This window comes from Homo sapiens, chromosome 15 (assembly GCF_000001405.40).
Source record: "Homo sapiens chromosome 15, GRCh38.p14 Primary Assembly".
NCBI classification, from domain to species: domain Eukaryota; kingdom Metazoa; phylum Chordata; class Mammalia; order Primates; family Hominidae; genus Homo; species Homo sapiens.
The window spans coordinates 95,266,587-95,338,675 of record NC_000015.10 but is presented as its reverse complement, the minus strand read 5'-3'; the positions used below and the strand labels follow the sequence as shown (position 1 = coordinate 95,338,675).

The 72,089-nt window shown below is 39.7% G+C and overlaps 1 long non-coding RNA gene across 1 annotated transcript; it reads left to right on the top strand.

Annotated features, from left to right (window-relative positions):
• Positions 1 to 11,575: 11,575 nt before the first annotated feature.
• Positions 11,576 to 59,388, top strand: LETR1 (lymphatic endothelial transcriptional regulator lncRNA 1). Its single transcript, NR_034095.1, has 4 exons — positions 11,576 to 11,846; positions 49,122 to 49,254; positions 50,208 to 50,374; positions 58,580 to 59,388. It is a non-coding gene; the product is annotated as a lymphatic endothelial transcriptional regulator lncRNA 1 (long non-coding RNA).
• The last annotated feature ends 12,701 nt before the right edge of the window (positions 59,389 to 72,089 follow it).

Below are 72,089 nucleotides of genomic sequence, written 5' to 3'. Positions count from 1 at the left end.
ATTTGGACCTGAAGGTCTGAGGGCCTAAAGTACCTACCTTTGCTTTCTACACGAATACAATGAAAATAAAACTCTCTGTTACACTAGGGAGTCAGGGACCTGTGGCAGACATCGGGAGTGGTTGGCAAAGTTCTATACCAAAGGTATGTGCCTTCCAATTCACTAAGCTGTACATTTGTATCAGACATTTTTATGTATGTGCTATGCTTAGTGACAAAAGGCGCTTTGGTTTTTTTCTTTTTTTTTCTGGTGGCTGATAATTAGATCAAAACATCAAATACAGACTGGGCACGGTGGCTCATGCCTGGAATCCCAGCACTTTGGGAAGCCAAGGCGGGAGGATCACCTGAGGTCAGGAGTTCAAGACCAGCCTGGCTAACATGGTGAAACCCTGTCTCTACTAAAACTAAAAATTAGCTGGGTGTGGTGGCATGTGCCTGTAATCCCAGCTACTTGGAAGGCTGGGGCAGAAGAATCTCTTGAACCGGAGGGTTGGAGGTTGCAGTGAGCAGAGATGGTGCCATTGCACTCCAGCTTGGGCAACAGAGCAAGACTCCATCTCAAAAACAAACAAACAACAAACAAGCAAACAAAAAATCAAATACATAAACGTCTGTGAGTTCAGAGTGGCATTTAAAGAAAGAAAATCTTAAAAACAAGAAACTTTATTGGTCATTTTGGGAGGTTGACAGGGAATGACGTCTTCATTCAGAAAAATAATGAAGTGAAAAATAACTTATTAAAATGTGACCAAAACTTCCCTTGACTTTGTGCCTCATAAGTACACACCTAGCCTGAAGAGGGAAGGCTAAAATGGCAAGGACTGATTGATTAGATTTAGCTCATCCATCTCCTTATGACTCCCTCAATAACAGGACATGTGACAAAGAAACTGACAGTACCAGAGGGACTGCCTTTATGAGCCATGATGGCCAGATAAGGGCCGCATCAAAAACTCTAGGTGACTCCTCCTCACCAGGAATGATGGCAGACCCTACAAAGGCAAAGAAGGGAAACAATTAACCAACAGGGGTAAAAGGCAAGGGCTCAACTGTAAATCAGATTTATCCAGAGAAATCTCAGAGCAGTGAGATTTGCACACTTTGAAAATGCCCAGCATCATGGGCAAAACTCCAGAGAAACACGCATAAAGGACCAGTTTGATTTGGTAACAGAATATGTCATTTAAGGAGCTTCATCTCTAATATTTTTAATATACAAAACCAACACCACCAAAATTATGGTAGAAAAAGTTACTACTACTAACAGTGATAGAGACATGAGGCCAAACACAAAATCATCAATAGCACCAATGACTCTCAGCTATACACATGCCCCCTCCGAACCAGGCGCTGTGCTACATGCCTTGTTGAATTCTGACAAACACTGGTTACTATTATCTCCACTTACACAGGAGGTTCGTGGTCACCACAGAACAGATTAAATAGTTTGCTCATAAGTGGCAGACATGGGATTTGAACCCAACTGTTTCTGGCTCAAATCTTTTGTTGATAAACACCGGAAATACTCTTCCCTCTTTTAATTACAACCTCAGGAAGAAGTTGCAAATTGTGAGGAAAACCTTTGCGTTTAATTTCCAATGATTAAAAAATCATTTATTCAAGCAACAGGGCCTGCACTTAATCAGTATTTGCTGCCTGCCATCAAACTCAGTCTCACAATGGTAATATCTATTTGACAACCAGGGATAAAGTGATATTCTTTGGAAAACAAGGCCACGATCCAGTTTCTTTAAAAAAAAAAAAAAAAAAAAACTGTCTGATACAAGATATGTTTTAGTTTAATTTACCTCTCAGGAAACAGCTTGCCCAAAAATGACTTTTGCAAGTCACGTCGAGTATTTCAGTCTGTGATTTTGTATTGACTTTCACAGCCAGAAATATATTGCCCTGGACTTGGGAAGCTTATGAAAATCATATTAAAGTTGGTAATATTTGTTTAATCTTATTTTCTATTCACTCCAATTTTTACTCCACTATCTGCAATTCTGGAAGCAATAATATTATAGAACATTCTTAGATATCTAATAGTTTTCTTGTTAATTAGAATTTATTGAGGTTAATTCAATAAATCACTGTTAGTATATAAAGTTTTACTCAAACAAAATACAAAGAATCATATATCCAAAATAGTTCTCTCAATATTTTGATGCTGAGTAGCACATTTTATTTTAATGTTTTATATAAGTATGTTTAAGGCCTAGCCCTCAGTTTAATAGAGTTTGTATACATAAGTTGAATTCAAAATAACTTGCTTTAATTAAATCTTATATCATTGAATATAACTCTTCTATAATCTATTTTTCCTATTTTAATTTTCATCCTTCAATAATCTGTTAATATAAATTAATCTTATTTAATGTATGGTACCTTTTCCTCTGTTGGCCAATGCAGAACTCAGTTCTGCATCATTCGTTCTACCTGTAGGCTGCATTTGTAGTTAGTTCTGCTCATAGGCTGCATTTACTGCCATTCTCTACTAATGTGGGGAATAATCAGTTGCTGAAATAATTAGTAATACATTACTTTAGAAAATAGTATTTAAACAATATAAATATTGAGCTAACTTTAAGAAGACATCGGGACTTATAGTATTCAAAATTAGTGTCTTCTTGGCCAGGGTGGTGGCTCATGCTTGTAATCCCAGCACTTTGGGAGGCTGAGGTGGGTGGATCAGTTGAGGTCAGGAGTTTGAGGCCAGCCAGACCAATATGGCAAAACCCTGTATCTACTAAAAATACAAAAATTAGCTGGGCGTGATGGCAGGTGCCTGTAATCCCAGCTACTCGGGAGGCTGAGGTAGGAGAGTCGCTTGAACCTGGGAGGTGGAGGTTGCAGTGAGCCGAGATCGTGCCAGTACACTCCAACCTGGGCAACAGAGCAAGACTCTGTCTCAAAAAAAAAAAATTATCTTCTAGAAAAAGTGGGAAATTACAAATTATAATATTTCAGTATTTCTAACTAATTTTTTTGCAAAGTGCTTTATAATCACAAATAAAATAATCAAACACTTCTGAAAAATATGCTTTTCCGTTCCATTTTAACAGATCATCCTAACTGTATTATCATCTGTTTGTAACATACATAAATATATACAACTGGCTCTGGATAAAGATGGTGAATTGAACACACTGTCATGTGAAAACTGGTACATAAGACCAAAGGTTTTCTGTTTTATTTTTAGGGCATAATTCCCAACTGGCCGAAAAACCAGAGAAGAGAAAAGCAGAAATGAACAAACAAAAAAACCTAAAGCTGGAAAACAGAAGCATGCTTGGTAACTGATTTGGTGAATCTGAGAACACTGAGTCCTAAGCTGACCATGGGGAAAACCTAACACCTAAGGGAACTTATGGTTCCAGGTACCTCTGTAAGGGCAGGCTAAAGGGAAGAGTTGCAATAAAGCAGTGAGGTTGCGAAGGATATGAACAGACACTTCTCAAAAGAATACATTTATGCAGCAAAAAAACACATGAAAAAATGCTCATCATCACTGGCCATCAGAGAAATGCAAATCAAAATCACAATGAGATATCATCTCACACCAGTTAGAACGGCGATCATTAAAAAGTCAAGAAACAACAGGTGCTGGAGAGGATGTGGAGAAATAGGAACACTTTTACACTGTTGGTGGGACTGTAAACTCGTTCAACCATTGTGGAAGACAGTGCGGTGATTCCTCAGGGATCTAGAACTAGAAATACCATTCGACCCAGCCATCCCATTACTAGGTATATACCCAAAGGATTATAAATCATGCTGCTATAAAGACACATGCACACGTATGTTTATTGGGGCACTATTCACAATAGCAAAGACTTGGAACCAACCCAAATGTCCAACAATGATAGAATGGATTAAGAAAATGTGGCACATATACACCATGGAATGCTATGCAGCCATAAAAAATGATGAGTTCATGTCCTTTGTAGGGACATGGATGAAGCTGAAAACCATCATTCTCAGCAAACTATCACAAGGACAAAAAAACAAACACTGCATGTTCTCACTCATAGGTGGGAATTGAACAATGAGAACACATGGACACAGGAAGGGGAACATCACACACCGGGCACTGTTGTGGGGTGGGGGGAGGGGGGAGGGATAGCATTAGGAGATATACCTAATGCTAAATGACGAGTTAATGGGTGCCGCACACTAACATGGCACATGTATACATATGTAACAAACCTGCATGTTGTGCACATGTATCCTAAAACTTAAAGTATAATAATAAAAATAAAATAAAATAAAAAAAGAAGTGAGGTTGGGCCGGGTGTGTTTGTTCAGGCCTGTAATCCCAGCACTTTGGGAGGCCGAGGTGGATGGATCATGAGGTCAAGAGATTGAGACCATTCTGGCCAACATGGTGAAACCCCAGCTCTACTAAAAATACAAAAATTAGCTGGGCGTGGGGGTGTGCGCCTGTAGTCCCAGCTACTCGGGAGACTGAGGCAGGAGAATCGCTTGAACCCGGGAGGCAGAAGTCGCAGTGAACCGAGATCGTGCCACGGTACTCCAGCCTGGTGACAGAGCGAGACTCTGTCTCAAAAAAAAAAAAAAAATAAAGTGAGGTTCATTGAAAGTTGTTTTAGAGCTCCATATCTCCTTTGTTCTTTGATGTTGCAGGGCAAATGCCCTTCACCCACCACAATAGAACACTGAAAAATTATTCTCTGAAGAGGATAAAACAGATGGCATCTATTTCATCTGAGCTGTAGCAAACTGAAGACAGTATTACATGACCATCAGTAGGGTAGATACTGAAACACACAAATGTGTTCTTCCACTGGAAAGCAAAGCACTGTGGTCTGTGCCTTTACCTTCAGAACCTTCTCTGGGAAATCAATAGAAAAGAATAAACTGGGCTTCGTCAGTAAAATGGCTTGGCTAGAAATGGTCCAACTGTAACATATATGCTCCACCCATATAACCAGAGCTCCCAATCACATTTCAAATCCTCCTATTGTAGATATGAGCAGATGACCAAGGACCGCCTGATATGTCAGGAAAGTTTTTTACATGAAAACTGGAGACTAAGACAAACAAAAATTAAAAAAAAAAAAACTACTTAAAAAAGAATGTGCAAACGAAATGTCAAATAACAACCCTTAACATCTTCAGGGAGGTAAGTGGAAGACAGGGCAACCTGAAACTGTACAAGTACTACAAAAATGGGAACAAAAATTAAAAAATAAGAAATCATAGAAATTTGTAAGACTTATATGAGAAGCACAAAACTCTGTAGAAGTTCAGAAAACACAAGGTAGGATACCATATTCAAGGGGCCTCCTAAGTGCCTAGCACAATGGACAAACACTGACACCAGTGTCCACCTTAGTGAAAAAGTTTATCCTAAACTTTCAGATAGGAGGAAATCACATGAAAAGGATCAGAATTAGAATAAATTCATACTTCTCAGCGGCAACACGTAGAAATGGAGAAATGCTTGTAAAACGCAGAAGAAAAAGAAATTCTAGTCCAAGCCAGGGTACCAAGTAAACTGTGTGTGTAAAACAAAACATTTTTAGACCGCACCATCTCCCCACCTTTTCATAGCAGCCGCTGGAGGACAGGCTCCACATAGGAGAGGCTAAAGCAAGAAAGAGACATGAAGGCTGGAGAAAATAGGAGCCCCAGCATAGAAGGCAGCTGCAGGAGCTCATGGCAGGAGAGATGTGAAGAGAGAGCCCAGGATGACAGCTGTGCCCAGACACCAAGGACACCTAGTCTAGAAGAAGGTAGACGGAAAGCTCTGGAAGGATTTTTCCTAGAAAATCTTCATGAAGTAACTGATGTATGAAAATATCTTGGGAGGGAATTGAGAGATTGACCGAGAGTGTAACGATGGCTTAGGGGCAACTACCTAAAGATAGTAAAAGGTAGGGGGAAGGGACTAAAAACAAATCAACTGTTAACACCACAACTGAAATTTAGCAAAATAAGTCAATAAATAACTGTTTACTCCCTAGCACAGCCCTCAGGAAGATTTATTAGTGATAATACACACTGAATACTAATTTAACAAAAATTGCAATATAACTGTCTTCAGAAAATAAGAACGTGGGTATAAATGGGGCTGTGAATAGTATAGAGAGACAAGTCTTCATCTTTAGTAGAAAGTCAAGAGATGATTTCTAAAACTAAAATAATGCTAAGAAGAAGAATGGGAGGAAGACCAGCAGGTTCCATATCGATAGGGAAGTGAATTCTGAAAGAATACAATAGAAATGTTGGAAGTAGTTGCCTTTGGGAAAAAGAAAATGGGGCTGGGGACGGTGGCTTCCCAGCACTTTGGAAAGCTGAGGCAGGCAGATCACTTGAAATTAGGAGTTCGAGACCAGCCTGGCCAACATTGGGAAACCCCATCTCTATTAAAAATACAAAAAATTAGCTGGGCATGGTGGTGTGCGCCTGTAATCCCAGCTAGTCAGGAGGCTGACGTGGGAGAATCGCTTGAACCCAGGAGGCGGAGGTGGCAGTGAGCCAAGATTGCACCATTGCACTCTGGCCTGGATGACAGAGCAAGACTCTGTCAAAAAAAAAAAAAAAAGGAAAAGGGAAATGGGTGAGTGAAAGAATATGTTTTGCTATATTTTGGAGCTAAATGTTAGAAACTATAATTGATATAATTATGCCACATATAATCCGCAACATATGTAAAGGTACTTTATTTAGGAGACCGAGATAGAAAATCCAGTTTAATCTGCAGTCATCAAAGTTCAAACTGTTCACGATTTGTAATAAGCAATGCTCTTATTCTATCACAAACAAAACACATGTTCTCTACTAAATAATATATAACTTCCCTTCTCAATTGTAGAAAATAGACATCTAACACCATACACAGTTTTATTCTTTTTTTTTCCTATTTTAAAAATTATTTTATTTATTTATTTTTTCTTTTATTATTATACTTTAAGTTTTAGGGTACATGTGCACATTGTGCAGGTTAGTTACATATGTATACATGTGCCACGCTGGTGCGCTGCACCCACTAACTCGTCATCTAGCATTAGGTATATCTCCCAACGCTATCCCTCCCCCCTCCCCCCACCCCACAACAGTCCCCAGAGTGTGATGTTCCCCTTTTATGTGCATTTCAGCAATTATTTAGCCATGACAACGGGAGAGAATGTAGGAGCCAGGTTCTCCAAACTTTGTTTTACTAGCACAATGGGGTCATAAGTTTATGAATGAAGTTTATAAAAATAAACATTTTGTGGTTTTGGATATAAGAAACCATAACACAAGAATTACTTTAATTAAAATCACTTAATATTGTACAACCCAGCATTGTGTTATATTTCAACAAAATGGTGTACAACGATAAACATTCACTTGCATCCATTAATGCATTTAATTCAATAAGTAGATTTTGGGAACTCATCAGATGCTCAGCTTGTGAGCATTCAGAGATGAGCGACGTCATCAAGGTGTCTGTCAAGTCTGCTTATCTAGTAAGTATGAGATCCTAGAATTCTTAGAATTTAAAAAAATGTTTCATCTACATTTTTATTTCATTGGCCAAAAAGTGTCTTCAAATTAAGGTCACTAGACCAATCTCATTGATCAAAGGTGAAACACCTCCTTTAATTTGGGTGCAGTTGATTAAAGAGAGAATAGGAAGAAAATAGGTAGCTCTATATTCATGAAAAGACTGTTTTCCAAAGTATTCTTACTACAACCTACTTGAAGCCTAGCATTCATTTTCCTCTGGAAATAATACTTACATGGGAACAGCTATCACTTTAAGAAGAGTGTGTTTGGTGTTCTAGGGCACCTATGGCTTATTTATTTTCTATTGGCAATACTCATATAAGTGTGTTTGCACATGCAAATGTACCCCAATCATGTTGTGTCTGGGAAAAAATAACAGTATAGTCAACTGAAATAGTTATTAGTGTTTCTTTTCTTTACTTCTCTTTAAAGGCACACAGTCAGAGTACTAAGAATACAGACATGTGCCTAGAAGTTTCACAGTAGCTTACATTTCAGCATGAAATTCGGTATCGGATGGTATATTATTTTCTCCTTCCCATCAACATTTTTGCATGAACTGCATTATGCATAGCCTAGGATTTGGGGAAGGAGGTGTATAGATTAAATCCCATGGCCACGAACATTTTGCTTCAAAGTAAAATGCAAAAAAAAAAACACAAAACTTGTGACCTGAAGTCACTTCAAAGTGAGTCTATGAAAATAAAGATGTTTGAGAGAATTACCTTTTTAAAAAACATTATTTTGAAACAAATACACCATTTTGAAATAGGCTAATGTGCACGAGCTCTTTCTTGGCCATATTATTTTAAATGTATGACTTTTTCATTTCAAAGGAAAGAAGCTCTTTTGCAAATGCCCTTTTCTAAAATGTAGAAGAACAATTTCCGTTGCAAAGTAGGTTGTGCAGAGCCTCTGCGATCTTACCTAAATTATTAATTTGGTTAATCAGTGCATTCCCTTCCCAGATATTCTAAAGGGAGACTAGTCCCACTCCCTGTCCAAGATTTTACACAATATTAATTAGCAAATTTTTATTTAAAAAATGAAAACAGTAGTAAACCCAGTCAATGCCCAGTTGTCTTATACAATATATATGATGCAAAAATTGGTATATTTCATTATAGTTTTCACAAAGGAATTTGGTCTATATTTCTCCTACACATACAATCTACATTTTATAACCGAACAAACCTCCTTTCCAAACCCACTACAAATAATTTCTTAAGATGTATAATTAGGACACCTGTCTCAAATCCTTTGATAGGTTTTTAGTTCATTTCTTGGGAGAAGTGTTCTGGTTGTTTCTTTTTTAATCAAAGCTACTTTGCTAAATTGCTTTCCAAGCAGACCTCAGAATATTTGCAGTCAAAGTCTGGCCCTGGCCTTGTCGCAATTTGAATATTAACAGTCATAGTTTTACAGCCCTTCCATTTTGAGTAATGCACTGCAACTTCCACAATTCAGCCGTCATTTTTTCCCTTCCTCACCCGGCCCTGGCCCTCAGAATGTTTGCGTGGTGTCACCGTGAATGTGCTTGGAGCAGAGTTATATGGCATCATTTGGAGAAACATTGCGTTAATAACCAGAGTTCAAGGGCAAAGGATATAAACGGAGCAAATTACAAGTCTGAACAGATATATAGCTTTTGCTAAAAGGGACATGGGCTGCTACTTTATTTACTGGGCACTGGTGCACTTGTGGAAGGTGCCGGAACGCAAAAAGGCATTTTTGAAGGACCACATCACAGCCTAAGAGAACAGCATACATCTTCAGACTAGGAAGAAAGCTAGTGCAAGGATCAACGATTCTATGTCTTAATGAGAGAATACGATTTGCTATCAGGTACCTTAAGTTTCTGGGGTAATTTCACAGAGGATAATATCATTTTATGTGCCACCATGGAAGGAAAGCAGAGGTTTGTTGGAAACCTGAATTCTATCAGTCATTTCAAACTGCACCTTTGCTCAATTTGTGAAGAATTTTTTTGCTGTAACCATTTTAACCAGGGTTATCAACCTAGTTCAAAATTAACACTATGAAAGAGTGATTTGTAAAAATGCTATATTTTATTTTTATATACCAACTTCAGAGCTATTTCAATGATTGAACAGAAACCAAAATCCAAAAGAGAGGAAAGAAATTTTTAAAGAAACAAAAGGACTTCATTAATAACTAAAGAAAATGAATATCAAAAAATAATTCCCACCTGCTACATTACCAAATACTTTTCCAAATAGTCTCAATAACATGGAGCATACTTTTTTTTAAAATGTGATACATTTCACAATGTAGACATATATCAAAACGTCACATTGTGTACCTTGAATATATACAATTTTTATTTGTCAATTTTTCTTCAACAAAGCTGAAAAAAATGTAATACAAGATTTTCCTGCTGGCAGGATGGGGCGGTACAATACTTTTTTTTGTAAGTTAGCTTGAAAATGATTGTAAAAAAACTACGAAAATGTTCCTAATGTATGGCCCATTTATTCCACTTCAATAAATTTCTTTGAAATTAATAATTTAAAACATGGAAATGTTGCCTCAAGATGTTCCTTACTGTGTTATTTACTCTAGTGAAATCCAAAAGCAACCTAAATATCCAACATCAGGAAAATAGTTGAGCAAACCATATATACAATTAATGAAAGATTATGCAGTTATTAAAATTGGTTAATATGGATATTCTCTAATAATATTAAAAAGTCCCTTCGACATAATGCTGTGTGAATCACTACATAATCCCACAATTCAAATGTACTCTTTTATAAGTATGTAAGCATACATATAAACAATTCTAGTAAGAAGCATGCATACATTTAATTTACATGGGCATTTTTTTGGTATATGCTGTCCCTGTTAGCCTGATGGGATTATTATGTTTCCTTTTCCCATTTCTTTTTTCTAAAGTTACTGTTCTGTTCATATGGTATTTGAAAGAGAAACACTTGTACTTAAGCTCTCTCTTTCCACCCACTCGCTTTTCAATCAGTTATATAAAATATACCTTGGTGATATGTTTCCATCTCATTTATTACTATTTTAAACATGGCTTTCACTTTCTTCGTGGTGGTAGTGGACATGGCAGAGGAAGATGGTGTAATTCAAAAGCACAATTAAGCAGAAAATCATTTTCCTCCTAGAAAAAAAAATCTGGTTTTTTCTAAACTATTTTACTCTCAGAAGTAAATGAATCAGCACCTGCAGGACTGACTGCCTCCTCGACAGGAGATGCTTTACCTTCAGCGTGGCGGTTTGCGCAGGAGGAATGCTTGCAGTGAATGGACCTGTCTGTCTTTCAGTCGCCAAAGAAGAGCCCGGATGACACAATAGCTCTCTATCAGCCCCATTTCTATGGTGGTTCACGACTTATTCTCTCCTGCTAACCGTCTGCCTGCTTCGACCCTCACTCTCAACCTAACCAGTGTTAAAAAGGACACTTCTTAAATAGAATTGCCTAAAACAATGCACCGTCATCCTTTTGCAAGGGCAAACAAAACATATTCAAATTGCTCATGACTTTTAAACAAGTAAAAGCTAGATAAATTATGAAAATGTTGCATATCCTAATGTGCTATATATATATATATAGATATATATATATATATCGGGCACATCCTTCTATTTTTTTCTTTTTCGAAAAAAAAGTTTACTAGCGTTTACTAGCCAATTATCTTATATTTTTAGCCTGTGTAGAATATCTAAAGTGTATTGTCCACGCCCCTCCTTTTTAACCCATTTTCAATGGGTTTAATATTGCCCGAGATAAGGGGATGCAACTGTTCAGGTCTGATTTCCTGTTGTTTCTCAGATACTGATAGGGCATCATTCACATACATGACAAATAAGACTTCTGAACTGTTTGCCATTTGGGAAGGGGAGGCTCGCGGGTTGTTCCCTGGCGAAATGATTTGTGAAACATCAGTCCGAAATTATTCGGGGGTTCTTCGCCCTCCACTTTCCCATAGCGCGTTTTCCTTTCTCCCACAGAGATATAATAGAAACTAATCTTCAAAATCCAAACATTCCAAGCCCCATCCTTTTGTGCAGGCATCTCGCTGTCTGCGCTGGGCACGGAGCGGCGCGCGCGCGCCCGTCTTTCCCTCGGCGGCCCCCGCGGCTCGGACCCGGGCCGGCAGACAGGCCATCCATCATCCGCCCTCCTCCCGCGGAGCGCCGCAGCCGCCGCGGCCAATCCGGCGGCAGGTGGGGCCGCACCTGCGCGACAGCCCGCCGCTTCCCTCCGCTCCCTTCGCCGCGCCTCGCGTGCTAGCGGTGCCCTTGTGAGCCACTGCGTTCTCCAAGGCCAGAACGGGACAGGTACGCTCGGGTGACAGGGACCGTACGTGCGCTGAGCCCGCGGCTGGCAGCCAGGGGGGCGGCTGGAACGTGGGAGGACACGCTGTCCCTTAATACACACGCGTGCTTTGGATGGGTGTGTCATCTATTTGTGGACATACGGGCCCTCACTGGGTTTAGCCTCTTAAAAAGTTGAAGAATTAAGATGCTTACCTTTGGAAGGGAAGTGTAACTGAGAACACGTTTTAGTGATAGAATGTGTTGCCTCTGGTCTGTTTCTTGGGTGAACCCATGGTGCAGTTTCCAAGCCACGTCTGAATTCCGCATGCCCCCTACATACTTCAGGCAGTATTCCCCTAAGGCCTAAGTGAGAAATACTGACTCAATACTAAAGATTAAATAGTATCCATAGGATACAAAAATTACCCCAAACAAAAACCTAACCTAGACCTCAAGGACCATGAAAAGACTGTAACAACTTAAAGAAAAAATAGGACCTCAAACTACAGAGAAGCTTTCATTTTCCAAATAGGCAAATTATTTGTAGTGCAATCCGCTTGTTTTTGTGGGGGCTAAAGCGGGTGTAGAGTTGCTTGGCTATTCTGTGGAGGCAGCTAGATAAGTCCTGCTAACATGTTATGGATTTTGTAAGCGGGCTCAATAACTCCCTTTGGTTTAAAAGGTCCAAAACATGTATTTTATCATGTAATTTGAGAACAAATGAGAACAAGCAGAATGCCTGCCTCCCCCGATATGTTCCAGGAGTGTGTCTATGTAGATGTCAATTACGTAAGTGCAAGGCCTTGGAAAACAACAGCCCTGCAGGTGGCTTCAAGGCTTCAAGATTTTTCAGAAAAGCATATTTCTTTTATTTTCTTTAAGAAAAATACAAAATAAAAATAACAGCAACCACAGCCGCAAGCATTACCCTCCAACCTCCTGCCCCTGTCTTGCTTCTGAGTCATAAATCATGAAAAAGAGAGAGACAATGACTCCAGTTTTCCTGCCTTTAACAACTGGAACTGCTAATGCCAAAAAGGAAGAGAAATAAACAGGCGAGCTGTATTTCTGCAGAAGAAGGAGAGGTGCCCTTGGGAAACCGGAGGTTCCTCATCTCTAAGGACCTCCCTTCCCTAAAAAGGGTCTCTCCCTTTAAAGTTAGTGGTTCTCAAACCTGTCTTCATGTGAGATTCACATAGGCTTTTGTTTTTTGTTTTAAGAAATACAAATGCCAAAATTAATACTCTGGTTTGATTGGTCTGGGGTGTGGTGGAGGCAGAAGCACTTTGGGGTTAGACATAGGTATTTTGGGAAAACCTTTCCAATCCTTGGCATGTGCAGCCATCCAGCTGTGCATTCCAATCCTGTTCTGTTTCATGGGCTACATGAGATATTATTTGATTCTATTTCATGAGATATATGAACGGGATTCCTGGGATAGTATTCTGTTCTGTTTCACAGGATATACTTATGCCCCCATCCCACAGTTGTCTCCCCTCTCCACTCAAGCATATGCACAGAACCCACATTGGGTAAACAAGATCTCTCTTTTTGTTTCTTTTCCACTACTCAGTTCTATTAGCATTTTAGTGTATTCATTCTGGTTGTTAAAATGTATCACTCCTCATTTTAACACCTCGATAGCAGTTTGGGATTTTTGTTATTTGCTGTTGGTGCATTTATATTTACATATTATTTTTTAAAATACTGAGTTTCGGGAATTGGAGAGCAAGTGATAGACTTGCTGTGACATTTTGAAGTCTAAAATGTTTTTATCAGAACCTGGAAGCCCAGCATGTTGGAGAAGCTCCCCCTTCAGAGCGTGGCCTTTGTTCATCCCCTTCAGGCCCACCTGAGCCACTGAGGATCGCCCGCAGAAGGCTGGCTGCACATTTTGTATGAGCAGAACATTCTTCCTGTTCACCAAAGTGGAACTGAAGTTTCTCTTTCCCTTGGATTTTCTCACTCTCCATGGCCAGCAGCGCCACATTTCTGGATTATGTTGTACGCTTTACCTTGAGAGATAGATGATCTGGTCTTTGATTAGACACCCTGACCTTTTACGAGTGTTGATCATTGATCATGATCTAGGCTGGATAGAAAGCTCTTGACTCTGAAAAGTTACTCGGCTGCTGACACCACAGGGAAATGCAATTTCTGAGTCCTGGTAGTCACTGCAGCAGGACTCCCCCTCAATTAGGATTTCTCTTGTTATTATTTTACTTTTCTTAAGCAAGCTGCAGCCTCTACTCTCCAGCTCTAGCTTTTAGTTACGGTAATCAATTTTTCTGTGTAACTGGCTGTAATTGTTGGCTTGGATATTGAGCTTTCATGGAGCTTAGACATAGAGTGTTCCCGTGAAGGGTCTTCTCCATGCCTAGCAGACAGATGGGTAATAATGCCATATATTAATACCTCCACATTGGTTTATGTGTGTTTGACCACAGTGCAAGCATAATTATTTTTGCCCAGTAAAAGCTATTAGAGATCTATTTGGTAGGTTTTACGATCAATAGCTCCTGTGATATTTGTGTGGCAGCCACAGAATAATCAATTGAAGGTCATATAAAGTAAATTACCATCCTCCTATAATGATTCTTGTTTCTAGATGAAAATTGGGTTTTATTATTTCATCAGGAGCCTCTCACGACGCATGCTCTGTCTGTTTGAGAAAGAGAGATATCAAAGTTGTGAGCGTGTTTTGAACATAGTATTAATATCCATTACTTGAATTTATGGTATTGGATTATTGAATTAGTGGATTCACACTGGAATTCCTTCAAAACCCTTTCTTATGTACTCAGTGACACACTTAACAGTCGAGAGCAAACGGACGGCTTTGCCGCGTGGTGGAGTGAGTCACTTTGCAAAAGTCAATCTTGGTAGCTGTCTCTTTAAAGCAAATTTAGAGTTGGTTAAATGTGTTATATTGACAGTGTGACCGACTGAGCTTCTCTCTGCAAACCCTTTTGGAGAGTGACTGGTGAACTAAACAGGAGATGGAGTCAGGAATGCTGAATACTAATGCATAGTCCATGAGTAGCTCAAGGTGAAAGGGGGGCAAGTGGTGGGCGGAGAGGAGAGAGTCCTGTGCACCTGCTCTCCAGCCAGGTCTCTCCCTCATGCAAGATGCCTAACCTGGATTTCAGACTGGCAGTGCGAGCCAGAGTGATGGCTGTGCCTCTATAAAAGATTGCAATTTGCCAACCGGAGGCATGCAATCCCCCAACTGTCTTAAAGGGACCCATTTTCAAAGTTTAGCCTTTCTTTTTGTGGGTGCAATCAGTTGTGCACTGAAAAACTGCAGCCACAGTTGGATAACTGCAGGCACAACAGGCCACGAGAGGCCTCTTTGCTCCAAATTTTGTACCTGCAACTAATTGCACTTACAGAAAATGGGAGTGTGGTAGGAGTTTTTTTTTTTTTAAATTGGGGCCAGTAAATTCTCCATGGAAGAAATAGGCAAGGAAAGAGACAGTTACTCACTTTCTTAAGGACAAAGGCAAATGGAGACATCCTTTCCTTGACACACCCCATCTAGTCTATAGAGCATGGTATAGAAGCCAAATACCAGGTACCACAAATGCCCTGATCATCTGGGACATTGCCTGGGACTCAGTAACGTCTTGCAAATGTACAAGAAATAATCTATGAAAAGTAGCCCAGAGAAGACATTAGTGAGTTTGAGACAATAACTCCGGTGATAAATTAATGAAGTGTTTTATAATAAATAGCAGAGGGGATTTTCTTTCTATTTAAATAAATTGTTAGTTACTTCTCATTTGCTTTGCAGATAACTCATGCAAAAATTAAGATAGTAGTGACTCTGGATTTTATTCAAAAGGTAAATCTGGAGCCTCTTTGCATTTACAGATATTTATAAATGTACATACATAAGATATGTATGTATTTATATATATATATAAATTATATATGGTATATCTGTATACGCACTTATATACACATATTTTATACATATACTTTTTTTTTTGAGAGATTGTCTTGCTCTGTCACCCAGGCTGTAGTGCAATGGTGCAATCTCAGCTCACTGCAGCCTCCGCCTCACAGGTTCAAGCAATTCTCCTACCTCAGCCTCCCGAGTAGCTGGGACTACAGGTGTGCATCACTGTGCCTGGCTAATTTTTGTATTTTTAGTAGAGATGGGGTTTCACCATGTTGGCCAGACTGGTCTCTAACTCTTGACTTAAGGGTGATCCGCCAACCTCAGCCTCCCAAAGTGTTGAGAGTACAGGCGTGAGCCACCACACCCGGCTACATACACTTACTTTAATTACTTTTTTGATGAGCCTAGGGAAAGGGAAGTCTTGCAATCTTTTTTTTTTTTTTTTTGTCTTGAGACAAAGTTTCACTCTTGTTGCCCAGGCTGGAGTGCAATGGCATGATCTAGGCTCACCACACCTCTGCCTCCCGTGTTCAAGTGATTCTCTTGCCTCGGCCTCCTGAGTAGCTGGGATTACAGGCATGTACCACCACACCTGGCTAATTTTATATTTTTAGTAGAGACGGAGTTTCTGCATGTTGGTCAGGCTGGTCTCGAACTCCTGACCTCAGGTGATTCGCCCGCCTCAGCCTCCCAAAGTGCTGGGATTACAGGCGTGAGCCACCATGCCCGGCCCAGTCTTGCTTTTTAAGGGATGCACAAATACAACTTGGGTGACTCCCAAGTCCTAGTGGGTGAATTTCCTGCCTGGGGGCTTGCAAAGTTATGTCTCACAAGGAATCCATCTTACCATCTATTCTGTACAATTTAGTGACAGGCAAGTTGAGACTCAACTCAAAACCTTGTTTTCTACCTTTTGCAGATGACCATAAATTAAGCTCATAGCCTGGGAATTTGTAAATAATATACAAAATAACATTTGTATTTTGAGATTCTGTTCTTACAGAAATAGTTTGAAATATACTTTTATCCCAATAACAAATTGAATCACCAAACAAAACAAGCAAAGGTTTTAGTAGTTCTTACGGTTCCCAGGAAATTGATGATAGAGTAGTGTAACAGGAATTAAAAATTGAAGAAGTCCAGACAGAAATATAGAGCAATAGAATAGAATAGAATAGAGAGCACAGAAATAAATCCATGTATTTGTGGTCAACTCGGCAAGGGTGTCAATAACACACAATGGGAAAGTATTGTCTTTTCAACAAATAGTGTTGGGACAAGTGGACATCCACATGCAAAAGAATGATAGTGTACCTATATCTTATACCATACACAGAAGTTAACTCAAAATGGGCTAAAGACCTGAATCTGTAAAACTCCTAGAAGAAAATAGAGGGGGGAAATGTCATGACATTGGTCTTGGAAATGATTTCATAGATATGACGCCAAAAGCACAAGCAAAAAAACCAAAAGTAGGCAAAGGGGAACAAAAGCTTTTGCACAGCAAAGGAAATAGTCAACAGAGTGAAAAGGCAACCTACAGAATGGGAGAAAATATTTGCAAACTATTCATCCAACAGGGGATTAATGCCAAGAGTATACAAAGAGCTTATATGACTAAATAGCAAAATAATGATAATAATGATAGCCAATTGTTTAAATGAGCTATGGATTGCAAAGACATTTCTCCCAAGAAGACATATAAATGGCCAACAGGTATATGAAAAACAAGATGCTTAGCATCACTTATCATAAAAAATGCAAATCAAAGCCATAAAGAGATAGTACCTCATACTTGTTAGGATAGCCATTTTCAAAAAAACAAATGACAAGTGTTGAGGGATGTAGAGCAACTGGAACCCTTGAACACTGTTGGTAAGAATGCCAAGTTGTATAGCCACTATGGAAAACAGTATGAAGGTTTCTAGAAAATGTAAAAATTGGACTGCCATATGATTCAGCTATCTCACTTTGGTATTTATCCAAAAGAATTAAAATCAAGATCACAAAGGTATACTCCCATGTCATTGAAGCATTATTTACAATAGCTGAGATGTAGAAGCCAGTGAAATGTCCATCAGCAGATAAATGTATACATAAAATGTGGTATGTACCTACTATGGGATATTATTCAGCCTAAAGAAAAGAAGGAACTCCTAAAATATGTGACAATATGTGATATTATGAAATATATATTTGGTCTTGGTCCCCACTTCCTGGCATATAACTCCTAAAATTCTTGGAATCGCCAAAGAGAAAAGTGTGTTTTTGTATGCTTGAGGCTTGACTAATGGCTGGCAGTCCCTAATAGCTTCAGGATGGGACTTAACACTGCAAAGATGAAGAGAGAATTAGAAGGTTGGGACTTTTAAATCCATCCTTCAACCACCTAGGAGAAGAGAGGGGCTGAAGGTGAAGTTGGTCACCAATGACCAGTGATATAACCAGTCATGAGGTAATGAAATTACCATAAAGGACTGGGTGTGGATAGCTTCTGGAAACCTGGGCAAGCTGGAGGCTCCTGGGGGATGGTGTGCCCAGAAAGAGAATGGAAGCTCTGCACACCTTCCCCCATATCTTGCCCTATGACTTTTTTTTTTCATATGCAACCCTCGCGGTATCCTTGAATAATAAACCCGTAAATGTAAGTGTTTTCCTGTGTTCTGTGAGCCACTCTTGTAAATTAATCAGACCCAGGGAGGGGGTCACTGGCTATAAATCCCGATTTATAGCTGGCCAATCAGAAGCACAGGTGAAACAACCTGGGGCTTGTGATTAACATCTGAAGTGGAGGCAGTCTCATGAGATGGAACCCTCAACCTGTGGGATATGAGGCAGTCTCCAGGTAGATCACGTCAGAGTTGAATTGCAGGGTGCCCGGCTGATGTCTGCTGTAGAATTGATTGCTTGCTTGATGTGTGGGGAAAACCACCCCAGTGTGTGGTGTCAGAAGCATGTCGTGAGACAATAGAGAAAACGAGTTTGTATTTTCCACTCAACACGGATGATACTTGAGGACATTATATTAGGTGAAATAAACTAGTCGCAAGGGACAAATACTGCATGTTTCCACTCATTTGAGATGTTTAAAATAGGCAAACTCTTAGAGGCTGAGAGTAGAATGGTAGCTGCCAGGGCCTGTGGGGAGGGAGAGATGGAGAGTTGGTAATCAATAGGTATAAGGTTTCAGTTATGCAAGATGAATAATTTCTGGTGATCTACTGTGTAGCATTGTACCGATAGTTAAAATATTGTAAGGTACACTTAAACATCTGTTAAAGGGTAGATTTCATGTTAAGTGTTCTTACCACAATAAAATAAAAGTAGAAATTAAAAAAAAAAAAAAGGAGACAGTTCAAGATATCATGGGAAGACACTCTCGGAATAAGGCAATTAAAGGCCAGGAGTCCTCCAATTCAGCCCATCTACTGCCTCCTTTAATGCAACATGAGTATAAATCACATTTTGCAACTTGGGTGACTTTTCCCATAGAGTAACACTGAAAGGAATTTTTACGTTCTCTCACATGTTTACTTAATAATTGACTCAATGTAAATATGAAATTCAGCAAAACAGCACTGAACGGATTTTGGTATCGATAACAGCATTTGTTTTCATCTAGGTATGTTGACCTGGGAATCTAGTCTCCCAGCAAAACCCCTTCAAGAGAATGAAATGCCACTAGAAATACAAATAAGCCCTCAAGCAGCTTATTAAGGGCCACCCGACCTGCATCATAATGGGAACATTTGAGATTGTGGAGCTACCCTTTCATCTTTCCCCACCTTTCCTTTCATGACACATTGTATAAATGAAGCCTCTACCATTATCCTTTGGAGAGTAAATTAAATAAGGGATGATTTTCCCTTATTCATTCAGCTGGCCTTCGGCATTCAGATTTGGTCCCACACTTCAAAGAGGGGCGGAGAACTTCTAGGGAGTTCAGAGAAGAGGAATATGAATGATATAAGCAATAGAATCTGAGCTATGTTCAGTAAATTGTTCTACAGAGGAAGAAGGTACAAGGTGACAGGAGTATGAAATGATGAAGAGGAAGTGGCAAGATTATTTTTCTTCAGGGGTAAAAGTAATAACATTTGGGGAAATGGGCTTAAATTAGGAACAATTTTCCATGTATAGTAATATATTCCATTAACTGTGAAAGCTAAAAAATAAAGTGAAGCTATAAAATGGCAATTCTTATAAGTCAAAAATGCCCTATGCAAATGAAGTGTTCAATAAAAAACAGTTGTTATTGGAACTGATTGATGATAATGATGATTAAAATTATTTCCTTGCAAGTTTCTGTAACAACTTGGCACTTTCTAGTCTTTCTTAGTACTTGCCTTGCCGAACCCCAACCTTGGATTAGCACCACTGTGTTCCTTCTCCACACCTGTGCTGGCAGCTTCGCTTGGCTAATTGTGGCTGATCCCGGCTAATCTTGGTTTCACTAGAAAGAATAAAATCTTGGCTGGGAATGATGGTGTGTGGATGTAATCCCAGCTATTCAGGAGGCTGAGGCAGGAGAATTGCTTGTGCCTGGGAGGAGGAGGTTGCAGTGAGCCGAGATCACACCATTGCACTCCAGCCTGGGCGACAAGAGTGAGACTCCATCTCAAAACAAACAAACAAACAAACAAACAAACAGAATAAAATCTTAATGTCTCTAGTGGACTCTCACCACTGTCCTGCAGCTTTAAAAAGTCTCCCTATTGAATTGAGTCTCCAAGACAGTGTCTTCTCCCTACTCAAACCAGTGGCTTACACTAAACTGACCTTGCCTCAACTTTCACTTGGAAAGTAAATGCCATCAATTGAGAAATCCCTCATCTTTCACTTCATTTTCTAAATATTTTTAAATTTTTTAACTCACCTATATCCACACCGTCTTTTTTCCTTCAAGATTACAACTGATGAAAGGTGGCTTCTGTTTTCAAAGGTCAGGGTTTTTTTTTGTTTTGTTTTTTAAGATCTTATCCTCTCATCCTTCTGAAGAATTCTGTAGACTTTGGGTCATGACTCTCCTGCATCTAATGTACCTTCTTTACTGGATCAGTGTACACACTAGGCAGTATAAACACCTAAACCAAACAAACAAAACTCAAGCCCAAAAGATGATAGCTGACTTCTAATTTGGCAAAAGATGATAGTTGACCTCCAATATCCATTGTTTCCTTCTCTCGGTACAAGAATCTATGCTTCTGTCTGGGTCCATGAACACCTGGAACGGGCAATGTTCCCCAGCTTCTCTTGCAGCTAGGTGAGGCCGTGTGAATGAGTAAACACATGCAGTATTTCAAGCTCTTGGAAGCATCCTCAGTGCAGGGATCTGAGCCCTTCATCACTTCCTCCTATACTGATGTTGGCAGAGCTGTGAGAGAGAAAGATCTTGGCCCCCATTGTTTGGGGAGCCACCATAGCAGCTCTGGACTTCTTACCTCTTAACATTATCAATGGGAGAGAAAAATAGACACCTACCTAGTGTAAGCTGTTGTTATATTTTTCTATCACTTGCAGCCAAATCTAATCTCAGCTGATAAACGAACACTCCTTACAACTCATGTCCCTAAAATTGCCTCGCCCTTAGCTTTTCTTTACAGACAGAATTTTGAGTTATCTCCATGTACATCCTTCACATCCTCACTCCTGTCACACCTTGACCTGGTCCAGTGTGGCTTCCACCATCATCCTGTAGAAACTGCATTTGTCAGGTGCACTGACCTCCATCTGCCAGTCCTCTTCTTACCCAACAGAGCAGCAGCACTGGGCATCCTCCACTTTCTCACAAGTCTCTCTTTTCTAGAACTCTGTGTTATCACACTGTCCTGAGTTTTCCTTGGCCCCTCTGGTTACTACTCCTCAGTCTCCTTTGCAATCCTACATTTCAATTGTCTGCTCCATCACTCTTCTGTTGGTTTCATAGGCATTTAAACCTAATGTATCTAAAATGAGACTCTTGATTCTCCCACCTCCCAAACCTGGTTCTACCTCAATCATCCTCATGTTAGCAAATTCACCGACCTGATTTATCTAGAATATGGGAGTCATATCCCATTCTGCTCTCTACCTCGCTCCTTAGAGTCCTCATCTCAAAGCAGTCCTGATGAGGTCCATCTCAAACATAAAAATCACATCCGTCTATTTCTACCCATCTTTACTTCTGACATCCTATCGCCTGGGCCATGGAATGGCATCTGTTCTGATTTTCCAACTTTCCCTCTTTCCTTTTCAATCCCAGATTAATATAAAGAAATAAAGCATATAGCTCTGCTGCTCCAAGCTCCACAGTGGATTGCTACTACATTGAGGACAGAATCCGAGCTCCTTATCCGAGAGCATATGGCCCGATAGAACATCATTATCCCTCACACAGGTTTTCTTGGAGTTCCTCCCAAAAACCAAAGTATTTCCTACCCCAGGACATTTGTGCAAGCTGGTCCTTCTCTCTAGTAGTCTCTTCCCATGTCAGTTCTTGTGAGTGGCTCTTTCTCTCCATTCAGACACCCCATTAAATGGTATTGCCTCTGCAAAACCTTCACTGGCCACCTTGCTTAAGGAGACACACACCTATGTGTACTAATCCTTCGTAACTCCCCGGTCTTTTATTCCTTTAGAGCAATAATCATTATTTTTCAAGTAATAATTTATGGGTTTATTGGCTTAATTGATTTTTAGATATTTTAACCACTTTATTGAGGTATTATTTATTTACCATAAAATTCATCTGTTTTAAGCAAACATCTGATGTTTTTATATTTTCATAAATTTACTGAGATATGCAGCCATCACCACAACTCAATTTTAGAACATTTCCCTCATGGCCATTTGGAGTCACTCTTCATTCCCCACTAGACCCAAACAATCACTAATCGACTTCTTATCTCTATAGATTTGCCTTTCTGAACATTTTATATAAATGGAACCATATAATACGTGGTATTTTGTGGCTAGCTTCTTTCACTTAACATCATATTTTCACATCCATTTTATAAGTGATAACACATACCAGTACTTCATTCCTTTTTTATTTCCATATAAATTTTATTGTATGGATATACCACATTTGCTTTTTTATTCATTCATTGGTAGTCATTTAAATTGCTTCCAGTTTTGGGCTATTACATATTATGTTGTCTAGTACTTACTACTTTCAACTATACATTTTTTTTTTTTTTGAGACATAGTCTCTCTCTGTCACCCAGGCTGGAGTGCAGTGGCCTGATCTTGGTTCACTGCAACCCCCACCTCCCAGGTTCAAGCGATTCTCCTGCCTCAGCCTCCTGAGTAGCTGAGATTACAGGCATGCACCTCACACTGACTAATTTTTGTATTCTTAGTAAATACATGGTTCCACCATGTTGACCAGGCTGGTCTTGAACTCCTGACCTCAAGTGATCCGCCTGCCTCAGCCTCCAAGAGTGCTGAGATTACATTTTGAAACTTATTTGTATATCTCTTTCCTAAACCTATAAGCCTGATAGCACTTGACTGGCCTGTTTTGTCACCAATGTGTGCTTAGTACTTAGAAAATGCTTGCTATGACTAGAAGCTTAGTATTTGTTAAATGTACGAATAATAACTAACTCCATGTTGATTTCCAAATATCTCTTTCTAATGATTAGAGGCCAATTTGGATGATTGTAGAGGCTGGGAAAAGGGTAATTTTCTAATTTTTGGATAACATCAGCTCTCGGTAGCATAATCTTCTGAAGGTGCTTCTGCTTCATCTTGTTGTACCAACTGGAGAAATATCATTCTGGGTTGTGGGAAGCCCACATTCCTTAAGGGTGGCTTGCTAAATGTCCATCTCTGACTCTCTGGAAAGTTTGAGAGCATGCAAAAAGTGTGACAGTGTTATTTCGCATTTATCTGGAGCTCAGGAAAAGATTCTTTGAAAGCTTTTGGGGAGTCCCTTCCATACAGTTAAATTAGAGTACATGATCCAGGAACCCGTACCTGAATGGAAAACTAGGAAGCAGTTTCTGGATGGCAGTGTATGTAAATCTTGCCAAGCCTAGGATCCTGCTTTAGGCTTTAGTCCAAGTAGCTTAATTCAGCATCTAGCATGCAAGTTTAGGCAGACTTTATTCCCCATGCCAAAATTAAGGAGATTTGAGTTTCAGAAACTGAGTCTTAGAGTACAGTGTGAACCAGAAGGGCTCTTTACCACCTAAGAAAGAGGTGGAAACTAGTAGTAGCTATTATGAATAGCTCTTTATCTGTTTATTTGAAACAGATACACTTTGCAAACATACCTTGGGTATGCAAAACAACTTTTGCAAAGAACTATAAACCCCATTGCTTCTTTATGAAATCATCAAATAAAATTAGAGTATTTGTGAACTTATTGGAAACTATAAGCCCACTGAGAGCTGTGGTGATTGTATCCTGTTCCTAGGGGAAGAAGAAGTCCAAGAAAAACAGAAGCTGAGGAAGGGGACTGTGAGAAGCCAAAAATGAGGCACATGAGACCAATCTAGCAGGGGCTGGGAAGGGGCCAGGGTCTCCATATCCAACAGGCTTAGGGAGGGAGGGTAAAGCTCTTTTCTTCCCCGGTAGGTAGGGTTGGCTTGGTTTTACTCAATAATTTAAGCAAAATCTAAGAAGACTGTAGCAAATAAATAAATAATTCCCCCATAAACATTATATATTTACTGGAGGAAAACAGAATGAAGCAACCCCAAACAATGTAAATGAGCTGATTTTTGGAAGAGTCATTAGAAAAGGTGTCTGATGTGTTGGTCCTGTAACAAGCATTGAACTAGAACTTGCCTGTTTAGGATAGGAACTCTTGGAAGAGTGATTCACTCACTCCTATAATCCCAGTACTTTGGGAGGCTGAGGCAGGAGGATCATTTGAGGCCAGGAGTTCAGTTTGAGACCAGCCAGGGCAACACAGCAAGACCTTGTTTCTACACAAACAACACAAAACAAAAATTAGCTGGGCATGGTGGCATGTACCTATAGTCCCAGCTACTCAGGAGACCGAGGCTGAAGAATCATTTAGGCCTAGTAGTTCAAGGCTGTAGTGAGCTGTGATTGCACCACTGTACTCCATCCTGGGCAACAGAGTGAGACCCTGTCTGAAAAAATAAAATAAAATTTAAAAAATGAAAATAAACAAAGTGGAACAAAAATGGAGACCAAAAAACAAGCTTTTAATAGAACTAATGGCAAGAGCAGGATGATTTCCTGAGGGCTGCAGAGTTTCAGGGGCAACTAGGAGGATGTTTAGTGCCCATAGATAAGCCAGCTGGAAATGACTGGGAAACAGGAGTAGATACTTAGAATATGTCATTGTGGGGTAGGGTTGGGGAAAACAGTGGACTTGATAAAGAGGCCTAGGGAATATTCCAGTTAAAGCAGAGGATAGAATTACTGGGAACAAGTGACTTTAGTTGTGGAGAGAAGGATTTTGACCTGGAAAGGAAGGTGGGCCAGAAAGAACTAAGCAAACCCAAAGACTTTAAATCAATTCTGTTACCAGAATACAAATAAATTTGGAAGTATGCAGAATCTGAAGCTGCCTATTGAGGTGCGTTGAACTAGTTTACATAATAAGACTCAGCACCCATGACCGATTCCCTGGTGAAGCCTAGCTGCCTGCTATCTCACTCTAACATAGTGTTTCTCTTTCTGCTTGTCCCATGTTCCTTTCCTCTCATGTGTTGCATAGCATTTCCTTGAAGAGAAATCACGTGTAAAGAGTTTGGTTTAAAATGCCATCTAAATAATACTCTTCCCCCCATGAAGTCATGGAAAAAGTTAAAAATGAACCCTAGCATTGACAAACTTTTGCCAAATTGGGAACAATTTCCACTAACTGGAGTATTGATGAAAGCAGCCAGAAGAGATAAATCAATCCATCATCTGTGCTGTGCCATCAGAGTTTAAATTAAAAGATGCTTTCTGTGCTCTTCCAGCCCCCTCTCAACTCTCCACCCTGACTGCCTCCCATGAGAATCACCCTTTAGGCTGATTAAGAACATACTATGTACCTGCAGGTTCTTTGAGGCTCTCAGAATTTAGTTTCTCCCTTCTATTTCCTCTTGATTAATAGTTAACTTTTTAACATTGCTAGGAATTGTGTATTTCCAAAAAAAGATAAGCAGACACAGGTGTTGTCGAGTACATGTAATGGGATAACTGTGTGGCATTGGTGGGGAATCGCCTTAGCAAATGTCACTGTGGGAGATGCGGTCCCTACAAGAAGAGTCCTTCAGGACAGGTAAATTCTATGGGGCGTAGTTTTTATGTATAAATTTAATTTATCACATACTAGGCAGTAGCCTTAGGATAACATCCAATTTTTGTCTAGCAGATCACTGGTATTAAATACTTGGAATTGGGCTAGGGTAATTGACATGAAACTGATAGCAGCTGAGACTCTGAGAAGAGATTTTAGTCAGCACCCAAGTGGAGAGTGAGTGGTGCTCCAGAGTGCTCTACTCAATACTAGTTCTGGATGGAGGGCACTTTGGTTAAGCAAGAGTACAGAGGGAACAACAGCAACTGTAACTTGGAGGACAAAGAAAAGTATATGGCAATTGTGATAAATGGCATGTGCTCTGTTGTCAGAACCAGAGAAAAAGTCAGAACAGTTTGGCTCAATCAGTAAAATACAAGAAGACTTGGTGTTTATGAAATTGGAGCAAAATGCAAGAGAATAGACTGAGTAACAGGACAGAAATACACCACTAAATGATAAGTTATAAGAAAAGCCAAAGTGAGAGACTGATGACAGGAGGAAGGATTGCACACATAGCAGATGACGGGCAGCACTACGGGAGTGTGTTCCTTTCCCCTGTCCAGGGGCTTCCTTCCCTTTGGGACCCAGTGGGAAGTAAACTGTGAGCTGGCGATGCACCTTACTACAGAATGCAAGTCAGTCAGTCAGTTTCTTAAAATTAATTACTGTGGAGCCTCATGCCTGTAGTCCCAGCACTTTGGGAGGCCAAGGCGGGTGGATCACAAGGTCAAGAGATTGAGACCATCCTGGCCAACATGAAGAAACCCTGTCTCTACTAAAAATACAAAAATTAGCCGGGTGTGGTAGCACGCCTGTAGTCCCAGCTACTTGGGAGGCTGAGGCAGGAGAATCATTTGAACCCAGGAGGTGGAGGTTGCAGTGAGCCGAGATCGTGCCACTGCACTTCAGCCTGGCCAACAAAGCAAGACTCTGTTTCAAAAAAAAAAAAAAAAATTAAATACTGTGTTAGGCTGTTCTTGCACTGCTATAAAGAAATACCTGAGACTGGGTAATTTATAAGAACATAGGTGTAGTTGCCTCACAGTTCTGCAGGCTTTACAGGAAGCATGGTGCTGGCATTTGCTTGGCTTCTGGGAAAGCTTCAGGAAGCTTCCAATCCTGGTGGAAGGTGAAGGGGGAGCAAGCATCTTACGTGGCAGAGAGGGAGCAAAAGAGAGAGAATAGGAGGAGAGGTTCCACACATCTAAACAAGCAGATCTCATGAGAACTCACTCACTATCACGAGGACAGCACCAAACCATGAGAGATCTACCGCCATGACCCAAACACCTCCCACCAGGCCCCACCTCCAACATGAGGGATTACAATTCAACATGAGATTTGGTGGGGACACATATTCAAACGATATCAAGTACATTTTTAAAAATTACCATTTTCAGGTGGCAGAGAGAAACATTTGCAAAAGAGAATAGACAAATAGCTAGGAGGTGAGATCAGGTAGAGATAGCTTGCTGGCTTAGCCTGGAAAAATCTGTATTAATAACGCCATCAACAACAGTGTCTCTTCTGCTTCCCTTTCTGGGAACCATCCTCAAAAATTCTGAGCAAACTGGAAAGGGAGATTAGAATAAAAAGCCTAGTTTATGTACCTGCCTGTGACTAAGATAAAGATAATAGTGTGTAAATTTATCTGTGGTGAGTTGAATCATGCCCCCCACCCCACCAAAAAAAAAAAAAAAAAAAAAAGATGTACAAGTCCTACTCCTGGGTACCTACAAATATGTTACCTTGCTTGGCAAAAAGTAACCTTGCAAATGTGATTAAGTTAAGGTTATTGAGATGGGGGATTATACTGCATTGTCCAGTGTATTTACAAAGGTCCTTTTAAAAGGGAGCCAGGAAGACCAGAGGTAAAGAAAGAGATGTTACTAAAGCACAGGTGGGAGTGTTAGTGATGTGGGTCCATGAACCAAAAAATGCACTTGACTTCTAGAAGCTGAATAAAGCAAGGAAACAGATTCTCCCCAGGAGCTTCCAAAGAAACATAGCTCTGCCAACGTGTTTCAGACTTCTGACCTCCAGAACTGTGAGATAATAAGTGTGTGTGTTGTTTTAAGCCACTAAATTTGTCACAGCAGCAATAGGAAACTAATGCATCTCTTAAGGAGCATTCCAGGAAATAATAACATTATACGTTTTGGCATCTGTGCAAATGAGGACTGTTTGAGAGAAATTATGCTGATTTATAAGGTAAAGAAATTACCAGTGATACATCAGAGTTAGATACTAAGCAAAGTTCAGTATGAGTTGGATACTATGAGCTTTGCATAGTATCTAACTGTGATGTATCATATCAATTACACAAGATAAACTAACATGCGATTGCAGAATTAAAGCAAAATTTGATCACCATAAAGAGTAGGAACTATACTGAAGAAAGGAAAGACAGAAAATTCTACTAGTGATATCATGAACCAACTTCATACACTGAAGAACTATTAAAAAATGGTAAGAATATGGTGTTAGTTTGTAAGAATATATAGACACTGATAACAAAATGAAGATAGACTCTTAGAATTTGTATAGTTTCTGGAAGAAGAAGACAGGACAACTAGAATAGAAACAATAGTTGAAGACAAAATTAAAGAAAACTTTACTGAATTTAGAAACAATCTGGATATGTAGTTCATGGGCCCACAGCTTTTCAAGCAAACTCAGTGAAAAGATAATCAGGCTGAGAAGATTATTAAATTATTAAAGTAAATATATAAACATACAGAAATTTATTTAAAAAAGAAAAAAATGACCTGTAACAACATAAAATGGGCTGACCATAGACACTTCTGCTGAAATGCTAAAGGTAATAGAGAAGCATTTACCTAGATCTGTGGAAAATTGACAGTGACTCATCTATTTTTGTCACTAATAAAGCTTTCCGCTAGTAGATAAAGGCTTCATATACACATTTTCAAATAATCTCAAAACTGATCATCCTTGTACCATAATTCTCGAAAAAGAATTCACATTTGTGACTGACCAACTGAGAGATGAACCAAAGTTAAGAAATTAGGAATAGGGGCCGGGCGCAGTGGCTCATACCTGTAATCCCAGCACTTCGGGAGGCCAAGGTGGGCAGATCATGAGGTCAAGAGATCGAGACCATCCTGCTGAAGACGGTGAAGCCCCATCTCTACTAAAAATACAAAAATTAGCTGGGCATGGTGGCGCACGCCTGTAGTCCCAGCTACTCGGGAGGCTGAGACAGGGGAATCACTTGAACCCAGGAGGTGGAGATTGCAGTGAGCTGAGATCGCGCCCCTGCACTCCAGCCTGGCAAAAGAGCAAGACTCTGTCTCAAAAAAAAAAAAAAAAAAAAAAAAAGAAAAAGAAAATAAATTAGGAATAGGATTACATGGCGTAAAACAGCCCCATCTTCACTTTTGCAAGTTGGATTCCTATCTTAGAAATACAAATTGGGAAACCAATTTAGAGTATTATGTGTTGAGAGCTATACCCTATCACCAGGATACACAATTGGCCCTGCCTTGCTATCCTTAGCTGCCCCTAACACAGCTCCCAGAGTCAAGGAAGGAGTGTAACGCAGTATCATTTGATAACTTGGCCACTACTTAAAACAATAACCAATGATGCTCAGTTTCAGCCTTTATTATAGATGGTACCTCTACATGTTTAGGAAATAATGCTCAGCCAATTATGAACTATTGCCTTCTTTCCTTCCTCAGCTTTCTAGAAGGCGTACACAACAGTGAAATGAGAACCACTTAGTTTCCTAGGAAATGGCCCAGTGAAATTTTTGCACATCAAAACTTGAATGACCCAAGCCACTGATTTCAGGTTTTCATTTTTGTTTTTGACTGAGAAAGCTATTATAATAGTCTTAAGAGGGGCAGTATCTCTCATGAAGCTTCATTTCCTCAAGATTTTTAATTATAAAAAATACTATATGGGAGATTAATATTTTAATATAAATTTCTTTATACCTATATCCACATATAGAAAAAAATACAAAAATGTGTTTCCTTTCCACTGGCACTATGTTTTTGTTATTCCTTCTCTTCTCAGCTTGTAAACTCACTTCAGTCTCTGCTCTCTCACCTCACATCAGCCCAGCTCCCCACAGGGAAATAATACGAATTACGCAGTGCTAATTCTTTCATATTTCCAAGCACATATATTCTTATACAATTATAATCCTTTGATCCTCTATGGGTGGATATAGATGGTGCATGTGATTGTGTGTGTGTTTGTGTGTGTGTGTATGGTTGTGAGTGATTACTTGTTTTCCCAAAATAGGCTATATGCTTCCTATATAAGTGTCTTCCTACTGAGTAGTTCTTCATGGGGTTCCATCTAAGTCAATTGATATGGCTCTAATTTATTCTTTTTAACTATTGCATGCTATTCCATGATATGAATGTATTATGCTTGATTCACTTTTTCTTTTTTTGTACCCAGGAAGAATGCTATGTGCTATATATATATGTTTGTTATATCACTCTTAACTATAGTATTTCAGGCTGAATAATATATACATACATACATATATATTTATACACACACATACACACACACACACACACACACACACATTCTGCATATTGCCTAAAAGAGGAAGGTGTTTATTTCTTGAGATGGATTGCTGGGAATGGAACTGCTGAGTGGAAGAATACACACACACACACTTGTGTGTGTGTATAATATGTGTGTGTATGTATATATATATGTATGTGTACGTATACCAATATATGTATACACACATATATTTTTTAAATTTACAACATGCTATCAGATTGCTTTTCCAAAATGCAAAAAAGTCTTCAGGTTTTTACAAGTGATGTATGAATGTACCCTTTTCTGCACATTTCTGCCTGCAATTGGTGATTTTTTAAAAAAAAAAATTGCCAACTTGATGGATGTAAAGTGATACTTCACTGTTTTGGTGCTTTCATTTTCCTGCCACCAAGTGAGTTTGACCATCTTACTTGCTTGTGGGACATCTAAATTGGCACTTCTGTCGACTGTCTCCTCACAACCCGTGCTAACTCTTCTATTGGGCTGTTCACCTCCATCCTGGCATACGTTAGCTATTAACCCTTTTTCTCTATTACTTTTATATTTTAAAAATCTTTGTTTTAGCAAAAAAGACAGAAGATTAAAGGATCTGAAATTCATTCAACGATAAAAGTGCTTAAAACATTCTATCTTGGAGAGATTTACATTTTAATTGGTAGCAAGCTTGAAAAGAAAAGAATGAAGATCTTGGATACTTCTAATCATCAAGGAAAGGGTACAAATCAAACTGCTCTGATGGCCTGATTTGCACTTCTTCTACAGGTATTGAATTTGCACACTGTAGTGTTTGGTTACATAACAATGCGGAAAAGCTGAGTATGCTTCTCACTACTTTAAGTACTTCATATAAGTGGAATCATAACGTATTTGTCTTTTTGTGACTAGGCTATTTTATTTAGCGCAATGTCCTCAAGATTAGTTTGTGTTGTAGCATATGTTAGAATTTCCTTTCTTCTTCAGGCTAAATAATATTTCATTGTATGTTGCCATGGACTGAACATTTATGTCCACCGAACATTCCTGTCTTGACGCTCTCCTCCCAATGTGATGGTTTGGAGGTAGGTTCATTGGGAAGTAACTAGATAAGGAGGGTGGAGCCCTCATGAGTGGGATGGTGCCCTATAAGAGGCCAAAAACATAACTAGCTCTCTTTCAACCAAGAGAGAACACAGCAAGAAGTTGGCTGCCTACAACCCAGTAAAGGGCCCTCACCAGAACCTGATATGCTGGCAGCTTGATCTCTGACTTCCAGCCTCCAGAACTGTGAATAAATTTCTGTTGTGATATTCTGTTATAGCAAATAAAACTAACTAAGACATATCTATGTAACACATTTTGCTTATTCATTTATCCATCAATAGACACCTGGGTTGCTTCCACATTTTAGCTATTGTAAATTATGCTGCTGTGAACACTGATTTGAACCCATTTTTTCAGGACCTTTTTCTCAATTCTTTGAAGTATATACCCAGATGTAGAATTGATGGATGATATGGTAATTCTATTTTTAATATTTTGAGGAACCACCAAACTGTTTTTCACAATGGCTGTATCATTTTACATTGCCACCAAGAATCTATAAGAATTCCAGCTTCTCCACATATTCACCAATACTTGTTATTTTCTGTGTTTTTCTTTTTGATATTAGCCATCCTGTGGGTGTGGGATCGTATCTCATCATGTGCTTATTTGCCATTTGTATATCTTCTTTCAAAGGACCTTTTGTTACAAGGTTGCCACAGGCTTGTCCCCACAAAAGGAGCTGCTATTCAGGGATTTCTTTGTCTGTTTGTTTGTTTGTTTGTTTGCTTGCTTGCTTGTTTTTTCATGAGATGGTTTCTTGCCCTGTCATCCAGGCTGGAGTGCAGTGGTGCAAGCAGCCCCAAACTCCTGGATTCAGGGGATCCTCCCATCTCAACCTCCTGAGTAGCTGGGATTGCAAGCACACATGATCAGGCCTAGCTAATTTTCTTTTACTTTTATTTTTTTGTAGAGACAAGATCTCCCTTCATTTCCCACGCTGGTCTCAAACTCAAAAAGTCAGTGACAACAAGAGGTCTATGGGCAAATACTCTTCTTAATCTCTATGTCATCTGGCCATTGGTGCCTAATGTGGTCCAAATGTAGGCTCTATCACTACTTGAATAAACTTGGACAACTTAGATATGATACTTACCTTATAGGATGAACCTTGACTTGCTTTTCTGTAAGATTAGAAAAATACCTCCAGAAGCTGTTAGTAGGATCAAGCATTAAATGTACATGAAATTATTTTGAAATGTCTTTAAAACAAAGAAATGCTACTACTTTGACAACTTATCAGACAAGGCCAAATTTCATTCTGTGAGCTGGTAAGACCTGAAAAGTAATCATTCAACCCCTTGAATTGAATGAGTGAGAAAAAGATAGCAATTTAAGTTCAGTTCCTTAAATATGTTTACACATTATAGAAAGCTCTGCTTCAGTAAAGCTGTCAGACTTGGCTGTGCTAGGATGGTCCTACTGAAAGGGTACGATTCCTAAGATAAGGTTTCGAGCAATCAAATCTGCTCCCATTCCCCCATCCAAAATTTCCAAAAGCACAGATGAACTACTGGCCAGTGAATGCATGGACAATCAGCCTTTTATAGATGAGAAACGAGGTCCTCATGGGGGTGACAGGCAGTCAGAGCTTTGGCCAGAACCCCTAAACATGGCCCACGTCGTTCTCTGTACTTCCTCCTTATGATAGACAGGTGCTTTTTGTACCCAGAAATATTGTTTCTGCCATTTGCATTGTATTTTTTAAGGCTGGGATATAAGTAATAGAATTAAATCCGTTGGTAGGCAAAGTGTGCTATGAATTGTGGCAGTTTTCTGAAGAATTTAAGCCAAGAGGATATTTTTGGTTTGACTAAGTAATATAATTCAGGCCAAAATGGCTTCCAAATTTGAATTTCCAAAAACAGTGATAGTTCACCACTTCACTTGGCTGACACAGAGAAGGCGATCCCAACTTCTAAGATGAAATGAAACTTCTAGGAAAAATCAAAATCAGCCACTACATTTTATCTCTGGAGGGCATGGGAGGAAGAGGCAAGATAGGGATCATTACAACGTTGTAATCTGTTAGTCATCCAAAAAAAAAAAAAAAGAAAGAAAGAAGGGAAACGTTTTCTCTATGTTCTATAAATTCTATTCCAGCTGCATAAACTGCACTAGAACTGAACACAGCCTCCACTAAAACAAAATTTTAAAACAACAACAACAAAAAACTCATAAATGAGCTGGGGACCACTTTAATGGCAAAGTGGTCATAAACCAGTGTGTTGGAATTTCATCAATATGACATCATTCCCAATGTGACATGGGAGAGCCCACCCTCCATTTCCCTTCCAACTATCCCTCTCACACGCCCCCTTTCCTCTTAAAGAGATGATGAAGCTGCCTGCGCAGCACAGAAGGATAATAAAAACCTGTATCCCTTAAGCTGAATTCAGCCCAATGAACTGCACAAACAGCAATAACCAAAACAAAGCTAGCAGGAAACGTTTGCACACAGCATCTGTTATGATCGCATAACCACGAGACAGCTGTTTAATCCCAACTGTTAACATAAGATCATTTGTGTGTTTGAAGAGCGATCCCATTTGGATTTTCCCCTTTATTTATTTATTTTCTAGCTTTTCCAAGAGTGAGACTTTCTCAGCTGTAGGATGCAATTTGTGTTTCTGGTTTTTTCCACTTTCACCCTCAGCTTCCGAATGAGAGGGGTGGTGTGGTTTCTTAACTATAAATACTCAGAGGGGAAAGAGGACGGCTGTGTGGTCTCCTAGCTGAGCAGGGCACAGCCCTTTCTCAGCCTCCGGGGCCGGCTTTCTGCTCCCCAGAACATTCATAAACCATTCTGGTCAGATTATGGGAAAAGGCCCTCACATGAAACGCATCTGGTGGTCTCGGCCAAATTCTAGTGAAGCTGAGTTTTCTCAGCACCACCCAGGATTGGAAGCAATCCTTGTAAAGTTCAGTTCCAAAACGCGAAAACAAAGTCATTAGGCTCACAATTGCTGTGAAAAGGTCAATGAAGGATGTCAGCAGTTTGGGTGGCCTGTGTGAGTGCCCACATTGGAAGCCTGAGCAGGACACCTAGATAACTTATGATGGTGAGGGCTATGATCAGACTTTCTTTTTTTCCATTTACATCGCAACTCGCTGCCTGCAGGCTCCCCAAATGTTCAGTAGAGAATATGCATGCTTTACTGTTGAATTGCAGCCAACGTGTCACACAAGTGGCTGATGACAGTGACAAGCAGTACAGAGCTGCCCATGTGGTCCTTGGGCGAGAGGAATTGGCCATGAAAATTTGGACAAGCATTAACCTTGAAAGCTGCCTGAAATTAGCATTACATAAATCTTTCTTCACATCCTCCATCTTTTAATATTTCATCCCAGCAAATCCTCCATTTTGATCCCAACAGGATGATAACATGTATAATATTAAGTTTATCTTTCCAGGAAAAATGAAGCTCAAGGCCTTCTAAAGCTTGAAAGTGAATGTCTTAAACCTGATTCTTAGGGCAAGTTCATTTCTGGGTCATATGAACCTTGGGAATAAAAGGGACTTTTCACTTCTCACTCATTTTCCGTTATAACTTTTTAAAAATATAAATTGTTTAAGAGAAACTTACATCTCTTTGAAATGAGAAATATCACGATAATAGTTTCTGAATGACCTCTGAATTTCTCTTAAATATAAGAACTTCTTTTATTCTCTCTGGTGGTCCCACCTCCTCAAAATTATTGCTCTTTGCTCCATCTCTTTCCCCATAAAGAAAAATTATACACAATTTTTGTATGATTCTATTTTGTATTTTCTATGGAGACTGTCATGGATATTAATTTCCTGAGATTTACTAAGAAATACAAAATCTATCAGTGGGGGCAATCGTCAAAAAATTCAATGTTTAGGTCAGTCTATGGCGTAATTTCTTATCATACTGAGATAAAATTTTTTTTTACTTTTAGCCTGGCATTCTTATCACATGCAAAACAGTTTGCATCCCATAGCAAGGAGAGTGAATGACCGTGGTCCCCTTAGATTATGGACATCCACCTTAATGTTCAACTTCCCCTACACGGGACAAAATCACCAACATCTTTAATGAGAGAAAATCCTTTATCGACTGATTCATTTCCATGTTTTGTTTCTGCAGCTAGACGGGATATCCTGTAAGGTGGTGAAAAGGGAGGGAAATTTAGTACTATCCGTTTGTGATTTGCCATCATCATTACTATTATTATTATTTCTACTCTCAAGTTAGTATTATGTTTATCTACTGATTTTCATATATAAAGTCTGTCTTTGGTAAATTCTTTTTCCTTCTCTCCCTTCCCTTTCTATATTACTTCAGAATTACTTTTGGCAGGATTTGGAGAAGAGTTTATCTTTGCTACATAAAAAAGTCATATCTTTTAATATTTGCCACTTTTGTTAAAACTAAATAATCAATTAGTTATTATGTACTCTGAGTTACTGAGTGAAAACCGTAGTTAAATTTACTGGCTTTATTTAAGCATAGGGCCAGTTGGGAAAATAGTTTTGAATGATTTTAAAAGAAGAGGAACTACCTATCCAAGCTGGAGAGAGAGAAATCCCAGAGTGTGAGTAAGCACAGAGAAGTTACAAGTGTCTCTTAGATGCTCACTAGTCGGCAAAAACCAGGAAATACATCTCCTACTGTTTTGTGATCACCCCTGGTTACTGTCGTAACAGGAAGCGTAAATGAGAGGCAGATGATGTGAGAACAGGACTTTCAACTGGGCACCAAGCCTTTCACATACCACACCCACCATGATACTTACCTTGGCAAAAAGATCCCAATTAGTCTACCACACTCATGCTTGAAACCAGCCACATTTACTTCTTATTATTATTTTATATGTATGTATGTATATATTTATTTATTTATTTTTGAGACAGAGTCTTGCTCTTGTCACCCGGGCTGAAGTGGTATGGCACGATCTCCGCTCACTGCAACCTCTGCCTCCCGGGTTCAAGCGATTCTCCTGCCTCAGCCTCCTAAGTAGCTGGAATTACAGGTGCTCGCTGCCACACCCAGCTAATTTTTGCGGTTTTAGTAGAGACAGGGTTTCACCATGTTGGCCAGGCTGGTCTTGAGCTCCCAACCTCTTGATCCACCCGCCTCGGCCTCCCAGTGTGCTGGGATTACAGGCGTGAGTCACCGTGCGTGGCCTATTATTTTTTAATATCTTACACTTTTTATTGAGATAAAATATACAGATACAGTATACCGTCTCTACCATTTTTCAGTGTACAGTTCAGTATTTATGTTCGGTTTTTTTTCCCATCATCCTTCCATCCCCCTTACCCTTCCAAGCCTCTGGTAACCACCATTCTACTCTGTCTTCATGAGATGCACTTTTTTCATTCCCACATATGAATGAGATCATGTGATATTTGCCTCTCTGTGCTTGGCTTGTTTCACTTAACATCATGGCCTCCAGTTCCATCCAGGTTGCTGCAAATTACAAGATTTCATTTTTTGTCTAGATTATGCAGATCTCTTGCCTTTTTGTCAAATACAAAATGCTACATGTCAAGGTAGCATACATCTTTGAAACAAAGCTTGAGGATTTGCCTATTATATACACTTTAGTGTTTCACAGACCCTAAGACCGGTCTTGGCAAACAACCACTCATCAACAAATTATGATCTTAAAAACAAGCACATTGGAAGTGAGGATAGGTAGAAAGAAAATTGTTCAACATCACCAGGGGGAGAAAAGCACTGAGAAAATTAACCAACTCTGAATGAACCAAAGACTTTGTTTTGCAAGGTAGATGGTCCCTGTGCTTCGATCTACTTATTTTTTGCATAATATGACTCGTAGAATGGCAGTCTGCTCTCAAATTAGTCATTTTGAAAGTAAGAAACAAATACATGAGCAAACAATCAGCCAAAAAATACCCTAAGTAAACAGACAATGGAAATGTGGGCTTAGGAATGTGGACAGTGTACCAGTAGGAAACCCTTAGTCCTGCTAGTCTGCAGTGCTAGGAAATGCCTCACTCTGCATTCCTTGGCAGTACGATCCATCCTTTCCTGGCAAAAGTCTTTCTCTCCCTTCCTCACCAGATTATAGTTCCTACATCCAATCCACCTCCTGCCTGTCCCCGGGATCCCTGATTTTTCCTTATGGGTCCTATGTCCTATAGCCTGTGTGGCTGTGACATTCAGGGTTCCAGCTTTGCTTTTTTCTAATCTGTATTTGCCTTCAAGATTGGACTAGAAGCCAAAGGGAGTTTTTGTTTACCTATTATCTACTCCTCTGATGATTTCATAGTAAGTCAATTTTCCGTGTGACTCCTTTTTTTTTTTCTTTTTTTTTGAGACAGAGTCTCCCTCTGTCACCCAGGCTGGAGTGCAATGGTGTGATCTCAGCTCACTGCAAGCTCTGCCTCCCGGGTTCACACCATTCTCCTGCCTCAGCCTCCCCAGCAGCTGAGACTACAGGTGCCAGCCACCATGCCCAACTAATTTTTTTTTGTATTTTTAGTAGAGACGGGGGTTTCACCGTGTTAGCCAGGATGGTCTCGATCTCCTGACCTCGTGATCCGCCCTCCTCGGCCTCCCAAAGCGCTGGGGTTACAGGCGTGCTGTGTGACTCTTAATCCTAAGTGCTACCTAAGAACTTATTCAACATCTTTTAATATAAGACATAGGATGTAAAATTAGGAGCACCCCCAAAATTTGCCTTTCACACGTCATTGGGAAGGCTTGTATCTGACTTAAGTCTTGGAAAAAGAACATATTTGCAATCTCTTCTAAATTATTGGAAAAAAATTAGAAAATATTTACAACCTCTCTTGTCTACCTCGTCTTCAAGCCATCTCCTCACCCCACACTCACTAACATGCGTGCACTATGGGGGCAAATATAGTGCATAACCAAGACTGGCTCACCTCTATTTGCCACCTGTAAATTCAATTTGGAATAACAGCATAATATGAACAGTATATTTAATTTCACTTATTAGAAAAATTCTGGCCAGGCGCAGTGGCTCACACCTGTAATCCCAGCACTTTGGGAGGCCGAGGCAGTGGATCACTTGAGGTCAGGAGTTTGAGACCAGCCTGGCCAACATGGCAAAACCCCATCTCTACTAAAAATACAAAAATTAGCTAGGCATGGTGGCATGCACCTGTAATCTCAGCTATTCTGGAGGTTGAAGCAGGAGAATCATTTGAACCCAGGAGGCGGAGGTTGCAGTGAGCCAGATAGCGCCACTGCACTTCAGCCTGGGCAGCAGAGTGAGACTTCATCTCAAAAAAAAAAAAAAAAAAAAAAAAGAAAGAAAGAAAAAGAAAAATTTCAAGGAACATTTTATACCTTGAAATATCTGTTTTGAATTCATTAATGACTGGGTTGGTTTATTATTATTATTTTAAACTAAATTGATAGAATTGATTGGTAATTTGGTTATTGAAAACATGAAGATTCTTTTGACAACTGAATCAAAGTATATTTAATTTTTTTAAAAACGGCTTTTCATTGAGCAAAAAAACCACTTTGAGAAAAATAGTCGGACTAAGCATTTTATATAATCAGAAAAGAAAAATTTATGCCAGCCAGTTCCTGATACCTCATTCCCTCAAACAACTAAAGTGGTAAATGGAGGCAATTATCCTAAACACCTTTCCTTAATTACAGGGACTCTGTAGGTAAGAAAGTTCTGGGCCTAAATTTTTGCAATAACTATTTTAATTTGCACTTCGTTTTGCATGTGATGACACAGCCTTAGCATTGTGGTCACTTATAATTTTGTATCCAAACTATGTAGCTAAACACATTTGAAAGCAGAAATTCATCAAAAAGGTATCTTAATATCACTGCTAACTTGATTTTTTTTATCTTAACTCTTTTTTATGGCATTTTCCAAATTTTCTATAATGAGTGTGCATAACATTTATAAATGGAAACAAATGAGCATATCAAAAATTATATTAAAATAAAATACCTTGAATTAATTTACGGAGTTTCTCAGTGGGTGGTCTGGGATAGGAGTTTGTTGCAGCCATCTTTGGAAAATACAGTCTGTCACAGAGCCCTTCTGTTAATATGTGGTACCTGACCACTTCCTCTCTTTGAAAAACCACAGGCTGAATGTTAGGAGACTTTTCTAGTTGGAAGATCTTGCACAAATGTGTAGGGTTGATTTCCATGAACAGGTTGTTCCCTGAAAGGTGAGCTGTCTTCCCCGGTCCGTTCCATGGGGCTTGCTCCCTGCATGTAGGCAGCCCTTGGTTCCTTGCCTTTGGCCTACCTCTCATCTCTTTAATGAGGCAAGAACAAAAGCAAGGCGAACTGTTACTGTCAACTACTGTGATTTAGGCAGATCCTCAACACCATTTGGCTTTGTGTTAGATACTGCTTTATTTATATTATTTATTGTTCAACAAAAAATCTGAAATATAGAAGTCATGATGCCCATTTTACCAATGAGGAAATCTGAATCTTGGAAAGAATACCTTGTGCCCAAGGTCACAAAGTCAAGAAGGAGAGACACACAATTTGCATCCAGGTCTGTCTGCTTGCCAAACCTAGAGTTTTTCTGCTTTTCTCACCCAAAATTAACAATGCCATTGGAACCACTATAGAAAATTTTAAATGAAGACTAAAATCCTTTCTGCAGTCTCTCAAACCAAAAAGACAACTTCAGTTCAGTTCACCAAACTCTACCTGGCGCATATATATATATATATATATATATATATATATATATATATATATTTTTTTTTTTTTTTTTTTTTTAAACAGGCAAGTAATAAAATCTTGAGATATTACCAAATCAGTGAAAAATATGAGTACTTCAAAACTCCTTTCTCTCAGAACTCACTTTGAGGCAGAGCCTTTTACTACACTTTGTTAGGGAAAAGAAGGGAGAAAAGTAATGATTGAACTTATTTCTGGCCAGATATTTTACATATATCCTTTTATATTCTTCTCACACCCAGACAGTTTGATCACTTTTCACTTCAGAAGAGATCAGAGAGATAAGTAACTTACTCAAGGTCACAGAATCCACAGATCTGGGACGCCAACTCAAGTTCTTTTAGAATCCAGTTTGGGGCAATCTCTTCCAGCACAGAGTTTCTCAACCTTGGCACTATTGACATTTTGGGCCAGATCATTCTTCGTTGCATGAGGGCAGAGCTGGGGATGGGAATGGAGGTACCATCTGTGCATTGTAGGGTATTTAAGAGCATCTGGTGTTTCTCAGGTGCCAGTGGCACCCCCCAACACCACCACCAAATTGTGAGATGTAAAAATAACTTTATACGTTTCCAGACACTGCAAAATGTCTTTTAGAGGGGAAAAAAACACCCCTAGTTCTAGTATTTGCATATATCCAAATTGTTCCATGACAAGAAAAATAGTTAAGTGAGTTGATACTTGAAATAGATTATACTTCGGGCAATTTTTATTATAATTGTTTTTCGGGTACGTTGGAGATTTTGAACAATAAAACCAGAATTTTAAGAGGCCTGTAAACACAACAGCCTCTTCAATGAACAATCATACCTGCATATCTTCTAAAGTGAGGGATAAAAATATAGTGGCTGTAGTAGATTTGTGATTAGTTTAAATCGGAGAGGATTTTGGGAAAGCTCAGACTCCATTTTTCTAGTTATCTATCCAAACCCAACGGAAGAGGGCTTTTTATAATTAATCTAGTTAGATCCAAAAGCATTGAATATAGGCAGTATTTGAAGCAATTTTGAAATACATTTCTCACTTTGGGGTTGAGACATGGGTCACCAAACAGGCATTTATTTGGAAAGGCCACAGCAGCTGAGCCTATAAAAAGAGATCACAACTGCTTGGCCTTAGGAGATAGACAGTGTTTAAGAAGACTCATAGCTCACAATATGGTAAGTGGCTGCTTCCTACTACAAATGAGATGGATGTTTGCAAAGAAAAAGGAATGATGACCCATAGCTGAAGTGAAAAAAAAACAAAAACAAAAAACCAGGAGCAAATAAAGTGTTGCCTTCAGAATTTTGCAAAAAAACATCTGCTCTCCCCAGGTTACACCCAGTTGCCCAACTGGTACCTGCTCTCTGCTCCGCCAACCTAAGTGAGCCGGAACAGCTGCCTTTATCTTGGCAGAGACTTTAGAGGGGCTGTTCTGCCTGTGCAGTCTTTAAGCATTTCATATCTCTGTGTGGCTGGCCATGTCTGTATCAGGCAGTGCTCTGACAATAAAGAGCCATTCAAGTTTCCCTCTGTGACCTGATCCCATCAACACTCTGATACTGGAAAAATGCCATAAATACTGTTCACTCATTTTGTAGCCTGGAATAAAAGGTCTTTACAGGAAGTTATTATCAACGGTCTGTAAAGAAAGGGGTCAGAGCTTTGCTTCCTCCCTTAGTCGTGGGAGTCACCCCAGCCAAGTTGGGACAGGTGAAGAGGCTGCAGAGAGAAAGCCCTACCCGGCCTGGGGGGGCACCTTGGGTTCTCCCCATCCCCGCCCCAAATGACACCACCAAGATGACTCCATCATCATTACAGCCTGCGGAAACTGTACCTGTGGGAGATCCAAGAAAGGGGACAAAGCGGAGAGGAGGTCAGATGCAGAATGCAGAGATATGCCACACGACATCCTTCAAATCCAGAGCTGCAAACCTCAAAGCTCCTCTCCCTGGGAAGAGTGACTGCTTTCCCTCCCCCAGGAACTGTCCAGCCCCACCCGCTGGGCTCCCACCCCAGCCTCAGGACTCTCATTCTGTAAACTTGGTTGCTGAAGAAAAGTTAACTTGGCACTCATCTTAAGTATTGACTATCTGTCTTGAGGGTGAGGGCTGTAAATTCTCTCTCCTAAGATCCAAGTCGATTTGTTATCAAATCAGGCATTGAGAAGCTGATTCATTGCTATTCAGCGCTATGCTGATTTATATGCAGAATGTAAAACAGATGCCTTATGTGATACATATTTATGGTGAGTGCTGTTCTAGGAAGATTTATTACGGATTCCTTTGTCGGGGTTTGCATGAGCAGAGCCATGATGACTTGTATTTCCTCTCAGCTGCCAATGCCAAACTCATTAAAAAGAGGTGTGACTATTAATATACATTGTAATACTGACAGGCTCTAATTTATAACACCCTGGCTGGTTGGAGCATTCTCCTGACTTGAGAGGTGGTTTCTGCATTTCTTTCTCTGTTGCTAAATGGTACAAATAGAGATGTATATTCTCTCTTGCCCCCTCTCTCCTATTTCTCTCTCCCCTTGCTCTTGCTCTCCCTTTCTCTCATCCCTTTGTCTTTTCCAGTCGTCTAAGTGAACTCACAATCTGCTGAAAAAGCCAAGTACTGCACTACGGAGATCTTTTTTTTTTTTTTTCCTTCCAGGTCAAATATGCCAGGGGTTTATAACAGTGTAGAGCTGCGCTTTAATGCCCGTAAACACATGTTAACGGTGTTATTCTCCATGCTGGCACGCTGTCTCTCTAGGCTGAATTAGCAAAGAAGAAGTTTGGAGCAGGCCATGTCAAGCGTCTTGGCAGTGGCCGTGTCTGACATGAGGCTCCAGAGTTGAAGAACATATGTTGCCCGGTACAAGGAAATCTGAAATCCACTGCCCAGAGGGCAGCATTGGGGAGAGACGCATGACTAAGAACAGGAATCCACAGCAGATGGGGGCAGTTAATCAGGTGAAGGATGAAGGGAAATGGATTGTTACCTGGAAGAGCTGGCAAAGGAGCCTGGGGCTGATTAGAAACCCCTCTCTTGGGAAGAGGTTTGACCAGGGCTCTTGGAAGGCATCAGAGGAATGACGTAAGACAAACAGTGTGCAGGAAAATCACTGTTTATTCCATCCTAAATTTGAAAAAAACTAGTTCCTAGACAGAAAAATATCAGTGCACATAGCAAGAGTTTTTATTTGAGTGTTGGGAGCCCCCAAAAAGCACCTTTGAGAGAGGATGTGGAAAGTCACCGTCTATAAATGTGTTTTTAGTGAATTCACGAAGGATGTTTTGGCTAAAATTGATTTCTGTGAAATCTTAAAAAGCTGAACAGACAGAAACAAACAAGCGAGCCTCCATCTTTCCACGTGAGGCAAGCCAGCAGGGATGGACCATGAGGCACTTCTCTGGGTACAGAATTTAAGGAAGCACCAAAAATCTTAGTAATCAAGAGAAAGAATATTAGAATGAAATATACTGAAAAATCAAAATGAGTGCAAACAATCCATGACAAAAAAAATATCAAAGTTCAGGCCGGGCATAGTTGCTCACGCCTGCAATCCCAGCACTGTGGGAGGCCAAAGTGGGAAGATCATCTGAGGTCAGGAGTTTGAGACCAGCCTGGCCATCATGGTGAAACCCTGTCTCTACTAAAAATGCAAAAATTACCTGAACATGGTGGCACGTGCCTGTAATCCCAGCTACTCTGGAGGCGGAGGCACGAGAATCACTTGAACCCAGGAGGCGGAGGTTGCAGTGAGCTCAGATGGCGCCACTGCACTCCAGCCTGGGCAACACAGCAAGACTCTATCTCAAAAAAAAAAAAAAAATTGTTCATAGGCTTCACTCACCTCACTCTAATCCCAGGCAAGGCGAGGAAAACATCCTCTTTTACATCTGTGTGCCCTTCCCTGTGTTGAGCACAGTATCTGTTAGTCAACAGCAAACCATTCAATAGTGGATGAAGATGATGGTCATGGCAATGATTTGACCACCGATGAATGATTTCAATATGAAGCTACCCTTACATCTTTTAAAATCAGTATAGCTAAATGTCACCAAATCATTTTGAAATTGGAGCTAATTTTTTATTAGAAAATTAATGGGGGTTAAAAAAGCATTTTTTTTAGGTCAAAAGAGTTTTTCTAGGCAACCCTGACACCAGAAATTTCTCCATTTCATCCAATGTTTAACCATGTATTTCTAGAAAATACCCCTATGGAAATTTATGGAGGTTTTATGTTGAGTAACTTAAAGTGAAATACATATGTAATCCATATGTATGTAATATATGTATATTTAAAGAAGCATCAAAGTCCTCTTACTGCAAATTATAGGCAGAGTTATAGGGAGTGCCATATCACGGCAGCAGGAAGCAATGTGTGCCTGGGTAAGGAGCCTTACCGTTCCAATGTTGTAGCATTTTGAGTTCTTTCAAGATAATGAAATTCTGCAGCAAGGAGAAAGAAACACTGCGATTTTGCCACACACCACAAAATGTTCTATGTTTCCCATTATAAAAAAAATACTGGCATCCAAGATCTCCTAGATATGAATAATGTTTGCCTGTGTGAACAAGGATGAATTTTTTTTTCCTCTAATTAAACTCCCATGAGACTCAAGCTGCTTTGGAGTTGATCTTACTCAGAGAATGCTTTTCTCCTGTCCTCCCGCTCCTCACTCTCCTCTTCCTCCTCCCCTTCCAGTCTGTAGAGAGCTTCCCAGAACCCCACTCAAAATCTCAGTAATGTCAGCAGCCTCTCTCAAGCCACATGGCGAGGGTACAGAGCTAGACAGCAAGACAGCAAGATAAGAAGTGAGCGCCTCTCTGTCCCTCTGTGGACCTGTGGTTCCCTGGAGCAGTTTTTAAAGAAAGGCATAGACTGACATGGTTACAACCCAGTTGACATGTCTCACAATAAGAAAAGCTACCTAGTGTATGAATTGTTGTTTTGGACTATTCTTCTTGAGTAAAGCATTTGCCTTTTATACTGAAATAGATCAAACAATAGCAAGAATTCTGCTTTAAAAATACTATTGATTATTTGTTATCACTACAGCCATAGCATTCTTTTTGAACTAACTCTGACTGTGTCATTTGAATGCCAGCCAACACACCATTACAAGCCAGGTACTCACCCTGCAAAACCAGTCTGAAAAGAGAAGGCTGGCCAAAGGCTACTCAGATGTAGCCTGGTGGCAATGAGGGCTCTGGAAAATGTGTAGCTGTGACTAGAAATCAAATATGAGTGAGGAGAAAGCCTCTCTCTTTGTCCGAGGGAGTGATCACATGTTGACAGCTGGAATTTACATGGCTCCTTATTCAATAAACTAGCGCCTTCCCTGCATTCCAACATCAGCAACACAATAGTGGCACAGAAGCAAACTGACACATTACACATGGTCCAGCTGTCCCGCCTGTCCACTCTCCACGGATGCCTCCTCCTCCTCCTTCTCCTCCTCGGTCTGTCCCGTCTTCCTCCAACATGGGGTTTCACTTCTGCAAGATCTAAACACACACTCATTGGATGATGCCTATATCATGGGTGCTTGATTTTGTGTGCCTTCCAACACTTGCCTGCATGCAAGATATGAGTTCTACATTAAAGATGAATAACAAACAAGCAAGAACTCAGGATACGATAAAAACTCAAACAAATGTCTTCCACTTCATTGTCAGCTGAAAAAAAAGCTGTGCGTGATCAACGTTTCCCACATCAAAATCTTTCGGACATCACAAACCCTTACTTTGGGTGTGCGTGGTTTTCTTTATGAACTTGAACACAAAGGGAATGTGACCTGTGGAGTAGTAAGTGGTATAACTAGTGCAAATTGTTTTTATTACCTCCTGTACAAAAAATGGTCATCTGAAAAGAAATGTGAAGTTCCACAGTATCTGACAGTATACCATGCTTTCTCTGAATATATGTGTGTGTGTGTGTGTGTGTGTGTGTGTGTGTGTATAATATTATAATTTTGGCAACACCATGCACTTTTTGGTTAATAGCTTCTATTAAGAAGTCCCAAAATTTTCCCAGAAGGAATGTTGTATTAGGGACAATGTCTGTTTATAGTGGTGATGTATATTGTTTGGCAAAGCACAGCAGAGTACACAAAACATACATCAAATGACCCTGTGCCTCGTAAACCTGTCCATTCAGTCTAGAAATTTTCCTGCTTAAAATATACACTTTACAGATTATGACAAAACTCATCAGTAATTCCCACACTGCTCTATATCCTTAACATATGGAAAAGGAGGGAAAAAGGCATTACGTGTTATGAAGCAGCCATTAAACTTTAATCTCTACCACTAGGGGGCAGAATGCAGACTTTTCTAAACTGACTGCTAGGCAATCAACCATCACATCATTGTAACATTGAAGACACTTCAAAAAGACTCAGATGTTTAACTCTTGTGCTAGTGATCATACATTCATATTGGGCTGCAGGCCAAAAGAGAGAAGAAAAAAAATCCAGAGACTTGCGGCTGAAAAGCTATAAAGTGGTGAATTTTACCTTAGAGCAAAACCATCTTCAGTGACAAATTTCAAAGGCCATATGTATGTGATTTTCATGAAAAGCAGACGACCCTAAATTTCTTTGTTTAACTGGAAGCGATCTTCCTTACAGAACCAGCGGATTCTTTTTTCGTAATTCCCCTTGTTTATTGTGCTGTTAGAAAATTCACTTTCCTTTTTAGCGCTACAATCAGGATTCTAGAAATGCTATTTAATGCCAACGGGTATTTCATTAACACCGCCACCTCCAGCATCTTCAAGGATATCACCTCAGGCACAACGTTACTGATGGAGAATGTTTAGAGTATTCTGATAAAATAGGGTTCTTTCTTTTTCCTTTTTAAATTAAATCCTCCAACGCAACCTTTATTCTATGGTAACAGCCCGATGTTCCCTATCAAATTTTCCCAAGACAGGACATTACAGTTTTTCCCCTGTAATTAAAGCCACAAATGTCTAAAAATGATGAGTCAATAGGATTACAGACATTACTTCTCACAAAAAATTGAGTTTTGACTCACATGTCCTATTGAGGGGATTTGCGACTTAATAGCCACATATTTCAATTTACTTTTTAGGCCCTGTAACCACATAGTTGTAATATAGTTTAGACTATTGTAAAAGCTGAGAAACACACCCAAACCTAATCAGTGGCAGGTTTCCTAGGTTAATAAACTTAAGGAATAGTTTTGGGGTTATGGGCAGGGTTCACTTGTCAGCTAGACATTCTGAGAGTTTGCAAATTCAAATTCCAATACATTTGGTTTTTTTCAAAAAGGAGACGACTTTTGCTTAGTTCCTATTTTCATGAAATTGTGATCCCAGGAAAGCTGGAAAACCCAGTGAAGTGCTGGGTTTGACATTGTCCCTGCCCCCACCTGTGCTTTCTTTTAAAGCAAGGTGTTTCCTAAACAGAGATAGTGCCGAAAGGAGACACATATCGCTTTTTGCATCAGGAGTGTTACTTGATATGTATCAATATTTCCTGTCAGCGCCAACAAAGCAAAATCTTGGGCCTTACGGTATCCTTAGATGGCTAAATATTATTTGCTTAAGTCAGCGCGTTCCAGACCCTTTATGTGGCCTGACAGTTGATTGGGAGAAGTCCCACGAACTTTCTTAAAGTGTGCAGTCATCCGTTTGGCGGCCGGCTCCGGGGGTTCCACATGAAATCCTCTTTAGATAAATTCATACTTGCACAGGGTGATTAGCCTTACAGCTTGGTTGGCTCACTTATCTTTAAAAGCTAGACTTCCATGATCAATGTGGGCCTGAGATTGTCTTCCAGTAACTACCTCTGCTGCGATCTCCAAAGCTCAAAGCTGGTGAAGGAAGATGCAACCTAAAAAAAAAAAAAAAAAAAAGAAAGGAAGAAAAAGAAAAGGAATTCTTTTTTTCTGCTCAAAGATGACAGGCTGAAGTTGACAACCTAATCCTTCAGGCTTGTCTTACTTACTGAAAGGCTCAAGTAATGTCAAAGGAACCATCTGATAACAGTCTACATGCCAAACCTAACAGCTTTATTGCAACAAGAAACTTTCACATTAAATTTCCATGTGTTTTCTCTCCACACTCCTTCTTAACTTTACAGCACACTCCCCACCTTTTTTTTTTCCCAAAGAAAGATAAGTCTTCCCTGCTGCAAAAAAAAAAAAAAAAAAAAACCAACAACAACAACAAAAAACAAATAGAAACTGCTGTATAGGCCAGCTGGGATATAGTCAAATTAGTGGATTATTATTACCTTGGGGACATTAGAAATCAAGTTTGTTATTGGCAGTTCCTGTTTCTGTAAGAGCTGTTAATAGCTAAAATTTAAAGGGTGTTTGTCGATCAACAGAATGTTATTTTCTTAAGTGGGTAACTGCCATTTTTCTTTTTCACGTTGCTCCTGCTGCTGCTACCTGGCACCAAGTTTACCTAAAAGTTCAGCCTCCCTTATAACTAGAAATAAAGCCAGTTTTCACAGAAACATAAAGCACACCTTTTTCTGGACTTACAGTTGTGACCTAAGAGAGCAGGTGTATGAGTTAGGAGTCTCAAACTAAAAAACCTTTTAGAAAATGGTATCAACTTGTTAAGCACACTTGAAAAGATAATAAATACAGACATTGTAATATAAGTAAGGGTGGCTCATTCTTTTCGTGTTCTCCGGGTGTTATATAAAGAATGTTTTCAGTAAAATACAGATCCTTCTGTGCTTACACTTTGTGACATTCTTGCTGGGACAGTTTTACATTTTGAAGCTAAACAATTCATTTAAGAATTTTAGCTCAAGTCCATGGTTTTTTTGTTTTGTTTTGTTTTTGTTTCAGTTGACGATGGTCGTACTTCTCCATGTTCTGAGACCAGTTTAAACAAAAACAAAAACCAGACAACAACCTTGCAAGGGAAAGAATTCAGAGTAAATAAACAGTCTTTTTCTGGGAAGTAAAATATTTCCCTAAGGTAAGTTACTTTTCCAAGGGAATTACAGCATATCCCAATGTGGACTAACAGGCGTTTTCTTCTGGTCTGATTAACATTTAGGAAAAAATAGATTCCTGAAAATAGCCTATTGTGTAATTATGTGTCTGATTGGAACAGCAAAATGTCTTTGTTAAACATCTTTTTAAAAACCAATTTTACCATTTCCTTCCAAACATTTGTTAATTTAATTGTGTTAACCCTTGCATCCACATTATTGGTCATGTGGCTGGATTGATTAAGAACAGACAGGGATATAGATTTCCACCTACAGAAACTCTTTTCAAGGGGTTAATCAGCTGGTAACTTGAGTTACAAATATATTGGGGAAAATGGTACTTTTGGTAAGATTTCTCACAGTGTATTCTTCAGCTATTTTTGAAAATTATACCCACAAGTTACATCACATCTGTAATAAACTCTGCACTTCAAGCTGCAGAACCTTCCAAGATATTCTGTGGAGTTTGTTGTATTTTCCCCATTTCTATATTTAAAACAAATTTCCTACCCATCCACCCCCTCCTTGAATTCAGGGAAACACAAATAACTCATAAGCTTTGCACTGAAATGAGTTTGTTTTGCTTTCATGCCTAGTATTGCTTTTGAAATTGTTCAGCAGTAAAGAAAAGAAAAAGCTGCTGGTATTAGCTTTAAACAACCGCCACAAACATATTGTCTTCCTATTTATTCTAGGTTTTCTTTCAGCCAAAATCAGACTTGCAGAGTTATTCTAGAGCAGTTGGATGACATACAAAATCACAACCACCAAAATATACACTATATCTTTATAATGGGTTTTATGTACTCACAGATACACACACACACTATGTATATATTAAACAAAAATATGAAATTGACTCATTACAAAAGTAACCATCCGGGTATGTGAAAACTAAGAATTGTGACTTTGATATTAAGATATGTCCATTTTGCAGATGGAGAAATTGAGATGAGAGCTCATCCACAAGATTACCCATCAATGAGCACCAATAGCAACCAAATCCACTAGAAGACTGGGAGCTTTTAAGTCAAGAAACTTACATCAGTATCATCATTCCAAGAAGCGGTATCCAAGCTGTTTTATCGAAAGTGCGCATGGGAGGTAAGAGTTGGGAAAGATATCTGCAAACTAAATCTGGGGGATGCCTCTTCTTGAGGAGCTGGGGAAGAATAACCATGCTCAAGAATGTTCCTCTTTTAACAGAAACCCCTTTCTGAGGCACAGACCCTGCAGGCTCTGAAGAAATAGGATAGATTATTTCAGCTCTCTCAGCTTGGGAAGTGTGTTTGGAAGAGCATCTTCCTAGCTGCAATAATAAACAGCTCCAGCTGCAAGAGCTTTGCTAAACAAGCCTGGGCAAAACCGTTGGATTCCTTTCCTTTGACCATCTTAGATTTCCCCTGCAAGAGGCAAGGCAGGGAGCCTGCCCTGGAAATGTCCTCCTAGCCCTGCCCTGTGCAGCTCTGCGCTTCCCCAGGAACACACTCCCTCCCCCAGTCCGCCGCCCCACTTTTGTTTTATTTACGAATATGTTGCCAGAATTCCAATGAGTTATCTATTCTGTGGCCCCTTCATTTTCCCACCGAGGCCTTGTCGCCGGCTGACTCAGGGTCCAGTCGCAACAGTGAGAAGAAAAGAAGAGAGCAAAAGAATTCTTTTCAACTTTTTTTTTTTTTATGTTTCACTCATTTCTCTCTCTGTCTCCCCCAGGCCTCCTCCCCTCTCCTGCTCCCTCGTTCCCCCCACTCCCCAGCCTCCTAGGCTCTCCTTTACCCCCTTTATGTTACACGATCGCTCAAATTGAAGCTCAGGAGGGTCCTATAGGGAATGCATAGGAACCCTGGGAGAAAAAAGCCCCCAACAAGCTATACACCAGATGTATAACGTTATATGGTCAAACTGGCAAACACAAAAGCTGAAAAACAAAAGGCGTGAATTAGGGAGACGCATTCAAAGGCGTGTTTTCAAAACAGCCCGGCCAAGAGCCTGGATCCCCCTCCTGAGACTAAATGCTTGAAAGAAAAGGTGCTAAAGAAAGAAAGGAAAAGAAAAAAAGCCCATTTTTTCTAATTAGCTGAGGCCTAACAGGCGCTGAATTTCGCAACTAGTTTTCATCAAGGGGGTTGTGGCTCGTGAAACTGAAAAAAGATGCTTTTGAAACCTGTGATGTAGGCCCTTTCTCGGACCAGAGCTGGTCTCTCTCCTTGAGCTTTTTTCTCCCCCTCGCTTTTTGGGTTCTGCCTTGCTTCATATCTTGATCCCTTTTTTGCACCCTCCCCTCAAAGTACAAATATTATTTGGGCTTAAAAAGAGAGCAGGAGGGAAAGCCACAATGGCCCTCCCCGCCCCTCTTTCTGTCTGGTAGGCAGGGGGTTTTCCTTGCCAGCAACAGTCCTGAGTCGCTATGAATCTCATTCCAAAGCTCCGCAGAGCACCAAAGGGGAGGGAAAAGGTGTCACTGCAGGCTGAGAGTGTGTGTGTGTGTGTGTGTGTGTGTGTGTGTGTGTGTGTGTTTTCTGTAAACGCTGGGCTTAAAATTAAAAACCCTCCACTACTGTGATTTTAGATATTTGGAGGATGGTCTCTCGCTGAGCGTTTTTGCAAATGCAACTAGGCAATGTTTTCTAGGCAGCAAGGTAGATTCCCAGAGCAAAAGGTTTTGCTCCTCCTGCGCTTTCAGAAAGGACACACACAAGCAACCTGAATTTTTTTTTAATTCTGATTTGAAGTGTATAAAAGGATGTTGCAACCAGAGAGTTACTAGTCTTCTGCTGCATGAACAAATTATGAACTTGCATTCTTCAATCACATTTCTAATAGGAAAACAAAGCAGAACTCGTGGGTGAGAGTTGGTGGGCCGCCTGCGTTTGGAAGGGAGGCAACTTTAATTGCCGTGCTGTCTGGCTCGGATCCCTGTGGTCCTGCGTGGTGTGTTTTAGTAACAAACACTTGTTCTAATGAATTGGCCTTATTAGGGGGCTCCTCATATTCTTTTATAAAGAGCAGAGCTATTCTGAACTTCTGAATGCAACAGTCTCTTGATATTCTCACACTGAAGGCTGTAGTGTGGGATTGCATTCCCTCTCCTGTATTTTCATAAGGCTCGTATTTTTTAATGGCAGAAGAGTGAGCAGTGGTAGAAAGGTAAGAAAACTACAGAGCTTGCAGGTACCTGCCATCCATGGACCCAGGGCCATCAAAGAGGCTTGCAAAATCATTATGCTAAAGATGTATTTGCCTTCACAGCTGAACAATCCGGATTTTAGGTCAGTCACCTCCTGGCACATTTAAAAAAAAAAAAAAAACTCATGGCAATGGATAAAACAGATTCATTAGCTTTGATTAACCTTCTTTAACTAGAGTTAAAAACCTGCCGTAGGCAGCTCAGCTACCAATGCAGCCTTGAAGATACTTTATCATGTTTAAGACCCAATTACTGTTGCACTGAGTAAGAATAAAACATCACAATAAAATGTGGTACAAACCGCAACTCTAACGCACACAGCAAATAATCATTAATTTACAACAGCAACTTTCCCATTTCTATGGTTTTTCTGATGGCTGCACTTAGTTCAAGTTGAATACCTTGGAATTCGATGCTGATATGAGAAACTAGTTCCCCAGCTGTATTGACTGATGGCTTTTTTTTTTTTTCTGTCTTATAGCTTTAGTTTGGAGACTCAGAAGACTCTTTTAAAAATTTCCAAGTAAAATAAAAAAGAGAAACTAAAGTCAAAACAGGGTCTGTGGAACTAGGTTTATATAAGAGACAGGGAGGGAGAGAGAGAGAGAGAAAGGATTAAAATGGTTGAAACTTTAGAATTTTATAACAATTTCTTATTAATAATTGGAAATATTTCTAGTTAGAAGTTGTAAATATTAAAGAAACACAGCCCAGTAAAGTCAGCATTGAGTTAGTTCAAAGAGTTATCCGTATGATATGCAAACTTCTTGAAAGAGCTACAGTGAGGTCTATTTTGTGCATCTTGTAAGAAAAGAGAGCTTGAGAAGAACTCCAGCACACAATGAGTTAATTTTGGACAGGATTTGACTGAACAGGGAATAATGAACAGTGAGATACTGCAGCTTTCAGGCAAAACAGAGTAACAACAATTAAAAAGAGAGAGAGGGGATAAAGGGAGAAAACAATCTCCAGTCAGTTAACTAACAAGAGCAGCCCAGTGTTTGAAACAGATAAAACAGAGGCCACCAGGAACGCTGCTGCTGCTGCCGCTGCCACTTGCTTTATGCCTGGGTGTGGAAAGCATTACAACATTTGTGAGCCAACTGTTTGTGGGTTTCTTCTCATCTGCTTTAAAATATTTGGTTTTGCCGTATTTCCATAATAACCACAACCACACTCTCCTCTCCAAAAACCCCCCACAACAACAGATGTGTGTTCTAAAAGGAAATAGAGACACTGATATAATCAGACACTAGTTAGAGTGCTTTCATACTAAATTCTCCAGCAAATTCACAACAACAAAAAACTCTCAACCACTGATGAAATTAATCTAAGATCCTTGATTATTTGAAGTTCTAAAAGTTTCCATTTTGCATTTTGTTTTTGAATGTATAGTGCTTTATTTATCAAACTGCAGCGTAATTTTCCCTTCAGTTTGAGGCTGCGATTGTGAAACAAATAAATTGAAACTTAAGGGCCTGTTCTCTCCAAATTTAGTTCCATTATCACTTTAAGAATGCATGCTACTCAATGATACAAAAGGGATGTATGTAGCTGGTTATTTAGTTGCTAACTCAGCAATATGTCAGTTAACACAGCACTCCCTTGTAAAACTCCTTTTACAAGGTTGTTTTCTCATTGGAAGTCTCCATTTGTGTATTTGTGTACCTATGTGCGTGTGTGTGTGTGAATATCGGATATTACATGACAGCAAGATATCTTTTAAATATTTAAGATTTACAATTTTAAAGAGAGAAAACAAGAATAAAGTTTTGCAGAAGCTTAAAAAAAATTTAAAATCAGTTCACACTTTGAGCTAGAATGGGGATAGTAGTGATATTTCAAATATATTAATTATATGCCTCTCTCATAGCTATGATATTCTTGTATGTATTGATATGCACTCACTTAAAGTATATTATGTGCTCTACATAATATTAGATATTCTAGAGCATTAAAGAGCATCAAATGCATTTGGTTGCTCTCTACAGTAAGTAATTTTGGCCTTACAGAAAGTCATTTGGCCACAGTGAAGTAGCCTTTAACTGTGTTTTACTTGGAAAAGTTTATTTAATCGTTATCCTCTGCACATACTCTTAGAACATGTCCATATAACAAAATTGTAGTTGAGGGAGGAAAGTAGAATTGTGAATTTAAAAAAAAAATACTTATGGTAATGATCCTTTTGGCTTCCTGCCTCTATATAGAAGCTGGAACCACTTAACCCCAACCTACAGGTCCAGCCCTGACATGACTGGAACTCATCTTGACCTTGGGTAAGGGGAATTCAGGGAGCTGTAGACCAGGAGTTCATCAGCCAAGCGTGAAGTCCCCTTGGCCCCTGGACAAACTCTTCTCTCATTTCTCGAGGCTGGGCTCAAGGTTGATTTCACAGGACAAGGCTTTAACTCCTAGTCCAGTTTAATGTGTTTCATCCTGCCCATGTGCCCAAGTACAACTCATTGCCTTGTTTTCCTGTATAGTACCCCTATTCTGGGCACCCTACAACAGGTTCTCTTAGAGTCCTGCCAGCTCTCCCATTTCTGGGGCTCAAGACTGGAGATTCATGTGATCTACTGTGTTTACCAGATGCCCTCCATCTTGGATCTCTACCCATGTCTGTTGCTAGACAGCCGTGGAGCCCTATTTCACATTGTTGCTTAGTTATCCACCAGTCAGCTACTCTTGGACTTCCTTAGAAGCCCAAACTTTTTACAGATCAGCCCCTGGTGATTGGTCAAAACTCCAGGTTCCGGCCAGTTCTGCTCTAGCTGGTCTCTCTCATAACCTTTTGAACTGGGCAGAGATGCTAGCACAACGGGTAAAGAAAGATGAAAAAAAAAAGCAACAAAACTATAATCAAGATTGTTGGAATCTTCAATAGGCTTCCTTCCACATATCCCTTGCCTTCATTACCTTATATTAACATTCTCAAGTTCTTCAGTATTCATTATCTTATATTAACATTCTTAAGTTCTTGAGTATTTTTGGAACTATCCAGTCTCTAGTGGTTATGCCAGTCATTGTGTCTACCAGAGCTATGGGAATTTTGTCTCCAGCTTTCCAGTCTACTCCCAGTGACAGCCCGGCAGAAAAAGATTTATAATCTCAAACCCAACAAGGAACATCAATGAATGTTTTATAAATTCAGTAGTCATTTGCAACAGTCAGTGACAGAGGCAAGCTGGCTAATTTCAAAAGGGAGTATCCCCCTAGTCTGATATGTGGGCATTTGGAGGAGTGGGGAAGGCCTTGTCCTGAGGCTCCTCTGTGTACTGTAAAGAAATAGAGCCCACAGCATGTGCTCTAGAATCAGACCACGCCAGCTTCCTCCTAATAAGCTGCCTCTGCATTCCTAATGTGGAAACGAACATGAAGCTTCACAGCAAGTTATTATCTTAGAGAAGGCCCACCTGGATGATATCAGTTTTCACTGCCAGACCCTCTTAATAATTGGCCTTTGACACATATCCAGGTGTCGTCTTAGATCATAAACACCTAAGTAGCTGTAGGAACAGTGATTTGAATAGCAGCCCTTTGCAAATTTCCATCTTAAAACTTTTAAGTAAATCGTTCTTAAGCCTGACTGCAATTGGAATCACTTGGAAAGCTTAAAAATAAAATGCCCAAGTTTCACCCACCAACCTGTTGAGTTCAATTAGTCTGATGTGAGGGTACACATGACATCTCGATTAGGAGAGGTTCAGGGATTGCTAATATTCCACCAGAATAGAAGACACTTCTTTACATCTTCAGACAGCGAAATACCAGCACAACCATTACTCTGCTGAGCAATGGGAAACCCAAAAGGAGTATATACTTTCATCTTCACCCAAGGTCAGTTTCTTATGCCTGTAAGATCAGCGCTTTCTCCTCTGGTCAGCTGACAGAACAGCCTCACCTACTCTAAGTCACAACCTTCTCTGAGGACCTAAGCTGTATAATTAAGGCACAAGTACAAGTCTTTGGGCTTTCAAGGCAAAGTTCCCTTAAGTCCCAACTCACCCTTGCTAACTACCTCTCTGATTTATGGAAACCAGGCTCTTCCTTTGCTGGTCACCAGAAGCCTGACTTATTCAGAACCACTGAAACCCATCCTGTCCCCTCTCTTTTTACTGTCTGCTTCTATTCTTTGATAAGCTGCTGAAACATACTGCTGTGAAAACTGCTAGTAATTGGGCACAGTTAGATTAAGGAAACCCTTCAGGTAGCCTCAAGGTCAAAAAACTGCTTCTTATGCCAAGATCCTCCCAATGACAACATCCTTTAGAGGAGAGACCAGTTTTTCCTTCTTCCCTGCTACCAGTTTCAACTCCAGTCTGTTGGAAGCTTGACTTCCAGGTCCTGGAAAGCCAGAAGCCAGAAAAAGATTTATTACACATTAGTTCAGAGAAATAGAAGTGAAATCTTCTAAGAACTAGAAAAATTTTCACCGATTATTTCCTCATCCTTCCTCTGCCCATATTTTTCTTTGATGATGTAACAAATGCCCTGCACAGTAGTTCAAGCAGCCTTATATCACTGGCTTGTAACCTGTTTATAGAATAACTGGAGAATTCTTATAAATTCCTGGGCCCTGACAATATCTAATACTTGCATGGCACATTATGGTTTAGATAACACTTCACATGCATTATCTCATTTAATCTTCATGGGGAAAGTGGCTGACTCATACATATATAAAGAAAGAGAGCCGAACTTAACTACAGAATATAGTTGACAGCACAAAATAAAGTGACACTAAGTGAGGTACCACGCAGGAACTGCATAGGTTTCTGTTGTAATCCTCTCCTGAATGTGTCCATTGCTTATATAATGCCATTCAGTACAAGATAGTTACCATATTATTTCCCTCCTTATCTCTTGGTACAAATAGTGCACAAAGTAGGAAGATTAGCTGAGTGATGCTTAAAATCTCTTCTAGTTATATCTCTTCTTTGTTAGCCTTCTTTACACATTATCTAAGCATAACTTTGGAAGTTCTTGAATTATTTTTTCCCTAGGAAACTGCATGTCTTCCAGTATATCATTGGTTGAAAAAGGCACAAACAAAAAACTTAATTTGATATTAAACTTAAGTACAGTGCAGCATTATAGATCCCTCCCTTCTGTTTCTAGCTCTCATGTGGTTTTCTCAGCAGCTGTATGAGCACTGATTTAGTCTGGGATGTAAACAGTGCACCTTTAAGGTAACCTGTGCGCTTCCGTTATTTTGTTTTCTGGAAGCCTATGAGAAGGTTAACGTAGTTCATTAAGGTTTGCATAACTTCTTATGTTTGATGACTCATTCACAAAAATGAAAAGCAGGACTTAGGATTTGTTAACCAGAATTATGTAAACCGTATATCTAGCATATCTGGGTTAAAATCCCAACTCTTTAACATTTTACTAGCTCTACATTCTTGTGGAAGTCTTTGAGTTATAGTTCCCTCTTTTGTAGAACCGAAAGAATACTACCCATCCCATAAAGCTTTGTGAAGCCATAGTACCTGGTACATAACTCTCAATAATTGGTAGTTGTTTTTATAACAGTGCTGGTAGTAGTTATTATTCTAACTACAAATTATAAGTTTTACTTAATAATACAAAATAAAAGCCACTACCATAAATAACTCCTGTGCCTTCTACTTCCTACCCCAAAATAATTGAACCAAACTCTGCTCTATTCTCTGGACAACCCATGGATCAAATAATGAAGCACAACATTTAAAAGCTTAAAATATGGCTGGGTGCAGTGGCGCACGCCTGTAATCCCAGCACTGTGGGAGGCCGAGGCGAGCAGATCACCTGAGGTCAGGAGTTCGAGACAGCCTGGGCAACATGGTGAAACCCCATCTCTACTAAAAATACAAAAATTCGTTGAGCATGGTGGCACACGTCTGTAATCCCACCTACTTGGGAGGCTGAGGCAGGAGGATCACTTGAACCCGGGAGGTAGAAGTTGCAGTGAGCTGAGATTGCACCACTGCACTCCAGCCTGGGTGACAGAGTGAGACTCTGTCTCAAAAAACAAACAGAAACACATAAAAGCTTAAAATGTTTTGGGAAAGTGCCTACTCTGAATGTATGAACAGATTCCAATATATGTAAGAAGGTGGATACCAATTCATGGTATTTCTCAGGGATCTCATCAGAGAGAGAGACATCTTCGCCACTGCCATGAAGTTTCAAGTACAGAACTCTTCCTCGTAATCAAACTATTTCTATGAACAATTCACTCATCATTGTGGGAAAGTCTATTTTTCATCTTAACACACAAACAGACAATAACAAAATTTGTGATTTGGATAATCTGGATCTGATGTTCATGCTCAAAATGGAGGCAATTCGTAATACTGGTCTGAAGCATTTAGTCATTCACTGAGCAGATACGTTAGGAGCAACAGGCATGGGCTGTGTTTTTCTAGGCACTGTGAACACAGCAGTCAACGAAGTCAAAAACCTGTGCTCTTAAGGGACATGAATTGCCAAATGGAAACACTAAGTTTTTCTATTTATGACCTAAAGCTAGTCAAATATCTCCAGAAGTAAGGTAGCTGAGTGAAGTGGTTCATAATCTTTCCATGGGAGCCAAATCCTCGGTGCTGTGACTCTTTTAGATAAATGATAGTAAAAATGAATCAAAAGTTAATTAGCTTGCACCTCAATAATCCAGTCTCCATCACTGATGGTCATCGTGGAATCTGCGTACAGAGGCAGCTGTATACAGATGACAGAGACAGCTCTAACACGTGACACATTTAAGCACACAGAGGCGGAAGGACATAAAGTTCCTGGTTGATTTCCCTTTGGTGTTTGTGGGGAAATATCAAGGTCATAAAAAGTCAGTTTCTAATAATCCCTCCAGTCCTCCATTCCATTCCCTAATTTGTATGCAATGGCATTTAACATTTTGACTTTGCTTAAAATAAAATGTGTGTTTGTTTTAAAATAAATCTAGCTTCGATACCGTCAACCAAAGTCCAACACAAAACATTTAAAGAATCAAGAATAGGTATTTGAAGGTGTGGTACGTTTCTCAGACTCTGGAAATGACTTGAGTGAGACTCAAGAAGGCAATGTACTCTTTCTTGTCCTGATATAAACCAACAAATAAACAGCTTCCAAAAGCCTAGCTCTACAGACATAAAACATCTGGATGCTTTAAAAAGAAATCCACATTCTTGGCAGTGTGTTCAAACTCAGAATCCAGATCTTCTGAAGTTCAGACATCACCGCTGCGACAAAATGCTACCCTGTCATGATATGTCTCCATAATATCATATCAACATTATCTGTTCTGCAGAGAATCTCCTTAAAAAGTTGAAGACCTGAGGGGAAATGTAGTTTTATCCTATAAGGTCCCGGAATTTGATCCTATTTGTTCATTATGCACAGAAGGTACTCTATGTAATATGGAACTCATGATGAAAATGCTTGAAAAGGTCATTGACTTAGTTCAAATAAACAAATGCCTTCTTTATAACATTCTGGCATGATAGAGAATTAGAGCAGTGAAAAGACTGTAGAGTATAAAGAAAAAAATCCGAGGCCAGTTCAGTTTAGGTTTAGGATATGACTATTCTTAGTACACTGAAAGATGGCTGGAAAGAAGGGAGTGGTGTGTAAAGTGAAAGAAAGCTGGCCACATAGTCTAGGTTTAAAATAGAGAGCGATTAATTATGTAAAATGAGAGCCCATTTTATGTCACTTGCATATATTTCAGGTCTGATTGGTAGAAACCATTGCCATCCTGAGAACCTGGCCTTACTTTTCTCAATGAAAACTTTCTATCACTTCAAACTTCAAGGTAATAGAAGGAGAAAAGAGGCTCTTTAGGGACATTTCCAAAAGCCTCATGCTGACAGAACTTAAAGAAAAACAACTGACTGTAGGAGGTTTGCTGATTTAAAAAGCAAATTCCTATAGAAAGTTTACTTAATAGATTTGTGTTTTCTATTTTTTAATTAAGGGCCTACGACTGCTGGGCTCTTTATGCATAATTTTATTTAGTCCTCACAATAATCGTAGATCTACACTAACTATAGTGTGTACTATCATATATATGTGTGTGTGTGTGTGTGTGTGTGTGTGTGTGTGTGTGTGTGTGTGTATGAGAACAACTGAGCTTCTGGGGTTAAATAACTCCCCCAAAGTCTCCAGTGGCAAAGTCAGAATTGAGCCTCAAGACAGCCTTTTCTCCAAAGCTCAGTCTTTCAGCTACCCATAATGCCTCTTGACAATGAATCAGAGTGAGGCATCTTGAGATGCCCCCAGAAGAATTTCAGGCCTTGTAACTGACAACCAACTGAATAGTGACATTAAATTTTTTTCAAGTGTGGCTTCACCAGTTGCTGAGTTCATGGACTCTGAAAAGAAATCAGGTGTGAAAAGAAGTACTCGACATGTTTGCAGTGGGCTCTAGCTAAAGAGCACCTTGAAAAGCCAACTGCTAGATTTATGGGGAAGGTCTTGCCTAACGAACTTGTGAAAGTTCCCTGCAGATATTATAGTGTTCTCAGCCAGGAAACATGCTGGATTCTGTACCCCATCAAAGAAAAGCATTTGATGAGACTTCATATCGAAATGTACTGCTTGCAGTAAGAAGTCAGGCTGTAGTGAGTCTCAGAGACCAAAACAGGGCTTAGAAAGAGATGCAGTGAGATGACTTCTCCAGCCTGAAAGAAGCTTCCAGCAGGGCAGCTCAGGGAACTGTTTTAACAAGCTCTCATGTTTACATTAGTAGTGAATGACTTAGGGATAAAAATGTCAAAATGAACATTCCAAGGGTAAGGATAATACTCAGCGGTAGCATTAGAAGTCCAAACCTCTCTGTGCTTATGATTTTGTTGCTGTTTTTCAGATGGTGCTGTGAGTGGGGAGTGAGTCAAAAACTCCGCTGGGGTGTACAAAAGTCTACTCAAATGTCCACAGCATCTGTGGGGGATGGAGAATAGTTGGAGGATCTTTCTCCAGAATCCTTCTGTTCTGTAGTACAAGTATTACTCATTATAGACTAGCACGAAAAATCAAGTGAAATGCGAACTTAAGAGTTTAAAAAGAATAAATGGTGCTTTTCTGGCCTATTAGTAATAAATTAAATAAAAATAATTTTAATTTGTAAGTAATGAATGCTAATCTACATTGTATTAATTGGGCTTAACCAGAGAGTTTTTGTTTACATACATTAGGCAAACAAACAATAGGAATGAGGATTTTTAATAAAGAAGGAAGCCAGAAACACACACACACAAGCACACACACACACACACACACACACACACACACACACACCAAGTAAGAGAATACTAAAAGATCAGAGAAAATGTAATTATACTTATCAAAATGTTTTAATGCAGTGGCCTATTAGTTTCAGAATATAAAATTTATTTGATTTGTTGAGCAACTTGGAGCTTATTTTTTAATCCTTTCAGATAATAGGAACTTGAAACATACTTGGCTGTGTATAAGATATATGTGATATTAGAAAATCATATATATCTGTTAATATATATTCAAATATATTACTAAGCAAAAATATATTTACATGTTTATATCAATGATGCAATTAATAAATGTTTTCACATCCTGTGTCTCAATTTATCCTTACATAAAACAAGTGAGTTACTTATTCTTTAACTTCTCTAGGCAAATTTCAAATATTTTCTGAATATAACTACAGAATGCTTGGTTTGTGTCTCTATGAAAGGTCTTAACACACTCCTGCAATGAATTATATGCATATGGCTCTCCCATACTGGGAATGCCTAGAGGAGAGAAACTGTCTTCTTACCATATTTGTATCTATGGTTCATGCCTGCTCCACATAGACCCCTAGGTTTCACTAGAGAGATCTCAAGACAGTAGGTTTGAAGTAAGAGAATGGGAGGATTTAGAGGCATCTCGACTATACTGATATACTCTGCAATCAGCTTGGCATCTGGGAAATGTTTTGCTGTCTGCTTCATCTCCAGTGCCTTGAACAGTACATGTTTCTCTGGAGCCCCTGCAAGGTTTGTTGAAGGAGGGCATACATCAGGTATTCCATAATTTAGCAACATTCCATAATGTGGCTGCTAGTAAATGGTTGGTTCAGGATTTGAACCCAGGTCCTCTGTGTCATGTTCTAAATGTTGGGAGAATAAATCCCTCCCTTGTCTCAGTGAAGATTTCTAAGCTGCCCTGGGTTGTTGTGTATAGGTGTTTAGCTTATGGGATGGGACTGGAAGGTGGTGTAGGGACACAAAAGGAATTAAACCATGTAAGTTCACCTTGGTTGGCATTTTCATTTCTCCTTTGGATATCAAGCCTGAACAATGATTCTCAAAGATATGTATTAAATTCAATAAGGATTTACTACTACTGCTCACCTATTAAGTGCGAGGAACAGTTGCACTTAGTAGGAATAAAGAGGTAGCTGGCACAAACTATTCTGCCTGTTTTTTGTTTTTGTTTTTCGTTTGTTTGCTTGTTTGTTTTTTCGACAGAGTCTTGCTCTGTCGCCAGGCTGGAGTGCAGTGGCGCGATTTTGGTTCATTGCAACCTCCACTTCCTGGGTTCAAGAGATTCTCCTGCCTCAGCCTTCCAAGCAGTTGGGACTACAGGCGTGCACCACCATGCCCAGCTAGTTTTTGTATTTTTAGTAGAGACAGGGTTTCACCATGTTGGCCAGGATGGTCTCAATCTCTTGACCTCAGGTGATCCGCCTGCCTCGGCCTCCAAAAGTGCTGGTATTACAGGCGTGAGCCACCACGCCCGGCCTATTCTGCCTGTTTGTTGACTGCAGTCATAGTATGTTCTTGCTCCTCCCTGAGCTACTTTTGCTTTGAATAAAACCATGGTGTCATGGAAAGAACAAAAAGCTCCAGGGTAGGGCACATGTTTTCAAACTTATTACAAGAGGGAGCCTGGATGAGAGTATCTTAATATACCTTTTAGAGCTGATGTGTCCTTCTCTCCTTGAGATCCAATTAAATTTACTTTCTGTGAGTTACATGATAGAAAGTGTTACATTGTACATTTTAGCAATTTCAGCTTATTCAGATCAAACAAAAAAAATTAGTTGATTTGACTATCTACAGTTTATCTCTGCCACCAAAGTAAATAGCATGGACTTGAAGGTGCCATCCCAACTATTGCCCTGACATTCCATCACCTGCATTTTCCAGAAATCAGGTGAACGATATTTTTCAGTCTTGCTGCATTTCACCTCTGGAGTGTGTAGACCCAGTCTTAATGTGCCTAAACCAAATGAGATGTGTTATCCCTTCCAATGGAACTAAGCACTTTAAGTAACTAAGGAATTGGAGAGAGAGAGAGAGAGAGAGAGAGAGAGAGAGTTTTCTAAATTCAGCAAGAAAAAATAAGGTAGTCGAGTTGTGTTTCAAACCACTTCTATAATTGGGAGCTAAACAAATTTGTGGAGAAAGTACTTGGTCAACTGTATAATTTCTTCTACTATTAACTATCCAAAACAAACAATTAATTAAAAACTAAACACAGATAATGAAGACTATCTATTTTCTAAAACTGTGAACTTTGGAAAGGGGCGTGCTTTATGGATATCTGTAAGTCCATATTTGGACAACTATCAGTTTAACTTTTAGTAATCTAAAATGCTCAACTTAAACTTCATTTCCCACTTCTGCCAAAACCAGAAGAATCAAAAATACAGTGAAGGGGCATGAGATTTCCAGCTCACATTTCCAATCTCCAGAGGTTTGAAAAACTTCATCTATCTATTTGAATGCCATGGTTGTGATCCAAACTGAATTTGAACTTTAGATACTTAAGAGTGACCCATCACTGTTTAAAAGTCCAAAGTGGCCACAGAGAACCCTACGGACCATTACTTCATTGTTTATTCTTGTAAATTATAAATATTTTTAAAAATTCCAAATTATGAAGTTCGAAGGGGATATTTTATATCTCTCAGCCACTGTCATTTTCTTCCTCCCTTCCTTGGGTGTTGGCCATGTATCTATGAGTCCAGTTGGTAAAACAATCAGTAGCATTGACAGGATGATGTACTCTGGTCCGAAACTACATTTCTCAGCTTTTTCAGTTCTCAGGAGACAGCGGAAAATGTACTTAGCAAACTCTATTATAAAGGTCCATGTTGTTCCAAATATTTAGTTGTACTTAAAGTAAAATCATGACTTCAGATGCCAAGTGAAATAAAGCATAATTTTCACACTGTATGATGGAAAGACTATTTATCATATACATGTCTTTCTCTTAGGATATTATTGTGACAGTATAGCAATATAATGGTTTATAATTACATATATACACACAATATATTTTATAGTGTAACTGCATCATTGTTCTGGACAGGGGTGAGATATGAAAGTCCTAAAAGCAAATATTGAGACTATTAAGTTATCAGAGTCTAAACTGTGGGAGTAGAAGAGAAACAGAAAGAAGAAATGGAACTGTGAGATATTTCAAAGGGAAAAGACACTATATGCATGAAGCAACCACTATTATTTATTCTACAAATAAGTATTCTTGCCATTACTTTACAGATAAGGACCGTGAGGCTCAATAATTAGCAAATAATGGAGCATGACTCAATTCTGTAGGTATATTTGACTTAAAAAAATGCATCCTACTTTTTCATATTCAGTTCAAAAGATTAATGATGGGACAAAGAACAAAGAAGAATTTGGTACCACCAACTGAGGGCTGGTCTGGTGTGGTAGTTGGTAGCTATAATAAGTTAGTACAAACATGTTCTGCTCATGCTACAAGAAGCCAACTGGTGGAGACATCAAGAACACAGTCAGAAATAAATATAGCAATTTAATTTAGGAGAGAGCTGGGAGCTATAGATTGAGCCTCTACATTTAATTGGTAGCTAAAGTAATGAGAACTGTATGAAGGAGAATTAGAGATAAAAACTTCTCAATAAAAATAGTGGTAAGAAGAAGAAATGAGAAAACAATCTTGAGGATTGTCAACACCATGAAAGTCTTAGTTGTTTGATTATTGTTTTAATAGTAGAGATGGGGACATTTTATGTGTCAAAGCAGTGGTCCAAATGAGTTCCGCATCTCAAGAGTTTTGTAGAGTGTTAATGGGTGTTACTCAAAGGGAAAAAAAGGATAAAGTTATAAACCATTTAGGAGACCCTAATAAAACTAAAGTGAATGAGGTTCTTTACTATCTTTAATTGGCTATATTTGTCTTACAAATATCCAAAATGGTGACATGGTATATCATAGTTCCTAAGATTATTTGACTACAGAGTCCAGATTTCTTGGAGAATCATCTAGTGGTACAATTAATTGGGAGAAAAGAGCCAATGAAGAGGGAAACTTGGAATGTCAGAGATGGCAGGATACCCCTGATGGATCTTCTGAGGGGACAGCAAGGGAAGAAATTAAGAAATCAGAAAGGGAGGTCTTGAGGATGAGAGGTAGGGCCTTCAGTTAGAAATCACTACATGGGCCAGGAACGGTGGCTCACGCCTGTCATCCCAGCACTTTAGGAGGCTGAGGTGGGTGGATCACCTGAGGTCAGGAGTTTGAGACCAGCCTGGCCAACATGATGAGACCTCATCTCTACTAAAAATATAAAAATTAGCTGGGCATGGTGTCAGGTGCCTTTAATCCCAGCTACTTGGGAGGCTGAGGCAAGAGAATTGCTTGAACCCAGGAGGTGGAGGTTGCAGTGAGTCGAGATTGCACCACTGCACTCCAGCCTGAGCAACAAGAGAGAAACTTCTCTAAAAAAAAAAAGAAGAGAGAAAGAAAGGGAAAGAAAAAGAAAGAAAAGAAAGAAGGAAAGAAAGAAAGAAAAGAAAGAAGGAAAGAAAGAAAGAAAGAAAGAAAGAAAGAAAGAAAGAAAGAAAGAAAGAAAGGAAGAAAGAAAGAAAAGAAATCACTACATGGAGATAGAAGCAACTAATGAAGACCTGCAGACATGCGTTGAAGGAATGAACAGCATGTTGTGTAGACTAGGTGGCCACTATCTTCTCAATAACTCAGCAGTGAGGTCTCCTTCCAAGACCATGGGAAAGTGTTGAGGTATGGGGATATATTTTAGACTCTTTACTGTGGGACTATAACAAGAACTAACTGGATGTGATACTGTTGGAAATACTAGTGATGTCCATATCCCATTCAGCATGAGTAGGCATCTTAACAGATGGGATGCAGAAATTTGGTGACTGGTAGATTCCAGCTGAGAATGGATATGAGAGATGTGATCAAATGACGAGGATGTGGGAAAGTTGGGTGGTAGGGAGGATAAGGATGCAATGTCTGACTGTGGGGTGAGGGAAGAGGTAAATTTGCATAGTCCGGAAAACTAGAAATGGTGGAAGAGAGGTCACAGTGAGAAACAATTTGTCCTGCACCTGTGAGTGGTAAAGAGAAAGGAGATTGTTGTTAGACAGCAGAAGCTCTGAGAGATTTTGGAGATGGAACAGTTCTAAGGTACATTGCTTTGTTTATGTATTCTTATGTTGAACAAAACTATATGTCCAACATATCCTGCATATGACCTGTACTGGCAAGAAATGTACCAGGCACTAGAGCAATGAAAGTCAATAAAAAATGAAAATCAATCAGTACAAAGCTGAGAAGTGGACACAAAGATGGAAAATGCAAATCCAGTGCAATGAATGATGTCATGGAGATATGCTCAAGCTGTAGTCCTTTGGACCCTACTGATAGGGCCTCATCGGCAGTGCCCATATTTTTCCTTTCTGATGGTTACACCTTTCCCTTCTTCAATCCTGTGTCTCTTTACAAAGCCTTTCTGACCACTATGACATGGAATTTTTTCTTCTTTATAATGACTGAGCCTGGAAGAGGTAGAACCATGCCTTACATGTTGACTACTCCATTTATAAATTTATTTTTCAGTAGTAATCTTTCCATAATGATAACATATATGTCTGGCCATTTGATAATGCCAAACCCTTGGATACACATTATTCCATAGTAACAGAGATCCACAACTGCTCCATGAAATACCCAAAGCAAGTAATGTGACTTCCAGTCTCCATCCAAAAACAAAGCGACCTGGAGGGGTTAAATGGTTCATGCAAAGTCCCATAACTGATGGGTATGCATCTGAGGTCTCAAGGAGTAGAGCCAGGCATGGGGATCTCATACTGAGCTCTTGCCACTCTGCCCTCTTGGGCTGTGGCGGGGACTCAGTGCATTTAGGATAACTTACTGAATGCCCAAACGAACAAACACATACATTTTTAAGTGTTTGATTTATTGAAGGTGTATGCATATCCCAAGGCATGGGCTTATGTGGAAGCATGAATACTGTCTAGAATCACAAATAGAACCAGGAAGTATGAAATTACAGCAAATCTGTCCTGGTTCTCCACACATCCTCAGGCATCCACTTTATTTGACTTTTCTCTGTGCTGTTGTTAAGCAGAGAGAAGGCTTCATCTTAGCTCAAAGGCAGCAAGGATAAGAGCCATGGGAAGCACACATATTCTTCAGGATTCAAACAGCTCCCTAGGAAGAGGGAGCTAGCTCTAGGGAACAGGAAGTGGGCAAGGGAAGTTCTAATTCACTCTATTTCAGGAGTGCATTGCCCTCAACATAGCAGGGGAGGTTTGAGGTTGCCTTCCTTATTGCTCTCTAGTTGAACTCACGGCTCCTTAGAATCAGGAACAGACCACCACTGCATTTTTATGTTTTTTCAGAGCAAAATACACTGAGTAAAATTGTGACTGATCATGAGACGCTAAGAAATAAAAGCATACAACCAAATCTAATCTATTTCCGGCCTGTTTCTTTTTCTTTTGTAAAAAAGTATATTCAGGGGGTACATGTGCAGGTTTGTTATATGAGTATACTGTGTGATCCTTAGGATTGGGCTTCTAATAATCCCATTGGCCAAGTAGTGAGCATAGTACCTGATAGACAGTTTTTTAACCCTCTACCTGTTCCCTCCCTGCTTTGGAAAATCCTATTGTTTATTGTCCCCATCTTTGTGTCCTTGCATACCCAAAGTTTAGCTACTACTTATAAAAGTGACAACATGTGATATTGTTTTTTTCTGTTTCTGTGTTCTTGGGCTTAGGATAATGTTCAGCCTCTTTCCTTATAGAGAATTACCTGGGAAAGAAGAGGGCAGGTTAGTACTACCTTACCCTATTGGCGAAAGACCACAAAGTCATCTTGGAAACTCTGAAACCAAGAAAGCTCCATTCGCACAGAAGCAAATCTTGGCAATGTCACGGTTGCCATTGGATGTTTTTGTTGTTGTTTTAATTCAACATTGACAGCCAGGGAGCTCTGTCTACCTCTGCTTCCTGTTTATGATCCTCTATCCTTGTCTCTAAACGGTCTCTCTGTCCTAGGCCAGGGTTGCTGAGATTCAGCTGAACATCACAAGCAGCTGATAAAATCCAATGATCTCTTTACTGAGTGTTAGAAAGTGTATAAGATGTAAATTTATTTAATCACTAGGCACTTAGGCTTCAGAACGTTTAAAAGAACCCAATCACAAGAATTCTGACCTTCAGTTTGAGGGGAGAAAAAAAGCTGAAAGAGATCACATGACCAATTCACTGGTGATAAAACATCCACTGCCAGGTAAAAGGCGGCTGATGTTCAGATCTTATCTCTGGGAACTTCATATATTTATGAGTGTTTATTTCATTAGGCCATTACCAGGGACAGAAAAAGGGCACTTTTTATGGGTTGAAAAATTCCCACAAGAGTCACAAACTCAGAAATTAGAGATGGAAAAACCATGTTCTGTTAGACCGAGCCAGTTTCCTTTGGCTTGGTCTCCCTGCCCCATCCCCACACCCCCACCGAGTTTTATCCAAACTAGTCTGACTCAGGCAGTGGGACATCTCCCTCTTCCCTTGAGGTGCTATTTCCCAGATCAAATATTTTTCTAATATACAATCTAAATTATTGTCTCATGAATTCATCCTAAAATCATGAGATCTAAAATGCCTTAAGCAATATTCATTTTTTAAAACGGGAAAATCGTAAGCCTAGGTTTTCAAAGAGCAAAAATGCCACCTTCAAGCATAACAGTTAACTAAGAAGTAAAATCAAGACATATTTCCCTCTTCTGAAGTCCACCCATAAGAAGCAATGGAGATCCTACTTAGATTGTGTTATAGTGATAAAAATTCCACATACGAAAGGGGGTTAGGTAAACTTCTAATGGGCACTAAAACCCCCAAAGGAGACCCACTCTTTAAACTTCCATGATTGGACCATCTGGTGCTCTCAAGAGCATCTTAGTTTTGTTAAGCACCAACAGCTGCAAATGAAGTACAACCAGATCTATTTACACAGGATCCATACAGTAAAACCCTGCAGACAGACGTGATGCCCTTCCTCAGCGGTCCATAAGAAATCTTGTCACATACAAATTCACTTTCTTTGGTATTCCCTGCCCATTTCGGATATGATTCTATAACCACATTATGATTTTTGATAATTAAAATAGTAATGCTTCACCAAAAGAATAAAAAGTAAAACCAATTGGAAAAGTTTCAAACAGGGAACAAACAAGGACTGTTGCTTCAGATAGCTCGATCATGGCAATTTAAAAAGTGGCATCTCACAGCCAGGCGCAGTGGCTCATGCCTGTAATCCCAGCACTTTGGAAGGCAGGAGGATTGCTTGAGGCAATTGCAGAGACTGCAGAGACCAGACTGGGTGACACAGTGAGACAGAAAGATTTTAAAAATTAGCCAGATGTGGTGGCATGCACCTGTAGTCCCAGCTACGTGGGAGGCTCAGGCGAGAGATTCACTTGAGCCTGGGAGGTGGAAGGCTGCAGTGAGCTGAGATCACACCACTGCACTCCAGCCTGGGCAACAGAGTGAGACTCTGAAAACAACAAACAAACAAAAAAAAAAAAAACAAACAAAAAAAACCCTCCAGAGTATTGATATAAAATTGTGGTCTGCCAAGAAGTCCACAAAAGGGCTGCTATAGAATTAACAAGGAGAGATAGAAGGAGGTCAATGCTTCAGACAGAGAAGTAAAAAAAAAAAAATTCTCTGGGGAAGTGATTTATACACTGAGATCCCGTGGCTGAGGAGGATCTAGCTAAGGGAGGCATGGAGGAAGAACATAGTGGCCACCATGTGCATACGAGGTCATGAGGTGGGAAGTGCGTGCAGAGACTTCTTGAGTAATTGCCAGAAGTTCTTGTGGCCATAGCCCAGGAAGAGAGGACCCAAGACTGGGGAATGATGGAGTGGCACATACATGTTGGGCTGGGCCTGGAGGACCGATGAGCTAGGGCCTGGCCATGGAGGGGAAAACACAGGACCTAAGGTAGATCTGCAGCTATATGGCTTCAACAGAGTGGTGTGTAAAATGCAGAAGCCAGGAAGACGTGGGGGTGGGGCCAGGTATGGTGTGTAGGGCATGGGGATGAGAAGAGTCAAGATGCCCTGTGTGGATCTGTTAATTCCAAATAGAAGTTGTGAGACCTCCAGGGCTCTCCACTTCCTCTCTCTGTCCTCCTTCCTCCCACATTTATTGAGCAATAGGGGATGGGAGACAAAAACTAACAGGATTCTGGTTAGGAAGATCACAGCCTCCTGGAGGTGGATGTGGAAACACAGAGGAGTAAATCAATAACCACAGCGTGGTGAAAGCTACGTAAAGGGACCCAGGGAGCAATGAGAGGACAGCTCCTCTCTCTGTCGCATAGACTGAAAGGGCTTATTGCAGTGAAAAGCTAGTTATAGAACTAAGTTAGTGATAGAAACTAAAGCTAGTTATAGAAACTAAGGGATATGGATCCTGTATCAGGTTGAGAAAAGGGGAAGGGAATTTAAAGCAGCTGGAAGTGTAACAGTGGAAAGACTTACAGTTGTGAGAGGAGAAAATCGACACAAGGCAAGTTAGGTAGCTCTGAGTGGCCAAGACACAGAGTGCCTTCAAGGAAGGGGTAGAGTAGTCAGGAGCCTTGAGGTCTATGCTTAGGCACTTGGTCTTAATCCTGCAACCCAAGGGTTACCACAAGGTGTGCATGAAGACAAACATCAGGCAGCAGGCAAGAGGAAGATATGGGGTGGTGAGAGGCAGGAGGCAACATCCATGAACCAGAGTCCAAACTCAAGATGCTAATCCCTGAGCTGTAAAGATGATTCCAGAATCTGTGATGTGAACTCCCAGGGATGGTGGGCTGTGGCCCATAGTAGCTCATTCTCACTAGAGGCCAATGATGGTTGGGACATACTGTCAGATCTTATAGCTATTTAAGGATGAGGGAGAAAATAACGAGGATGGTTGTTTTATTAGTCAACGCTAAGTCTTGGATTAAAACATACTTCGGACTCCTATTTTTACCGACTATGTTGCACACCCTGTTTTGGCACTTTGTGCTTTTTAAGATCCAAGATAAATAGACAAAACTCTCTTCAAACCTTTATCCCCAGATGAGACCTGCTAACAGAGTCCTAGATGGTAGAGGATGATAAATTTGCATTTTTCTAGTAGTCATGTTAACATTCTTCAAATATAAATATCACCACTTTTATAAGCTAAAATAAGCATTTATAGTTTCCTGAAGATTTTTGAATGTGCATCAGCAATTACATTTGAATTATAAAGTCAGCTGAGATGTGAGGCCAGACTGAATTCCAGAGCAGATCCAAGACAGCACATTCGAGTCAAGAGGCTGCAGCTG